At 38.0% G+C, this 72,089-nt stretch overlaps 3 protein-coding genes across 5 annotated transcripts in view; 2 read left to right on the top strand and 1 right to left on the bottom strand.

Moving 5' to 3' along the window:
- The window catches only part of LOC122056571 (E3 ubiquitin protein ligase RIE1-like), a 4,646-nt gene extending 4,324 nt beyond the window's left edge, over positions 1-322 (top strand). Inside the window, exon 5 of the mRNA XM_042618581.1 lies at positions 1-322. This exon is cut by the window's left edge and continues 79 nt beyond it. Within this exon, the coding sequence (XP_042474515.1) occupies positions 1-83 (83 nt within the window). The 3' untranslated portion in view covers positions 84-322.
- A 13,700-nt stretch (positions 323-14,022) lies between these two features.
- Positions 14,023-23,421, top strand: LOC121968367 (plasmodesmata-located protein 7-like). Its single transcript, XM_042518779.1, has 3 exons — positions 14,023-14,848; positions 22,202-22,303; positions 23,079-23,421. The coding sequence occupies exons 1-3, from the start codon at positions 14,095-14,097 to the stop codon at positions 23,087-23,089; spliced, it is 867 nt and encodes a 288-aa protein (XP_042374713.1). The 5' UTR covers positions 14,023-14,094; the 3' UTR covers positions 23,090-23,421.
- A 1,362-nt stretch (positions 23,422-24,783) lies between these two features.
- LOC122056570 (DNA repair protein RAD4-like) lies at positions 24,784-52,590 on the bottom strand. Of its 3 annotated transcripts, none has more exons than XM_042618580.1 (14): positions 52,369-52,590; positions 52,231-52,287; positions 52,020-52,138; positions 51,208-51,498; positions 51,003-51,095; positions 50,450-50,542; positions 50,276-50,377; positions 40,794-40,843; positions 39,139-39,801; positions 37,987-38,278; positions 37,724-37,918; positions 37,488-37,640; positions 36,948-37,157; positions 24,784-24,998 (listed from the first exon to the last, which is right to left on the bottom strand). In XM_042618580.1, the coding sequence occupies exons 1-14, from the start codon at positions 52,409-52,411 to the stop codon at positions 24,924-24,926; spliced, it is 2,436 nt and encodes an 811-aa protein (XP_042474514.1). In that variant the 5' UTR covers positions 52,412-52,590; the 3' UTR covers positions 24,784-24,923. The 3 variants fall into 3 exon arrangements, with proteins under 3 accessions (XP_042474514.1, XP_042474512.1, XP_042474513.1); XM_042618578.1 differs by lacking the exon at positions 24,784-24,998 and adding an exon at positions 35,289-35,798; XM_042618579.1 differs by lacking the exon at positions 24,784-24,998 and adding an exon at positions 35,289-35,798 and having other exon boundaries at positions 52,231-52,281.
- Positions 52,591-72,089: the final 19,499 nt, after the last annotated feature.

Here is a 72,089-nt window from a genome sequence, read left to right as displayed (position 1 = left end):
CTTGCATCACGAAATGGCTTCGCATCCATGCCACCTGCCCACTCTGCAAGTACAACATTCTTAAGGGAAATGACATTGTTTGAACAACAGCAGTCATTGTGATCTCTCATTGTACATGTTGAAATGCACAGAGAAGGTTAAGTTGGTGCTCGGCCGGCCATCCCGATAAGTGCTTGGTTTGAAATCTATAGATTTTATACTCTCCAGGTATGCCCTCTTGTTGTGGCTTCCCTGCTTTGCTCTAACACCACACACACAAAATTTATAACCTTTGAATCCTTGTCGGGAAACATTGAACTTATAAAAGCTCATCTTAGCTCTATCTCATGGTTACTAATTACTTTGTTTTCGGGTGGTTTGAATCACATAACTGTCATTTTTTTGTTGCCATGTGAAGAACTTTTACGAATTGAATCAGTTTTGAGCTTTAGTAGATTCAAACTCTGAATGTTTCATGATTCAATTTGACCATCTTTTGGGCTTTTGTATTTTAGAGGCAAAGTAGGATGAGTCATCATTCCCATTGAACTAGTTAGATCAATTAGTGTGTTTCCATTTGAATCAGCCGGTCCAGTGTGACTTTTACAACTACAAGGCTGTTCCTACTAAACCCGAACCCGTATACAATAAATCAGTTTATAATGAGGTATGGGTTAGCGAAGGACTAGAGGAAGATTGTGATTTGTGAGGTTTACAGGGACTGGGGACAAAATGCAATAACAGAGAGGCAGATTGAGGGAGACACTTCTTTAGCACATCTCTTTCCTAGTTGCTGTATGTGTGTCTGCTTCTAAAGGCCTCAGAGGAAGAGGACATGGAGGATGTGTGGCCTGGGCCACTGCCATTGCTGGGGGGTCGAAGAAGATGGTCTCCTTAAGATGACAATGAACAGGGAGAAGAGTGAGTAAGATAGCAACTTTTCGGCATGTGCATAAAGATGTTTATCAAAATAATATATAGATTTCGATTAGTGGTGTTAAAACAGGTCTATCGGACCCAATTGGATCGCGCTAGATTGAGCCTAGCATGGGCAGTCATGGATCGATAAAATATTTAATAAATTTTATGCTACTCTACATCCTTTTATATATAAATTTAATTATACATCATTCCTTTTAAACTTTTTCCCCCACTTTACATCTCTCTTCTTTTATTTGATTTAAGGCATTTTATATAGCATAAATTTATGTAGAACAAAATGTTAGTGAGAGCCCTAGAGCCAATCATGTGATGGTTACTTTTTGGACTCTTTGTATCATATTCTTGTACATATATTTCTGATATATAAATAAAGGCATTGTGATTATTATACTTGTGTGTATTTGTGCTATATAAATAAGTATAATAATGTCCTAGGGTAGTAGGTTCATATCTATATCAATCGATTAGTTGAATCGATAGTGAGATGATATAGAGAACACTACACTTAATTATTCCTAGTCAAGTATTAACATAGAAGGACAATGTTAATGCATTGAGACTAGCATGTAGGTCAACATGATGACTTGATTTCACAAGTCATGGATATGAGATATCAAGTTGACACATGGGTATACATTGGAGAATGTATACTGAATGATCCGCCATGAGAAAGTATCATGGATCGTTATATGAGTGTCATATACTTTCTCAAGTGACTATTAGTATGACTTTAGTCCTTAGACCTGAAGTCACCATGGTTCCCTACATAAGGAGTTATGTACTTTGGTTTCGTCAAACGTCACCCGTAACTGGGTGGACTATAAAGGCGATTACTGGGTATGTAACAAATTATGCGGAGGGATGTGAGTGATGTAGATGAGATCTATCCCTCCTATATTACAGGAGTGATATCATAGTCTTGATAGAGTGAGATCACTAAGTGCATGGCCATGCCCAAATAAGGCAATATGTGATATTGTGCTTATTTGATTATAGTGAGTCTACTTGGAGTTCAAGACACTTAGATTGATTGGAGGATGACACGGTCTATGCCTCATATAAGATCAATCTAGATATCAAGGATAGAAGGACAATGTCACATATTGTGAGAGTCACAATTATTAGTCATATTGGTGATGTTGGATCTCAACATTCTTGTAACTTGGGTAGCAATGATGTGTTGCTAGATACCTCTCATTGCTTATGTCCCTAATTGGATTTAGGGACATTGCCAACGTTGACAAGAACCTATAGGGTCACACACATAGAGCAATAGATGGAGACTAGTTCATATGATGAACCAAGAGGAAAGATGAAGTCAAGTTTGACTTGGCTAAATATGGAAAGTCTATAAAAGGCAAGTTTGACTTGACCTAAATCCACAAGTTTGACATGACTATGAGTTAGACTCAAGTATGATCCAAATGTTGGATAAATCAATTAAGGGAGTTAATTTGGTCATGTTTGACTTTGGCCAAATTAGGAAGGTTGAAAGTCAATATTGACTTGACTTGGATGCCACCACATTTGATGAGGTGGCATGGAAGAACCAATGGGGATGCTACACATCACCATGCCACCTCATGCTTGCCACCTCATGGGAGGTTACCCATGAGTGGCAGAACAAATTACGGGGGAACTTCAGAGCATTACTTGCCAACTTAATGACATTTATGTGGCCGGCCACATGATATGGTGGATTGATTGAATTTTTGAATTAAAATTTTTTTGATTCTTCTTCTTCCTTGGTGCTCTCGGCAACTTCTCCCTCTCTTCCTCCTCTTCTTGGCCGAAAACCACATAGGTGCTAGCACACCTTGTTTCGGTCATCTTCTCCACCTAATTGCTTGTGTGGACACATATAGAGGGGCTCTACTTTGTGCCCTCTAGATCCAACTTCAACCTTAGTCGAGCGGGATAAGCGAAGGGCACGCATCAAAGGTAGTTTTTCTTTAAACTATAGATCTAGGAGTAGATCTAACATATTCGGGTATTAAGCATGATATAAATACGTGGAATTTTTCGAATCGGATTTTTCTTTGCACGAGATCCTTGGCTAGGGTGTTTCGGGGTTTCCGCGACGCGAAAAGCGGTTTTCGTGGCCCGAAAAATTCTAACAGTGGTATCAGAGCCATCGTGCGAAGCACGTATTTATTTTTTTTTTCTGTATTAGATACAAAATTTAGATGCTTTTAAGTTTCTGTGATTTTTCTAAATTTTAGGAATTTTTTGGGTATTTTTCTCGTAGAGGCGAAAGAACGAGTGCGAAGCACTTGTACACTTTTGTCACCGAGAAAAATTTCTCCGAAACGGCAAGTTTCACCCAAATAGATTTTGGGACAGCGGGTAAGGGCGCTGTATAATCGCAAGAGGACACTCGCGAAGGTTATTTCGCGAATAGGGGCGCTGCCCCTAACCCCGCAAGGGGCCTTGTCCCGCGATTACGCCCGAAACCCGCTTAGCGGGACCGCCGTGGAGAAGGGACTCAAAAATTCAGAAAAATCAGTAGAAAAATTTTAAATAAAAAAAAAATACACAATTCTGAATTATGTACAGTATGTGTTGGTCATGGCCCAAGTCCCAGAATTTTTATGAAAAATTATGCGTGTAATTCATAATACGGCCTGCGTGCCGTCATGTGTTGTGTGTGCTGTATTGTGGATGCGACCTGCGTGTTGCCTTTTTCCATTATTTTATTTCTGTAAAAATTAGTTTTAAGACTCGAATGTAACTCGAGTATAAATTTTGTAATGTACAAAATTTGAAGATGACGAAATTCCGGAGAAGACGGACTCGCGGGAGCATGCCGGCAACACATGGGGATCGGAAGGAGGAGCTTGGAGAAGCTGCCACCTAGACCCTAGGATGACCATTGGATCTTCTCTTTGGCTAGAGAGGATCCTAGTAGGGCCATGACCAATCACATAATTTAAATGTATATATTTTATTTTTGCTTATGTGTATGTGATGCATGTTTGTGTAGAATAGAATATGCATGAGTGTATGTGATGCACATGTGATGTGGGAACCACATCTTGATGTGCACAATACACATTTAGGATTTAAATTAGATTTAATTTACGCCTAAATATGATGCACATCGTCGATTAGATTAGATCTAAATCGAAATCAACTCGTAAACGCCTACCGGGCCATGATACCCATCACTACCTCGATCATATGCGATTGTCGTATCTGCCAAAGCAGAGCAACGCATTTAATCTTGGTAGGATGCGGAGGACAACCTTGGTCCCGCCTATCACGCTCGGGTTAGATTGAGCTCAATTAGATTGAGTAGCTAGCAAAGCTCAATTGGATCGAGTGAAGCTATAGGCGTATTCCAATAGTTGGAAAGGTAGGACAAGATCACGTTTATAAATAATCTTGGGCGATTTAGCCAAAGCTAACTCAAGATTATTTGTAAAAGTTAAATCTTGATCCTATAAACAAGAGTTGCATGGAGATGTAATTGGTAATTAGCTACCTACCGATCATACTAGGTCTTGGGCGATTCAGCCAAAGCTGACTCAAGATGTAGTATGATGTGGATCTTGTCCCACAAAATTCAGTGGGAGCATCATTTAATTAAAGGCCTAATTAGATGATAGAATATGATATTGATTCTCTGCATGTTTAATATGTTGTAGATTGCCATGTCACCAAACGCGAACACTCTCTCCCTACGATCTGTCCTTGAGAAGGACAAGCTCACAGGAGCTAACTTCCTGGACTGGTACAGGAACTTGAGGATAGTCCTCATGCAGGAACGTAAGCTGTACGTTCTGGAGCAAGCAGTTCCTGAAGCACCACCAGCCTCTGCCGCTCGTAGCATTAAGGATGCTCATCAGAAGCATCAAGACGATGCGTTAGACGTGTCGTGCCTAATGCTATGCTGCATGTCCTCTGAGCTTCAGAAGCAACACGAGAACATGAATGCCTTTGATATGATTGGCCATCTTAAGCAATTATATCAAGGGCAAGCAAGGCATGAGAGGTTTGAAGTGACTCAGGCCCTCTTTTCATGTAAGATGAAAGAGGGAACCCCTGTAGGAACTCACGTACTCAAGATGATTGGGTACGTCGAGAACCTAGAGAGGTTGGGGTTCCCATTGGGCCAAGAGCTGGCCACTGACTTGATCCTGCAATCGTTGCCGGCAAGTTACCGTCAATTCGTCATGAACTATAACATGAACGAATTAGACAAACCACTGCCCGAGATGCTCAACATGTTGAGAACTGCTGAGCCCAATCTCACCACTACCAAGACCAGTACCGTCCTGATGGTACAAAAGGGCAAGGGTAAGGGCAAGTGGAAGCCCAAGGGTAAGGGTAAGACCCAGACCAAGGGCAAAGCCAGCTCTTCAGCACTCAAACCCAAGGGCGGGGTGCAAAAGGATGCTACCTGCTTCCACTGTGGTCAGACAGGGCACTGGAAGAGGAACTGCAAGATCTACCTGGAGGATCTTAAGAAGAAAAGAAGCGAGGCTTCTACTTCAGGTATAAATGTTATAGAAGTCAACCTTTCTAGGGTATTAGATACTGGATGTGCATCTCACATTTGTACTAATGTGCAGGCGCTGAGAAGTAGCAGGGCATTGGCAAAGGGCGAGGTGGACCTACGAGTAGGCAATGGAGCAAGGGTTGCTGCTGTTGCTGTAGGAACATATTTTCTATCTCTGCCCGCTGGGCTTGTATTGGAACTAGATAATTGTTGTTATGTCCCTGCACTAACAAAGAATATTATTTCAGTTTCCTGTTTAGATAATAAAGGTTTTTCATTCATAATAAAGGACAAATGTTGTTCTGTTTATTTGAAAGATATGTTCTATTGTAGTGCACATCTGATGAATGGCCTCTATATTCTAGATTTAGAGAGCCCTATCTATAACGTGAGTACCAAGAGGTTGAGATCAAATGAGTTGAACCCAACCTATCTCTGGCATTGCCGCCTAGGCCACATAAACGAGAGTCGCTTGTCCCAGCTCCATAAGGATGGTTTGTTGGACTCATTTGATTTTGAATCATATGAGACATGTGAGTCATGCCTTCTAGGCAAGATGACTAAGACTCCCTTTAGTGGACATAGCGAGAGAGCGACAGACTTGCTAGGACTCATACATAGTGATGTATGTGACCCTTTCAATATCGCTGCTCGGGGTGGTTATAGGTACTTTATCACATTTACTGACGACTTCAGGAGATATGGTTATGTGTACTTGATGACATAAGTCCGAATCCTTTGAAAAGTTCAAGGAATTCGAAATGAAGTACAAAACCACCGGCAAAGTATTAAGATACTCGATCGATCGAGGTGGAGAATACTTAAGCCATGAGTTTAGTGACTATCTAGCGAGTGTGGGATTCTATCCCAACTCACTCCTCCCGGAACACCACGGTGGAATGGTGTATCCGAAAGGAGGAATCGTACCTTATTAGATATGGTACGATCTATGATGAGTCACGCAGATCTTCCTATATCCTTTTGGGGATATGCTCTGGACACGGCAGCGTTCACACTTAACCGTGTTCCATCAAAGGCGGTCATGAAGACACCATATACGATATGGACTGGGAGGAGTCCCAAGATGTCTTTCATGAGGGTTTGGGGTTGTGAGGCTTACGTTAGACGTCAAGTCTCAAACAAACTGGGACCCAAATCTGATAAGTGTTATTTTATAGGATATCCCAAGGAAACTAAGGGATATTACTTCTACATTCCTAGTCAGCACAAAGTGTTTGTTGCTAAGACTGGGGTCTTTCTAGAAAGGGACTTTGTTTCTAGAAAGGCTAGTGGAAGTTCGTTTGATCTTGAAAAAGTTCAAGACAACGACCAAAACACTGAGCCATTGATGGATACTGAACAGGAACCACAAAGAGTTGTGGATTATGAGATTGTTGCACAAGAAGTTGTGGAACAACAACCTGTTCATGTAGACCTACCTCTTCGCAGTTCCGATACGTCGTCAGCCTGAGAGATACTCATTTCTCTTGCTCGACCAGGATGACGTTATGCTCATTGAGAATGAGCCTACCACCTATCAGGATGAGCCCAGATTCGAGTCATGGCTAGAAGCCATGAGATTCGAAATGGATTCCATGTACACCAACCAAGTTTGGACCTTGGTTGATCCACCAAGGGTCAAACCCATTGGGTGTAAGTGGGTCTTTAAGAGAAAGACTAACATGGACGGACTTACTCATACCTATAAAGGTAGATGGTAGCTAAAGGTTTCAAGCAGATTCATGGTATTGACTATGATGAAACCTTCTCTCCATAGCGATGTTTAAGTCCATTCGGATTATGCTTGCTATTGCAGCCTACCATGATTATGAGATCTGGCAGATGGATGTCAAGACGGCGTTTCCGAATGGAAACCTCCTCGAGGATGTGTACATGACAACCTGAGGGTTTTGTAGATCCACAGCATACTAGCGAGTATGCAAGCTGCATAGGGCCATTTATAGTGCAAGCAAGCCTCTCGGAGCTGGAATCTTCGATTCGATGATGCAATCAAACAGTTTGGTTTCATCAAGAACGAAGATGAACCCTGTGTCTACAAGAGGGTTAGTGGGAGCACAGTTGTCTTCCTCGTATTGTATGTGGATGACATACTTCTCATTGGGAACGACATTTCCTCGCTACAGTCTGTGAAGACTTGGCTAGGGAATTGTTTCTCAATGAAGGACTTAGGTGAAGCAGTCTGCATTCTAGGCATTAAGATCTATAGAGATAGATCTAAGAGATTGCTTGGCCTAAGTCAGAATACATACATTGACACGGTATTACTTCGGTTTGCCATGCAGAATTCCAAGAAGGGAAATCTGCCGATGTCACATGGTGTGAGTCTTTCAAAGACTCAAAGTCCCTCTTCTAGAGAGGAGAGGGACCGCATGGATAAGATCCCTATGCCTCGGCCATAGGATCTATCATGTACGCCATGTTATGTACTCATCCTGATGTCTCGTATGCTTTGAGATACCAGTCAGATCCGGTGAGCATCACTGGATTGCGGTCAAGAATATCCTTAAGTACTTGAGAAGGACTAAGGATTATTTCTTGATATTTGGAGGTGATGAGCATCTAGTTGTAAAGGGTTACACCGATGCTAGCTTCCAAACCGATCGGGATGATTACGATCGCGATCGGGTTCGTGTTCGCTTGAATGGTGGAGCCGTGAGTCGGAAGAGTTCAAGGGACACATTGCATTCTACAACGGAGGTCGAGTATATTCGCATCGAGGCGTGAAAGGAGGCGCTTGGATCCGCAAGTTCATTTCGAGCTTGGGGTGGTTCCTAGCATATCGATCCTGAGAGCTCTCTGCGACAACAATGGAGCTATTGCAGGTTAAGGAACCTCGCTCACACCAGTGGACAAAGCATATACTATGGCGCTTCCATCTCATTCGAGATCATCGATCGAGGAGATGTGAAGATTGCAGAGTACCCACAGAGGCTAACGTCGCAGATCCTTGACCAAGGCTTTGGCACGACTAAGCATGATGGTCACACTAGGTCATTGGGTATTAGATACTACATGATTGGCACTAGTGCTAGTGGGAGATTGTTAGTGAGAGTCCTAGAGCCAATCATGTGATGGTTACTTTTTGGACTCTTTGTATCATATTCTTGTACATATATTTCTGATATATAAATAAAGGCATTGTGATTATTATACTTGTGTGTATTTGTGCTATATAAATAAGTATAATAATGTCCTAGGGTAGTAGGTTCATATCTATATCAATCGATTAGTTGAATCGATAGTGAGATGATATAGAGAACACTACACTTAATTATTCCTAGTCAAGTATTAACATAGAAGGACAATGTTAATGCATTGAGACTAGCATGTAGGTCAACATGATGACTTGATCTCACAAGTCATGGATATGAGATATCAAGTTGACACATGGGTATACATTGGAGAATGTATACTGAATGACCCGCCATGAGAAAGTATCATGGATCGTTATATGAGTGTCATATACTTTCTCAAGTGACTATTAGTATGACTTTAGTCCTTAGACCTGAAGTCACCATGGTTCCCTACATAAGGAGTTATGTACTTTGGTTTCGTCAAACGTCACCCGTAACTGGGTGGACTATAAAGGCGATTACTGGGTATGTAACAAATTATGCGGAGGGATGTGAGTGATGTAGATGGGATCTATCCCTCCTATATTACAGGAGTGATATCATAGTCTTGATAGAGTGAGATCACTAAGTGCATGGCCATGCCCAAATAAGGCAATATGTGATATTGTGCTTATTTGATTATAGTGAGTCTACTTGGAGTTCAAGACACTTAGATTGATTGGAGGATGACACGGTCTATGCCTCATATATGATCAATCTAGATATCAAGGATAGAAGGACAATGTCACATATTGTGAGAGTCACAATTATTAGTCATATTGGTGATGTTGGATCTCAACATTCTTGTAACTTGGGTAGCAATGATGTGTTGCTAGATACCTCTCATTGCTTATGTCCCTAATTGGATTTAGGGACATTGCCAACGTTGACAAGAACCTATAGGGTCACACACATAGAGCAATAGATGGAGACTAGTTCATATGATGAACCAAGAGGAAAGATGAAGTCAAGTTTGACTTGGCTAAATATGGAAAGTCTATAAAAGGCAAGTTTGACTTGACCTAAATCCACAAGTTTGACATGACTATGAGTTAGACTCAAGTATGATCCAAATGTTGGATAAATCAATTAAGGGAGTTAATTTGGTCATGTTTGACTTTGGCCAAATTAGGAAGGTTGAAAGTCAATATTGACTTGACTTGGATGCCACCACATTTGATGAGGTGGCATGGAAGAACCAATGGGGATGCTACACATCACCATGCCACCTCATGTTTGCCACCTCATGGGAGGTTACCCATGAGTGGCCGGCCACATTAAGGGGGCAATTAAGAGCATTAATTGCCCACTTAATGACATTTATGTGGCCGGCCACATGATATGGTGGATTGATTGAATTTTTGAATTCAAATTTTTTTTTGATTCTTCTTCTTCCTTGGTGCTCTCGGCAACTTCTCCCTCTCTTCCTCCTCTTCTTGGCCGAAAACCACATAGGTGCTAGCACACCTTGTTTCGGTCATCTTCTCCACCTAATTGCTTGTGTGGACACATATAGAGGGGCTCTACTTTGTGCCCTCTAGATCCAACTTCAACCTTAGTCGAGCGGGATAAGCGAAGGGCACGCATCAAAGGTAGTTTTTCTTTAAACTATAGATCTAGGAGTAGATCTAACATATTCGGGTATTAAGCATGATATAAATACGTGGAATTTTTCGAATCGGATTTTTTCTTTGCACGAGATCCTTGGCTAGGGTGTTTCGGGGTTTCCGCGACGCGAAAAGCGGTTTTCGTGGCCCGAAAAATTCTAACACAAAAATCGAAAGAATGCCTTAGATTTATCCATCCATTTTTTTTTTCAAAAACGTCAGGTATGTCTTATGTATGTTTTATCTCAAAAATATTCTTTATTTCAGCATCAACATCAACATCGTTGTAATAACTATTGAGTATCTATCACAGGCTATTGAATAATTGCTGTAATACGTAGAAGTTATTTTGTTATAATATGTAGAAGTTATTTTATAGCTGTTAGCTGGTATAGTGTGTTTAGAAGTTTAAATTTTAGAATTTAATTTGATTAAAGTGTAATAGATGATTCAATAGTGGTTATATAATTATAAAATTTTGATTCTTAAATTTTAAATTTTTAATATTATTATATTAAAATATACTTGGTCAAAATGATTTAAATTTTATCAAAAATATTTTAAATTAATTAAAAAATTTTTAAAATAGTTATAGAAGCTACTAAATAGATGTTAGCTACAATGTTATAATAATATTATATTAGGTATTACATGTTATAACAATTACAGAATAATTTTTATATATGGTAATAACTAGTAGTTATTCGATAACTTCTATATGTTGTAGTAGTTATCAAGATATATATTATAATGACTATTGGTAGTTGTTATAGTAATGCTAAAATAAAAGATATTTTGAGAACAAAATATTTGAAAAAAAAAAAAAAAAAAAAAGATGTTTTGATTTTTTTTTTATTTGGATGTCTTTGATTTTTACCCTATTTTTTTAAAAATTTAAAAAAATATATAAATTATTAATTATTTTAGATTTAGAGTCAAGTTTAGATAGAGTTTTCATAATAATTTACATAATCAATAGTATTTCACTATAAATTTACTATATACAAATCAATAGGTAGAAGATCAACCTAGTAATAAAAGTTTTGAATTATATTTTATAATTTATAAACATAAAACTCAACAATCTAAAAGATTAAAAAAGAAGATGTTCATTAAAAAATTATATGAATACATATTTTGAGAGCATTGCTAGACTAAATGAATGAAGTTTTTTATTATTTTATTTTATTTTGGCATCTTGAAGTAGAGTAGCCGCTAACGCATCTCCCTACAAGAAGATTGAGACCTCTAGAATCTTGCCCCAAAATTTTTTACTAATTCATTAAACTCCACTCGTGATTGCTTCTCATGGAGGATAAATTTCTCTAACATCCCAAATTTTAACTCTATTTTAAATTATAATAATATTTTATACGTTAATCACTAAATCCATCTGAGGGGACTAACTCTATTCTAAAATGCTCCGTAGAAAATTATTAGTTCTGATTTGACATATTAAGCTTGTCCTCATTTTGGTACAGTATGTTGATAATTCACAATCTTTTAACATTATTTTGTAAAGATCGTACGATGTGGGATGCAAATGGAAAATTTAACTTTTATATATAGAATTTTAATATGTCACAAATTCTGGTTGGCAAACCGTAAGTTAAAAAAATAAATAAAAAAAGTAAAAAAAAAAACAAAAATCAAAACTTGAGTTGCGCTAGCAGCATATCCCATCCAAACTTGTATTTTTTTCGATTTGAATTTTTTTTAACTTAATATTATAATTTAACTTTAAATTCTAAAAATAAAATTTTATTGATATAATTGAAAATAAAAAAAATAAAATAAAAATAGAAATTTCACGTTAGGAGCATATTAATCCCAGCATACTAACTATATATATATATATATAATTATTATGCTACGGATATTCTATCCTGCGGATTGTTACGGATCAACTGCCATGTCATATTATTTTATTTTTTTTAATACAATATTTTCTCTTTCTTAATTTTTTTTCTTCTTCTTCGTTCACGCTGTAACGAAGCCACGCTCACCGCGCCTCGTCGCCGCTGCCGCCTGCCCACCGCCGAGCTGAGAGGAAGTCTCGACGGCGAGGGGATCTAGTCGCACAGGAATCCGTCCGCGATCTCGTCGAAATCTGGCGCGATCGTGTTCGGTCGTGACGCGTCCGGAATCCGACCGTGATCACACCGCGATAGGAATCCGGCGCGATCGCGACCATGATCGAGCCGGATTCCGGCGCGATTCTGGTCTCGATCGTGTCCGGAATCTAGCACGATCGCGGTCGGATTCCGGACGCGTCACGACCGAACGCGATCGGGCCAGATTCCGGCGAGATCGCGGGCAGATTCAGGCATGATCATGGTTGAAATCTGGCGCGACTAGATCCCCTCGCCGCCGAGACTTCCTCTCAGCTCGGCGGTGGGCAGGCGGCGGTCGGAATCCATGTCGCGATCCCCGAAGGGTTCACCCCCTGGGCTATAGTGTGGGTGGGTCCAGGCGGCCGGAGGCCCTGGCGATGGGCAGATGGCTGGCGGCGGGGCGAGTGGCGGGGCGAACGAGGAGGCACGGTGAGCGAATGGGCGGCGGGCGAGGAGGCGTGGTGAGCAGTGGCGAGAACGAAGAAACACAAGAAAAACTTATATTTAAAAAATAAAAAAATATGAAAAAAAAAATCAAATTTTGTAGATCGCGTAAGAGTCTGCATGGCTAGGTCCGTATTTTAACAAAACTCTCTCTCTCTCTCTCTCTCTCTATATATATATATAGAGGACGACCACCATGGGCGCTTCTCACATGGGAGGCGCCTCCGCATGTGAGAGGCGCCTATGGTGGGCCCTAAGTTATCAAAGTCTCACACACACACACACACATATATATATATATATATATATTTGTTCTGCTGCAGACCATTTGCTGCACGCCCGTACGCGACAGTGGTCCAGACGCTTGGATTCATTAATTTTTTTATTTTATTTTAGGATATATTATATGTATTTAGGAGTTGTGTTATAATGAATTTAAGTCAATAAAATTTTTCTTCTATGGTTCATACTTTTTCTTTCGTTATAGTGTTCAAAATTAAAAATTTTAGATACTTACGAGTATATTATATGTATTTAGGGGTTAAGATTTTAGTATTTAAGGGTTGTGTTATAATAGATTTAAGTTAATAAGATTTTTTCTTTAGGATTCAGACTTTCTTTTGGATTATAATATTTAAGATTAAAAATTTTAAATACTCATGGGGTATAATAAATCCAAGTGTCTGGATCCAGGCGCTTGGATACTGTAGCACACATGAGCATGCAGCGTACCGTCTGCATATATAATATCTTTATAATTTATCTATCTATATTTTATTAGAAGACTAATAATATTGAATAGCGTAGGATGAGTGATATTACTATTTGCTCCGATAATAATTTATTTATGTTCATTTAAAAATATACCTAAGATCAATAATTTATTAAATTAAATTGATAAATTTAAATACATATATGTTTGACTTATTAATAGATTGTCAAATGTTTGAGCCAAATTCAAGTGAAAAAAAATTAAGCCAAATTTAAATAACTATTTTAGTAGTTTGGTTACATCAAAACTTAACTTGGTTCGAGTTAGTTATATTATCAAATAATCTTTAATAATTCAAAGCTTATTCTTCTGTGACTCGTTTACAATTTCTTCTTCCTTCTACAAAAGCAGCATCTTGTGTTAATCTTGAAACGGGGTCATTTGAGAAATAAAGGAAGTAAAATACTAAAATGTTGCCTTGATAATTGAAACTATGAGGGTTCTTTGCAAAATAAGGTAAAAATATGAGGTAAAGTGAAATGTTCTCTTCTATAAATAGACTAACCACCAGTTTCTTCTTCCTCTGCAACCAAAGCTACCCCTCTCTCTCTCCCCCCACTTCCTCTCTGAGTCATTTACACGAACACATCACGAGCTTGAAATGAACAATCTCTCCTTCTTCCTCTTCCTCTTCTCCGCCTCCATCGCCTACCCGGCTGCCGCCGACGACTCCACCAGCGCCTTCATCTACGCCGGCTGCTCCCAGACCCGCTACGCCCCAGGATCCCCCTCCCAGCTCAACGTCGACTCTCTCCTCTCCTCCCTCGCCTCCGCCTCTTTCGCCTCCCCCTACTCCAACCTCACATCCGCCGTCGCCTCCGCCGCCTTCCCTGCCTTCGGTCTCTTCCAGTGCCGTGGCGACCTCCAGCCCTCCGATTGTGCTGAGTGCGTCCGATCCGCTCTCTCCCGCATCTCCTCCCTATGCCCCTTCGCGGCCGGCGCAGCCGTCCAGCTTGCCGGCTGCTTCCTCCTCTACGGCAACGACTCCTTCGTCGGGAAGCCCGATACCAGCGTCCTCTACAAGAAGTGCGGCGCCGCCGCGGGCGCAGGGTACGGGCCTGATCAGATCGGGATCCGCGATGCAGCCCTAGCCTCCCTGACCGGCAGAGGCAACGGTCCCACTGCTGGCGGATACAGGGTCGGTGCCGCGGGGTACGTGCAGGCGGCGGCGCAGTGCGTCGGGGACCAGAGCGCGAGCCAGTGTGATGACTGTGTGGCGGTGGCGGCGGCGCAGCTCAGGGCCGCGTGCGGGTACGCGGTTGCCGGCGACGCCTACCTCGGCAAGTGCTACGCCAGGTTCTGGTACAACCGCAACGGGGCCTACAACGACGAGGCGTACCACCACCACCATGACGGTAAGCTCTTCTCAGCTCACCGGCGGTGGTCGTATTATCTGCTTCCATCGTCTTAGAATTTCAAATTTTGTTACTCTGTTTTCCTTGGGAGAAAATTTCCATTTTACCCCAATAATTTACTTTTTTCACACAAAAATCTTATGAATACTTTTTATAATTTATAAATTTTAATTAATTGTTAGAAAGCATGATAAATAATAATTGTATGAACTACTTTCCATAGCTTATAAAATCTTACTTGTTTATTTTTTAGAAAAACATGATAAATAGATTTATAGGCTTAATATAATTCATCCTTGGAATTTTCATGACAAGATTAAAGTATTTGCGAATAAAGTGTCTAAAATGTGCAGGAAAATTCATAACACCACCTTTACTTGAGCAAAAGGCTAAATTATAGTAACAATTCACAAAATAAAATTTTAGGAAAAATTTCATTTTGCCCCTGAAATATAAAACTGACAAAATACCTCTTAAAATTTTAAACTTTTGGTCATTTGACCTTCTAATTATTAACACCATTAAATCCCTTACTAGAAAGTAACAATGTGAATGATTTAAAGGGAATTTTGAAAAAAAAAAAAAAAAAAAAAAAAAAAGGTAAAGTCTCAAATATGCAATGAATTTTTCCTTTTCTTCATATATGCTTGCTTACTACTCTGGTTCTTTAGGATGTTATGGTGTGATTGGGGGCTTTCTCCTGCACATGGTTTTCCTTTTCTACTTTACATTTTGAGTATATGATTGGATATGTTTAGTTAATGTTGGAGCAATCCCAATGGTCCGCGGGACCATGTGTTTTGGTGTTTGGGCAAAGGGTTTAAGTTAGGTTCACCCTTGTATTTGATATGTGTATTTGAGTTGTGCAGGTTTGCAGGATACACATATGACTCAGGTTGATGGCTTCGGGTCCGGTGAAGGATGGAGCATCCGAGGGACCGTGGACAAGACAAAGGACAAGGGAGGCGACTTCGAGGCATACGCGAAGGGGATGAGCAGCGGGCTTGAATGCATCCGAGCGAGCCAAAGGAAGTAGGCTTGAAGGCAAAAGGTCATGCGAAGGAAGAATCAAGTGAGTCATAAGGGTGAGGGTGCAGTGCAGAGATTGTACTCGGAGTAAAATCCTAGTTTTAGGGTTTCTTGTGGCGATCAGAGCGATCGTAGCACTCGTAGCGATCTTTGTGATCATTGCATGTTTTAGCGATCGTGCGATCGCGCCGATCGGTGGCATCGAACAGAATGTGTGGAATCGAGCCGTTGGGATGTAACGGTCGAATTTCCACAGAGGGCAGTCGACTGCATGTTTTAGCAGTCGACTGGTAGGCGGGGTTTTCCAACCCGTGGCCTATAAAACCAAAGCTTGGGAGCTTGGTTTGAGTTGACGAAATTAGTGGTGGGTAACCTCTAATTAGTAGTCAACTAGTGCCCTAGCAATCCAAGTGCTCTTGATCGAGTTGTGGTGAGGTTTCTCCACCGACAAGGAGGATTGTGCTAGCCGGAGTTTCCGGGGATTAATCCACCGACGGATTGAGGGATCGTCCACCTTACGGACAGCCGTGGAGTAGGAGCTTTATCTCCGAACCACGTAAATCGGCGTGTGTTGGTTTGTTTGCTCTTTCTTATTCTTGTCTTTAGTTTAGCTTGTTTGTTTTGTATTTCCGCTGCGCAAGCTAACATCGTAGGAGAAGCGAGTATTTGGGGGCGCCGTCTATCCAACCCCCCTTCAAGCCGGCCGTCCGATCCCCAACAAGTGGTATCAGAGCGAGGACGCTCTCCGTTGGACTAACCGCCAAGGAAGCACAAGATGGCCGGGTTTATTGTCCCTCCAAAATTTGAAGGAGGAAGCCTTGGGGACATCACGTATTGGATGATGAGGATGGAGGTTTTCTTCAACACGGATTGGGACACAATGATGGTGGTAAGGGAGCCATTTAAAGTTCCAAAGGACAAGAAAGGAAAAAGACTCCGAACACGACATTGGACGGAGGAGCAAACCTCACGATCGGAGGCAAATTCAAAGGTAATATCTATATTGATTGATATTTTGCCTAATCATGTGATAAATGGTGTAGGTGAGTATAAGAACGCCCATGAGTTGTGGAGCAAGGTGAAGATGGTTCTACAAGAAGAACCTAAACCTACACAAGAGGAAGAAGAACCCATTGAGATGGGTCTAGTTGCTCAAGTTGAAGAGGAGCAACCGGAAGTTGAGCCATGCTCAACATCCGAGGAGGAGAAGCAAGATGAGATATCATCAACATCCTCAAGAATTGAAGAAGAATCCAAGACAAGTGAAGAGGATGAAGAAGAGGTCTTGGAAGAGGTCAATTTAGCAAGCACCTCCACCGAAGCAAAGTCAAAGGACCACATCATTTGCTTCGGTTGCAATGAAAAAGGGCACTACAAGAGTAGATGTCCTATGGGTAAGAAAGAGGTAAATTCTAAACCCATTCAAGTTGATTTGAATACTAATGTGGGTTGTAGAAATGATGGTGCCAAGAAGAAGAAGGAGAAGAAGCACATTAGATGCTTCACTTGTGGTGACATAGGGCACTACCACACCAAATGCCCAAAGAAGAAAGAGCTCAAGAAGTTGGCGCATTTGAAGATGTGGGAAAAGAAGTGGAGGAAGAATGGAGGCTCGAGTCAAGGGGGAGCTTCAAGGGTAAGGGAGGTATACCCTAATTTGAAGTGTAATTCAAATTCAAATTCTTATGTTCCCATGCATGTTAGGAAAAATAATTTTAATCATTATATGCCCATGCAAAATTGTGGTTTCAAATATCATGATAGGAGTAGGGTAATTGTAGATCAAAACCCTAGGAGACCCATTCATGAAAAATCTAAAAATGGTAGACCTAAGGAGACCCAAGGCATTAATCCCAAGAAGGGGAGACACATGCCTAAAAAGGGTAGGTCTAGGAATGTCCAAGGTGGACATGTTGACTCTAGGGTTAGGAACTTAGAAAGGGAAAATCAAGCTTTGAAGTCAAAGCTTGATAATTTGGAGAAATTCCTTAAGAGATTCACTATTGGATCTAAGGGATTAAATATGGTGTTGGGTAGTCAAAGACCCAACAATGATAGATCGGGCTTGGGATACCGATCTAGTCCCTCCAAGGTTAAAAGAAGACCATGTGCTAGGGTGGCACATGATAAGTGCAAGGGAGAGTCATCCAAGGCCAATAAAAATAAATATGCTAGGGTTGCATATGATTATGGCAAGGATGATATGTCCAAGGTCAAGAAGATAAGGAGATCTTCTAAGGGACATCATTGTGGTTTGGTCACAATAGATGAGTCACCTAGGGAGGTGACTAAGGTAAAGAGCTCTAGGGGGAGCTCCAAGAGTCAATTTGGGACCCATGGCCAATGGATCTCAGGTGGGTTCTACTTGGGGGTCTAGAGGAGCCATGGAGTGTGCCAAGTGGTTTAGAGACGGACTTGAGTCTCAAACCTAGGGAATTGGAACACATGGTTTGTATTTCATGCAAGAAATATGACAATTGGGGTCATATAGCATGATAATTGGTTTTGATGTATAGATGCCATATAAATCAATGCTAGGGATGCATTATGGGTTAGTACGGGCAAATACATCAAGAGGAAGTCAAAACTAGGACTTTAGGTCAAGGTTCAATTGAACTTTTTAGCTAGTTTTGTGTTTTGTGTCAATCTTGGGATTGGTGATAGATATATTTTTATATATATTTTTCCCAAGTAGATATTGATATAATAGACCTCTCCACAAAATTTGGGGATTTTTGGAGGTCTGTGGAATTTCTGGCGCATTTCTGAAGTTGGCCAGAAAAGGCTGATTTTTTCATGAATAGTGTACCAGTCGACTGGTACAGTTACCAGTCGACTGGTACTTCTTGCAGTCGACTGGTACTTCTTGCAGTCGACTGATACCAGTCTGAAAGTGTTTTCAGCACTAGATTTTGACCGGGTCAGCTCATATAGATGTATGCGATCCATGGGTGATACATACATGAGTTTAGGGTCATTTGGATGACAAGTTTTCAATAATTGGGATATTGTTGGAGAACTTTTTGGATGTTAGGCAAAGGGGGAGAAGTAAGGTTTAGTTAGGAAAACCTGAAAGTACCTTTGTGTAGGGGGAGCCTTGGGATAGGTTCTTAAAAAGTCCGTTGTAAAAATCCTAGTTCAATGGAGAGCTTAGGTAAAGGGGGAGCCTTGGGATAGGTCCTTAAAAAGCCTTATGTGGAAAATCCTAGCTCAATGGGAGCTTAGGTGTAGGGGGAGCCTTGGGATAGGTTCTTAAAAAGCCCTGTGCATTGTTTCGGCGGTTGCCAAGTGTGTAACCTTGACAACGTAAGCCCAATTCGGCAGTGTAAGTCCAAGTGTGTAGCCTTGGCAACGTAAGTCCATTCGGCGTTGTAAGTCCAAGTGTGTAGCCTTGGCATCGTAAGTCCATTCGGCAGTGTAAGTCCAAGTGTGTAGCCTTGGCATCGTAAGTCCATTCGGCAGTGTAAGTCCAAGAGTGTAGCCTTGGCAACGTAAGTCCATTCGGCGGTATAAGTCCAAGTGTGTAACCTTGGCAACGTAAGTCCATTTGTTTTAGCATGTTTATTTGCTATATGTTTTCCCTAACTTAAACGTATTGCCAAACACCAAAAAGGGGGAGATTGTTGGAGCAATCCCAATGGTCCGCGGGACCATGTGTTTTGGTGTTTGGGCAAAGGGTTTAAGTTAGGTTCACCCTTGTATTTGATATGTGTATTTGAGTTGTGCAGGTTTGCAGGATACACATATGACTCAGGTTGATGGCTTCGGGTCCGGTGAAGGATGGAGCATCCGAGGGACCGTGGACAAGGCAGCGAGGACAAGGGCCGAGGGAAGCGACTTCGAGGCATACGCGAAGGATGGCATGAGCAGCGGGCTTGAATGCATCCAGGGACGAGAGCCAAAGGAAGTAGGCTTGAAGGCAAAAGGTCAAAGCTGCAAGGAAGAATCAAGTGAGTCATAAGGGTGAGGGTGCGAGACCAGAGATTGTACTCGGAGTAAAATCCTAGTTTTAGGGTTTTCTTGTAGCGATCTTGTAAGCGCCTCATGTAGCGATCTTGTAGCACTCATGTGATCTTGTGATCATTGCATGTTTTAGCGATCGCGTGCGATCGCGCCGATCGGCATCGAGCAGAATGTGTGGAATCGAGCCGTTGGGATGTAACGAATTTCCAGAGGGGCGATCGCATGTTTTAGCATGATCGTGGTAGGCGGGTTTTCAACCGTGGCCTATAAAACCAAAGCTTGGGAGCTTGGTTTGAGTTTACGAAATTAGTGGTGGGTAACCTCTAATTAGTAGTCAACTAGTGCCCTAGCAATCCAAGTGCTCTTGATCGAGTTGTGGTGAGGTTTCTCCACCGACAAGGAGGATTGTGCTAGCCGGAGTTTCCGGGGATTAATCCACCGACGGATTGAGGGATCGTCCACCTTACGGACAGCCGTGGAGTAGGAGCTTTATCTCCGAACCACGTAAATCGGCGTGTGTTGGTTTGTTTGCTCTTTCTTATTCTTGTCTTTAGTTTAGCTTGTTTGTTTTGTATTTCCGCTGCGCAAGCTAACATCGTAGGAGAAGCGAGTATTTGGGGGCGCCGTCTATCCAACCCCCCTTCAAGCCGGCCGTCCGATCCCCAACAGTTAAGTCATCCATAATTTCTTATATCAATATTAAAGTAATTCATAAGTTAATATATGAGACTAAGTTTCTGTGCTACAAAGAACTAACCAGAGCATTTGAGGTTGGTACTTGGATGCAAAGAACTAGTTGACACTTTGTAGTTCAACACTTAATTTATCATTTGGATTTACTAGTTTTTAGTTCTAAATGAGGAATTGAAGTGGCAATTTGGTCTTTGATGCAACATTAATCCATAGAATTGTCACATGAAATCCATGTATGTAGAATATATCAATCAAAGATAAAACTTAAGTTAATTAAAGACCTCCCTTGTTTTGGTCTCAAAGTCCACCTTTATGAAAGCAACAAAGATAATGGTTACTTGAGATTTAATGACAAACCCATATAATTGAAGAGCAATTAAGGAGTTATAGTTGTAGATGTGCTTTCTTGAATTCAAAGTTTCCAAATTTCATTTTTTCCCCAACATGATTAGACCCATCTTGATCTTTAATTTGTTAATGTTCTAATCAAGTACAGTTTTGTTTGGTTCGAAAGAAACTTCTTTACATTAAGAAAACATTTTTATTCCTGTTATCTTCTTAAGTATGAATTCATAAAGCACGTGGACCTTCTTACTAGTGCTAGACAAATCACATCTGAAAACAGGAGATATGAAGAAAACTAGAAAATTAAGACACAAATTTAATGGTGCAGCACCAAACCATAAACAGTTCTAGTTGGAAACTTAAGTAATGACTAATTGACCCCCTAGGTGCTAGTTATCTTAAGTCTTCTTTATTATTATAAAATAATATTACACAGTTTTTGGCTGGTAGAATAGTTTTAAATAGTGAAAGACCTCCCTTCTATGGTCATAAAGACCTACCTTTTAGAAAGCAACTTAGCTCTTAGGTTGCTTGAGCTTTTATGACAAGTCCAAAATAATTGAAGAGCATTTAAGGAGTTACAATTGCAGTTCTTGTTTCTTGATTTCAAAGTTCATAAATTGCAAAAATAAAATAAAAAATTCAACATGATTATTAGACTCATCTTAGTCTTGCATTTGTTAATGTTCTAGTCAAGAACAGCTAGTCTACAAATTAAATGCCAATTAGTTTTGCTTGGTTCATGAGAAGCTTCTGCACAAGAAGGAAACTTTTTTTTTTCCTTTCTGATCTCTTTCTCCCCATTTATCTTTATTATAGTGGGTTCAAATTATTGGATGATTGTGTCAAATGTCTTCAAATCATGCAATTTGTGTTAAGGCCATTGGATGATTTCAGTTTAGGTTTATTTTTTTCCTCAAAAGGAATCATGTTCTCATTCCTTTACGATAGGATACCTAATTCCATGCATAGAAAAGCACTGGAAAGGACAAAAGTGATGCCTCATATTGAATTTCTTTCCTCCAATGATTTGCTTTATCATAGATAAATGTTTTATCATTGTAGCAGTTGAAAGATGATCGAACTCCAACAATTAGGATATGACAACAGGTGTTCAATAAACGAGTAAGAATTAATTATCTAACTATCCTTGATATTAGAATTTGGGTTGGTTCAAATACTATTTATGATCTGAAATTTTGGATATAAATCAAAGTTTACAGTTTCTGTCAGCTGTTTAAAACTAAGCATATGATTTTGCAATTGCACATTCTTATTTTTTTTTTCAATCAATATATTTTTTTTTCCTGCTCCAATCAACAGATGATGAAACTGGGAAAACAGCAGCAATTGTCATTGGCCTCATAGCAGGAGTTGCTCTTCTCATAATGTTCCTCACCTTCCTTAGAAAGGCTGGAAGCTATGGTATGTTCTCCATCCCCTTTTTGACACTTCAACCTTTGCTTTTCTCATACCCTCAAAGTTTTCTTCATTTCAAAATGCATTTTAAACTCCGTCAGAAATTTTGGTCTTTAATTGGAATGATACTATTTTGGTATCATGTGTATGTTTTGATGCATGGCGCTAGTAATGAATTGAAGTTGAAGAAATAAGGAAATGAAACATAGGAAGGAGATATTGTGCTGAACATGATTTTAAATCTTGTATCATGGGAGATGAAATGACTGAAACATATCATTCCGATAAATCATTGGAACTTGATAACATTCAACACAAATAATGTCTTCTTCCTTTGCTTCATATCCTTCCTTCTTCAATCTCCAATTTGTCATCAGCAAGTATCATGCATCAGAGTCTTGGGATGACACTGGAACAATATCTTTTTAATCAAAGACGACACAATTTAAAATTTTAAATTTTAGTGTTGAATGGTATCATTTTCGTTGATTTATGTTTTGACTGTTTTATCTCACACATTATGCGATCTCAGATTATGAAACTCTTATCATTTCACTTTTTAATTCTTAACATGATTATTTTATTGAATGGGTAAAAAATTACTTCAATATCTATTAGAACATTATTCTACTAGGTAAATTAACAACTTTGTTATTGATTATTATGAGGTGAAATGATAAAAATCTAAAAATATTAAGAGCATTTTAAAATGTTTTGTTTTAAATTTTTATGCTGCAAAATCTCATCTACTCCAACATAATTCTCCTTGGAACATTTGCAGGAAAAGATTGATTAAAGATGGTGTGGCCCAAGCTTTACTTTATTTTGGCGCTTTATGAGATTGTTCTTTTTGGGACAATTAATTCCTAAAATTAGGATAAAGGATTGGGAAGAAGTGGATAAGAGCAATCATAAAGTTGACCTAAAGGGAGAAAGGAGAATATCAAAGTACAAATTTAATTGAATAGTTTATCCACATTGTAGCTTGATCATCATTATTTTTTAAAAAATAATTATTGTTTATTTGGTTGGTGGCATAGAGTAATTAATTGGTGGATAGGTGGAGTAGCATAGAGATTCAATCGAATTGAATCGAATCAAATAGTATGAAAAATTTGATATTCGAGTTTGAAAAATACATGTCATTTCGAGTTCGGTTCAAAATGAAATTCGAGCTCGATTTGAAATGCAATTTGAGTTCAGTGTGAGTTGTTCAAACTTTGATTCGAGCATAATTGAATTAAAATGATTTAAATTTGAGTTTGGTTTGAGTAATTCAAAATTTAAATTGAGTATATTTAAATTAAAAATATGTAAAAAAAAAATAAAGTTTTATTTAATTTCGGTTCATGAATAATTGAATAAAATATTATAAATTCGAATTTGATTCAAAAAAATTATTAAACATATTTGAGTTTGGCTTGAATCAATAATTACAAATAGGAAATAAATTTTTTTTTTAGTCAGTCGAAAAGATCACAAACAGACTTAATTTATTTGCACCCTTAGTGTAGTAGATGAGTTTGGGTTGCAAATGGACTGAATAATATGAAAAATATTGATATTTAAGTTTGAGTTTGAAAAATATATGTATTCGAATTTGATTTGAGCTTGAAAATATAAATATGTTGGCTTGAGCTTGGCTCAAAATGAGATCCGAGCTTGAGTTCGGCTTGAGTTTTGAACCTTAATTCGAGCATAATCGAAATATAGCTCGAAATGATTTAAATTTGAGTTTGGTTTAATTATTCGAACTTTAATTGAGTATATTTAAATTAAAATTGTATAGAAATAAATAATATTCGGTTCGAATTCAGTTTGCGAACAACTCATGAATAATCGAACAAAATATTAAGAGTTTGAATTTGATTTGAAAAAATTATAAATACAAATTAAATTCTTTTCAAGTCGGCTCAGAAACTCATGAACAAGGTCAATTCATTTGCACCCCCTTAATGTAATAGTTTGTAGAAATTAAGAAAAGAAAAAAAACTAAGCATATTATTGAATTCAAAAATTAATCATCAGAAATACATAATATAAATACTTATATAGTTAAGATAAGAAACCCTAACCCCTAAATAGAAAAAGGGAAAAAGACTAAATTGTCCTAAAATTTATAAACAAATAAATAAAATATATATAATCTAACATCCTCCCTCAAACTTACGATGCTACTACTAGAAGCATTGAGAGTTTGTCAAACAAGAAACGAAAGCGTGAAGTGGAATGTGTCTTGGTAAACATATCGACAATCTATAGATTTGAAGGAATAAAAGGTAATGTGATTGTGCCAATTTGAGGATGATGACGAGTAATGTAACAATCAATTTCAATATATTTTGTCCGCTCATGAAAAATTGAATTGCGCGTAATTTGAATAGCACTCTGATTATCATAATATAACGGAGTAGGTTAATAAAGAGAGATACCCACATCCGCAAGCAACCAACACAACTAAACTATCTCACAAGTAGTTGAGGTCATGACACGATACTCAGCTTCTATGGAAGATCTAGAAATAACAATTTGTTTCTTACTCTTCTAAGAAATGAGGGAATCATCAAGAAAAACGCAGAAATCAGTGATAGATTTGCGATCTGTAGGATCACCAATTCAATCATCATCAGAGTATGCACGCAGCTCCAGAGATGAAGTAGAAGGAAATAAAAGACATTGAAATTGAGTGCCCCGAAGATATCTGAGAATACGAAGAACAATAGCCCAATGAACTGTAGTTAGTGCAGCGACAAATTGACTAATCACATGAATAACATACACAATATCTTGACGAGTCCCAGTAAGATAAACTAAGCTTTCAACAATAGTTCTGTATAAACTAGGATTTGATAAAGGTGAGCTATTATATGGAGAATATCGAGCATTAGTCTCAATAGGAGTATCAACGACTCTATTATCAGTAAGACGAGCACGCTTAAACAGATCAAATATATACTTTGACCGAGATAAAAGATAACCTTTTGGAGTATAAGTGACCTCAATACCTAGAAAGTAGCATAGTATACCCAAAACTTTTATAGCAAAATTACGAGCCAACTCAGATTTCAAGGAAACAATTCCATTAGAATCATCACCAGTAATAATCATGTCATCAACATATAATGATAAAAGAATACAACCTGCACTCGTATATCTAACAAACAATGGTGAATCATGATTACTAGGATGAAAATCAAATGAAGTAATCACTATAAAAAACTTCTCAAACTAAGCATGAGGTGCTTGTTTGAGACCATAACTTTATGAAGCCTGTAAACTTCACCAAGTTAGTGTGAAATACTAGGAGGAGGTGTCATATAAACTTCTTCATGAAGATCACTATTTAGAAATGCATTCTTGATATCCATCTGAGATATTTCTCCATCGACAAACAGAAGTTACAACAATCAGAATATGAACAATCATCATTTTTACAACAAGAGCAAATGTTTCCTCTGTCATACTCCTGAGAATAACCTTTAACAACAATATGAGCTTTGTATCGTTCAATAGATCCATCAGATTTAGTTTTGATCTTATATACCCAACGAGAACTAATAACGTGTTTTCCTAGTGGCAACGGTACCAAATTCCATGTATGAGTCTGATGCAAAAGAATTAGTTCCTCAGTCATACACTCTACCAAAGTGGATTACAAACAGCTTCTCTATATGATATAGGCTCAGAAAGATAATGAATAGATACAACAAATGAAGCAAAAGAATATAATGAGAATAACAAGAGTAAATAAAATCTGATAGTTTAGTAGACTTACGAACATGAGTGGATTAACGACGATGGAGAGAAGGATCATCTGCAAGCTTAGGAGATGATTGGACAGTGGTAGAAGAAGGAATATGTGGAGTGGATATCTCAGGAACTAAAGTACTAGATTCAGTTGAGCTATTAGTTAGAGTTGTGGGTGAAGCTTCCTCAGTGTTAGTATTGAAAGGATCAATCCAAAGAAGATCTGACCTTATTATATTATGCGAACTAGTTAAAATAGAAAAGAATGGAGAATGCTAAAAAAAACAACATGACGAGAGAAATATAATTTTTGACTAACGGGATCAAAACAACGATATCCTTTTTACTGATGTCATAACCCAAAAAGACATAAAGATTAAACCAGGAGGCTAACTTATTACGCTTGACATGTGGACGAAAGACGAAGTAAGTACAACTAAAAACATGCAAAGAGAAATAGACAGGAGCATGCCCATATAATTTTTCAAAATGTGACAAGCATGAATTGTATGAGGTTGGAATTCTATTAATTACGTGAGCAACAATAAGGATTGCTTTTCCCCAAAAGGTACTAGGAACACTGACAGACAATAAAAATGAACGGCTATTTCAACAAGTTACCTATGTTTTCGTTCAACCACACAATTCTGTTCAAGAGTATCTGTACACAAGGTTTGATGAATAGTACCATCAGAAGCAAGTAAATGTGAAAATGATTCAAAGTGTATTCACCCCCAAATCATAACGAAAACACTTTATGATACTAGAATGTTGAGTTTTTACAAGAGCTCTAAAGTTGTTGAAAATGGTAAGATAATCAAACATGTATTTCATATATAAGATAGACCCAAGAGTAACGAGTGCAATCATGAATAAACGAAATATAATACCTTGCCCCCCCTTTTGTAAGAATAGGAGAAGATCCCTATACATCAGAATGGATAAGATCAAATAGAGCAGAAGAAAAAGAAAGGCTTTTAGAAAATGGTAAGGTAAAAAATTTGGACAGTTTACAACCACTACAATTAGGAATATTAGAACTTGTTAAAGGTCATAATACTTTTGTAGAAGCTAGAAACTGCAAACAAGATGTTGAAACGTGATCTAAATAAGAGTGTCATAAATAAAAATCAGAAGATGAACGACTCAGATGAAAAAATGATAAATTCACACTCGAAGCTATAGCTTCTGGTACTTTGAGTGGATCTAAAAAGTCCTCCTTGCCTACGGCGTGTCCCAATTAGTCTCTAAGATTGCGAGTCCTGAACATAATAATTTGATGAAGAAAAAGAGACTAGGTATCTAGATTTACATAATTGACTAATAGAAATAAGGTTAACATCAGTAAGAGATAAACAAGATGTAATAATTGAACCAACACCTACTAATAACATAAGAGTATCATCAGCAATCACAATAGATATAGATGAACTGAGATAAAAAGAAACAAAAGATGATAAATTAGATGACTTATGATGGGAGACACTAGAGTTCAAAATCTACAAGAATGAAGATATACCCGAAACACAAGACAATAACAAACCTATATGAGAGGAAGCTGACATGGTAGAGGTTGTGAAGTAAGGGCTTGTTGAAACTACTCCAACATATACGGATCATATTTTCATGAAGCATTTATACGATCAGGCATTATGACAAAACGAATAATGCTCAAAATAATCAAATTGTAAGGATACACATATGTACGATCTACAAAAATTAGTGTTAGGATGACCCGTAGTCACACGAAGAATCTGAGGCAGAAAAAGATGTCAGCATAGAAATCGATAGCATAGGATGTCGATGCTGAAATCAACGGAAAAGGATATCGGCGTAGAAATCGGTAGCATAAGGTGTCAGTGCCGAAATCAATAGAAAATGATGTCATCATAGAAATCGGCAACGCAAGGGTGTTAGTGCCGAAATTAGCAGAAAAGGATGTCGGTTTCGAAATCGACAATACAGGGCGTCGGCGCCAAAATCAACAGAAAAGAGTGTCGACGTCAAAATCAGCAGTACAAGATGTCAATGTCTAAATCGGCAGCACAGGACATCGAAAGTCTTGGTGAGTGAAGCTAGACAGATAGAAAGCCCTGGTGAGTGAAGCTAGGCAGATGGAAAATCCTAGTGAGTGAAGTTAGGTGAAAGCTCTAGTGAGTGGAGCTAGGCAGAAGGAAAATCCTAGTGTGTGAAGTTAGGTGAAAGCCCTAGTGAGTGAAGCTAAGCAAAAGGAAAGTCAGGTGAAAGCACTAGTAAGTGAAGCTAGGCAGAAGGAAAGTCCTGGTGAGTGAAGCCAAGTGAAAGCCCTAGTGAGTGAAGTTAGGCAGAAAAAAAGTTCTAGTGAGTGAAGCTAGGCATGTGGAGGTCCGGTGGGTCAAGGTTGACTAGACATCTGGCGTTGGTAAGCCAAGTGGGTCAAGGTTGACCGGACACTTGACACAAGGAGAAAATTCCAAGTGGGTCAAAGGATTGACCGGATACTTGGCAAAAGGAGAAAAGTCCAAGTGGGTCAAAGGATTGACCGGATACTTGGCACAAGGAGAAAAGTCTAAGTGGTCAAAGGATTGACCGGACACTTGGTAAAGAAGTCTCAACAGGTCAAGGTTAACCAGATGCTAAGCAATGAGGAGCCCCAACAAGTTAAGATTGACTGAATATTTGGTAAGGGAACCCTAGACTTAGGTTTGGTAGTTAGGGTTCGGTAATCGATTAGGCTAATCGCTTAAGCTTGGAATCGCGAGAAAGCATACGTAATTGATTGATGTAATCGATTAGGACACCGTAAGCAATTAGGGTAATCATTTATGATGCCTTTTGGTTCGAACAAAATGTTTATGTTCAAAGCTTAAACGATCAGGTTGATCGCTTAAATTATTTCTCGTGATTGAATAGAATATTGCTGAATCAATCTGACTAATCGATTCAGCAATGCCTAGTCGATTAGGGTAGTCGATTAAGGTTGAAAATATAGTCGTTTATGCATATTACTGACATGGTAATCGTTTAAGAGGATGCTTAATCGATTAAGGTGCCAACAGTAACCCTAGAAAAGGGTTTTCAAGCGTTGTTTTAGTAGATCTCTCCACTCCATCTTTTCGCCAGTTCTTGGAAGTTTAGGGCTGAGGTGTTGTTGCATTTCCAAGCTTCAAGAGTCATTCAAAGCAAGAAAATCTTGAGGGATTCAAGGTTCAAAGTGTTAGTCATGTTTCGATTTGTATTTATATTTGATTCCTTGTTTCGAGTTGTATTTTCTTGTTCTTGAGTTGTAAGAGGTTTCTTCACCTCCGAATTGTTTTCGAGAATGAGTTGTTTTCATAGTGCAGAGTGTGTCGTGTGTGGATCCTTGGATTAGTCATCTCTTCTTGAAGTGGATACAAAGTAAATCCTTGGTGTTAGTTAGCATTGGGAGCTTATTTCAAGTCTATTCCGCTGCAAATCATCATCATCGAAGCACGACAAGTTATTCACCCCCTCCCTCTAGCTCCGAAGTGACCCAATAAGTGGTATCAGAGTGAACCGCTCTTTACTGGACTCATCGTCGGAAGGGCAACGAGCTAGAGGAAGAAGAAGTTGAAGCCCAAATTTCATTAAGTAAAAGACTTCATCAAAGGCTCAACTTCAAGATGGAATTCCGAGACGGACTCGGATTTGACACAAGGGTGCCTCTACCATTTATAATGACAAGTTTTGATTTTTGGAAATCAAGAATCGAAAACTTTGTTTATGTCTTTATGATGGAGATAAAGCAATGGTTTGCTCTAATAGAAGGTTTTGAAATTCCAAAGGATAGCAAAGGCAAAATTATCAAGAAGAACAATGGAGCAAGGAGCAAGTTCAAAGATGTGAGGTCAATGACAAAGTGATCAAGCTATTGGTCAATTTGTTGCCTAACAACATCTTGAGCAAGATATGGGAATTCAAAGACGCCAAGGAGTTTTGGAGCAAGTTGGCGAAGATCCATGAAGAACCCTCCACTACACCAAGTCAAGAAAAATCCAAAGAGGGAAAAACTCATTGGATCAACAAGAAGAGGACTCCGGAAGAAGAAGAAGTCCAAGAAGTTTCATCCTCAAAGGAGTGCAATGAAAAAGGCAAAGAGGGAGCATACTCTTTGTTTCATGTACAAGAGGATGAAGATGGAGAAGCCTCCACCTCAAGGATTGAGGAGGAGTGTGGAACATCAATACCGGATCAAGAAGAAGTCTCTTCATCCGGATCAAATGGAGAAAGTGTCAACCCTACAAGTAAAGGTATATAGATTTCAATTGTAAATAATAAAGATCATATCATTTGTTTCAAGTGTAGGGAAAAAGGATATTACAAGAGTAAATATTCTAAATTGGCGAAGAAGAATAGCTAAGTGACATCAAAGGGCAAGGAGAAGCCCAAGGAGGTCGGCTCTATGCTACACAAGAGCAAGGAGCACATTGTGTGCTTCTTGTATAAACAAAATGGACATTACCGGAGTCAATGCCCAAAGGGGAAGATTTCGGCCAAAGTCAAAGGATGAAACACAAATCAAGGGGGAGCTCTTAAGCATAAACCCAAGATATCGTTTATTGAACCAACTCCTTTAAGTAATGATAAAAAACATGCTAAAAGTAATTTATATCATTTCAATGTTATTTATCATAAAAATAGAAGGTATGATAGGATTAAAGAAAAATATGTAGCTTTTCATGTCAGTACCACCTCACTTAAGGTCAGGAAGGTAAATAACAATGTAGGCTAAAATTCTATGGATTTTAGATATAAGCTTAGAAATAGAAATGCTCAAGGACCAAATGAAAAATCAAAATTTAAGGATTTAAGGATGGAAAACCAAGCCTTGAGAACAAGGCTTGGTAAATTAGAAAAGACCCTAAAAAGAATGAAAAATATCTTTAAGGGGTAAAAAGAGCACAACCTAAGTTTAGAAATGCAAGAGTCATCCTATGACCATAGAGGTTTGGAGTATAAACTTAAAGCTAAGAAGGATGTGCCTTCTTATTATAGAGTTCTATATAGTTATGGAACTAACCCTAGGTCTAGGGGTCAAGTCAAAGATACAAAAGAAGTTATCCCTAGAAGTATTTTTGAGAAGACCAATATAACTAAGGCTTCAAAGAAGTCTAACAAAGTCACTAAGAAGGTCACAAGGGAAGCTATCCCTAGAGTTGACCTAGAGGAGAGGAGCGACCAAGGCCTCTAAGAAGCCTAGGAAGATCATTAAGAAGGTAACTAGGGAAGTTATCCCTAGTGAATACCTAGAGCACTCAAGGAGTACCAATAGGTTTTGGGTTATTAGGAGTATATTCTCTATACCTTAGATGAGTATAGAAAGTGTCAATTTTAATTGGAAGGGTAGTTAACTTAACCTTGAAAAAATTGATATTTGGAAGTAATTTTCAAAGTTTTGTTACTCTTTGAAAATGAAAAGGATTAATTGATCACTCTCTGGAAGAGTGAAATGTGCCCAACCTTGAGGAATTGGACTTAATTTAAATTGACACAAATAAGGAAAAGTAAAAGAAATGCTAAGTTGGGATTTTGACATTTTCTTAGGAAAATGAGGGTAATCTAGGATTAATTCTAAGTTAGCAAAGATCTAGAGATACTTAGATAGATAATCTAGGTATATTTATTTATGTGAAATTATCATGATTATTTGCTCATCATATGTCATGACAGTATATTTCGCATTCATTTTATTATGAAAAATACAACAAAAATACCATGTCATGTCATACATACATCATGTAGCTACATGATTTTTCTTTAGAAAAATATTCATTTTGATGTATGTCATAAGTTGTCATACATCATTTTAAATTCCTTATAATTAAGGACAATGTCATTTACCAATAAGTGTGGTAAAAGAATTTATCAACAAGTGACATCCTAGGTGGATGATCAAGTTTACAATGCTTAGATAAATATGCATGAACCCTTAGATTAGGATAAAACCAAAGTCTACATCTCACAAAGACTATAAGTTGACTTGTATGTGTTTTAGTGTACATTAGATACAAGTGAGATATTAGGATAATGAACAAGACTCAAGATGTTGATCTAATGCATCTATTTTAGTCTTAGTTTCATCAAAATACATAGTTATGTGTTATCCAATCATTAGAAAAGCTAATGTACAAGTCATGTGCATCTAGTCTAAGGAACATGGTTGAAATTGATTTTGAAAATCATTTCAAAATACCTTTGGAAAACCTTGGTGAAGTCTATTTTTTTGATAGTGATCACTATTGAAGAGTTAAATACAAACTTGAGAGAAACTTTGAAGTTTTCAAGAATTTCTAACTTTGTGTCAATCTTTGAAAATAAGATGTATTTTCTTAGAAAACTATTTTTCCATGAAAGTGTATGCCTTAAATAATGCCTATAAGAATTTCCATGACTTTTAGAATTTTGTAGATTTATTGAGGTATTTTTGAAATTCAGACAGAATTCCATTTCAGAAATCAGAAATTTTAATCAACTAGGGCAGTTGATTACCCCACCGTAATCAATTACGACAATTGATTAAGGTGAGTTCCGTGAGCACAAAGGCTTACAGAATCAATTAGAGTAATCGATTAAAGGTCTTAATTGATTATAGCAATTGATTAACACTTGGGAATCGATTGAAACTTAACCTCAGTCAATTATAGCTGGTCTTAAACAATTAAGAGCCTTCTTTAAGCATTTAAGAGCCTGATTTTAGCTTAAACAAGTTTATTTCAATTGAATAAGTCATGTTTAGTCGTGTTAGCTATCCTAAACCCTAAGAAATTCATTTATGATCATTTAAGGGTAGTTTTCTTGATGAAAACAAGGTTGACTTGGTTAAAGAAGACTAAGTTGAAGGTTTAAGTTGAGATTTACATTTTATATTGATTCTTGCACCTTAAAATTTTATATTTTGAATTTTCTAAAGGTTTAGAAACTCCAAGTTATTGTTGGTGCAAGACAGAAGTTTAGGCATATTTTGAAGGGGGAGCTACTCCTTAAAGACATGAAAGCATTTTTGAAACCATGGAAGGTTGTAAAACCTTCGTTATAGTAAATACTCAAGGAAGAACATTGGAAAACAATGGAAGATTGAATATCTTCATTATTTGAGTATGAATGCTCTAAGATGAGAATTGTGAAGTAGGTTAATACTCAAGGATGAGCATTGAAGACAATGAAGGGTATAAGACCTTCATTGTGATATTGTGAACAACAAGTGAGGTTGTAAACAACATATGGATAACTCTTCAGGGGGAGAGTTTTTGATGTGTGCCAAAGGAGGAGAATGTAAGGTTTAAGTTAGGTCTTCATTACCTAAAGGGAGAGTTTATCCTTTAAGAAAGGGAGAGAATGAAGGAAACCCTCATTCATGCTTTGACATGAAGAAGAAGTTAAGGCTATGAGATTAGCCTAACTTAAATGTTTTGTCAAATATCAAAAAGGGGAAGATTGTTGGTGCAATATCTCCTGAGTCAAGGTTGACCAGGTTGACTAAGCTTGAGTTGACTCAAGTTTGAGTCTTGATATTTGGGTTTCGATGTTTGATAATATATGGAGATTGCGGTTGCAATTGTTCATGTGTGGAGATTGGTCAAGTAGGTCAAGGTTGACCGGATACTTGATTGAAAAGTCCTAACTGGAGGTTATGCAAGGGCAAGTTCAACGGGAAGGTTGGCAGAAGACGAAAATCCAAGTGGGTCAATATTGACTAGACACTTAGTATTGAAAGTCCTGGTGAGTGAAGCCAGACAGATAGAAAGTCCTAGTGAGTGAAGCTAGACAGATGAAAAATCTTGGTGAGTGAAGCCAGGTGAAAGCCATTGTGAGTGAACCTAGGCAGAAGGAAAATCTTGATGAGTGGAGTCAGGTGAAAGCCCTAGTGAGGAAGCTAGGCAGAAGAAAAATCCTGGTGAGTGAAGTCAGATGAAAGCTCTAGTGAGTGAAGCTAGACAGAAGGAAATCCTGCTGAGTGAAGTCAGGTGAAAGTCCTAGTGAGCGAATCTAGGCAGAAGGAAAATCCTTGTGAGTAAAGTCAGGTGAAAGTCCCAGTGAGTGAAGCTAGGCAGAAGGAAAGTCCTGGTGAGTGAAGCCAGGCAAAAGCTCTAGTGAGTGAAGCTAGGCAGAAAGAAAGTCCTGGTGAGTGAAGCCAGGTATGTCGAGGTCCAGATGGGTCAAGGTTGGCCGGACATATGACGTTGGTAAGTCCAAGTGGGTCAAAGTTGACCGGACACTTGGCGCAAGGAGAAAAATTCAAGTGGGTCAAAGGATTGACTAGACACTTGGTGAAAAAGTCTCAGCAAGTCAAGGTAGACCAGATGCTAAGCAATAAGGAGTCCCGTCCCGACAAGTTAAGGTTGACCGAATATTAGGTAAGGGAACCCTAGACCTAGGTTTGGTAGTTAGAGTTCGGTAATTGATTAGGCTAATCAATTACCATAGCTTAAGCGATTAGGCTAATTGCTTAAGCTCAGAATCACGAGAAAGCATGCGTAATCGATTAGAACACCGTAAGCGATTAGGGTAATCACTTACGGTGCCTTTTAGTTTGAACATAATGTTTCTATTCGAAGCTTAAGCGATCAGGTTGATCGCTTAAACTATTTCTCAAGATTCAAGGTTCAAAGTGTTAGCCGTGTTTCGATTTGTATTTACATTTGATTCCTTGTTTTGAGTTGTATTTTCTTGTTCTTGAGTTGTAAAAGGTTTCAACACCTCCGGATTATTTTCGAGGAGTTGTTTTCATAGTGGAGAGTGTGTCGTGTATGGATCCTTGGATTAGTCACCTCCTCTTGAGGTGGATACCAAGTAAATCCTTGGCATTAGCATTGGGAGCTTGTTTCGAGTCTATTCCTCTACGAATCATCATCATCGAAACGCGACAAGCTATTCATCCCCAGCTTCGAGGTGACCCAACATTACCGTGGCACCGTAGCTCGGGGACTATTAGTAATCATAGATGGATAGATATGAGTGATTTTTTCCGAAGAATCGATGAGATACAGATGAATTGATGCGATATGATATAATAACATCATGAATAAAGAGAAAGTTATAGTAAAAATTAGAGGAGGGGGAGGAGAGAATGATGAAGAATCGATGAAGATTGAGACGACGAGAAAAAACGATACAAATAATAAAAATTAGATTACACATCTATAATTTCAGTATGAAAAAAATATTAACCTAATTTAATTTTAGATTTTACTAAATCAATTCAATTTAGGATTAATTATAATTAAATATCAATATTAACAAATAATTAGAAATAAATAAGATTTTTGCAAAAATAAATTAAAAAAGGAGACGAACTTCACTGGCAAAATAAAAATTTCTGTAAAATGGATCAAAGTGCAAACTTGATCAAAAGCTTAGGTTTAATGAAATCCCAACTTGAACAAGAAACGATAACTTATAACTCCTCAACTTCAATAGAGAATCCACATGGACACCTCTTGGTCCGTACCATCGTTTCCTCATCGAAGCTCTGGTTCTCTGCCGGATACACATGGACATGGTCATGGCCGGCTGGCACAAGGGGCCTCAAAACCTCGACAGATCCATGTTCCGGAAACTTTGAGGTCGAGGTTGATGCCGTGTTTACATTTTCTTGAACTACATGTGGAGGGGCCGAGGAGTTCACAACGTAGGAGTTCTTCAACTTTTGCCTTGTGATGATGGAGGAGAGGAGCTGAAACCACCTCGAGAGAGCTTGGCTTTCGATCCTTTTTCTCTCTTCGGATTCTCTTCTCTCTTCTTCTTCCGCATATGCCTGATGATACAAGCAAGAGGAGAACACAAAATGTAGACAAAATTGCTACATCTTCAAAAACAGGAGAAGTTTGGTTCACTAAATGGAATAGATAAAGAACGAAATAGTGATGCAATAATTAACATAAAGATATAGATGTAAAGACATCGATGAATAGGGAGCGGTTAATTAGCTCGAAGCAAAGCATCAATAAAACAAGGTTCAAACTAGCCCGGTAAGGACCTTGGAAAATTTGTTGCTATGTTCTACGGTTCAAAGTCCATTTTCATCCAAATGTGAGTAGTCGAGGGATCCCATGGCTCTCTAAGGAGGTGGCAACAAACATCTTGTTCATGGAAAGCTAGCGAAATGTGTGCGGTTTTAGGGTCCATTTGGTTGATAGAATGGAATAGATAATAACACGATGAAATAGATTAAAAAAAAACATATTGTATAATTATAATATATAGCTATCCATTACCATAAATGCTTGTATTAATAATAATTAACTATATAATTATATACATACAATCTAATAAATACCCTAATATTCCACTATCACTTAACCTATTTAACGGAATGAGTCATAACGCACGACTATCTGACCAAATGAACTTGTCAAGCCCAACTAGTCTATTCATCCCATTTAATTTGGCTATAAGACTATCCAACTCAACAAACCCGCTCGATTAGTCCGCCTTGACAACAATGGCCATCCAACTTTCCTTTGCATAAAATATAGGTTTAGGAGGGTTGAATAAGAAAGAGATCATTAGTATTTGGATAGTGGGATAAATGACGACTGATATCCCTTCCATAGAGTATACGATAACAATTCTTATGAAGATCGAATCACAATTCCATGGGGATAATTCAATTTTTTTGATTTTTTTGCAGCAATATATATATGCACTAAACATACTATATAAATAATTAAAGGGCAACTCGGTGCATGAAACTCCCATCAATGTAGGTCTCAAGAAAGGGTCGAGCCATATTGAGTCTATTGTATGTAATCTTATTCTGCATTGCAAGAGATTGCTTCTGTGACTCAAACTCATGACCTCCCGAACACTCGGCAACAACTTTACCGTTGCGCCAAGTCTCCTCTTCACACTATATAAATAATTACTCAAATAAAATTCTTTTGATGTGCAAAATTAACTTTACCTCCAAGATACCATTCTTGAACTCGCTGCAAACCACAATCCCATCAAACATAGGAACACAACGACCATTGCGGAAGTCAAATCCAACCATCGCAGGTGCAAAATCAATCTCCAATCTCTTCGCAACCGGTGCCGATCTGGGAAGCCTCAGGTGCACAGTGCCAGGAGGTAGGCATTTCTCAGACCACACTTCTACTTGACCCCTCTCATTCTGTGTAAAAACATCCATGTCAGCATGAGTTAGTATCAACTTGAACATCTAGAATCGAGATCGATTTAGGAGAGAAGTGTGACTTAAATCATACTATTACATGTACCGTTCCAACCAAGTCATGAAACATATGAGAATCACTTAAAATCTTTTTCATTGTTCCGGTCCAATATGTCGCTAAATCTGGTAACCAACTATGATTTACAACTAGGAGAGAAGTAATAAAACAACACAAAATATGGTCGAAACAAATGATGTTTACTGAATAAGTCTACTCATGTAAAGAATAAAAAACAATTATGAATGTTAGTTCAGTAATGGTAATATCACCTTTGGCACAATACCATTTGCTGCATGAGGCAGTTGTAGGGGTTCCAATTGCCACATACCGAAAAGCTCAGTGGATGGCTGACCAGAAATTTCGATAGAATCATCCATTTCAGATGTTTGATCACTGACAGAATATTTTGAACGTCGAAGAACCTGGAGGAAAGAGTGAAAAGGAAGCTCACAAGGTAGCCGGATCCTGGCGTGGTGATGTTTGAGTAAAAGTTTTAAGTTCAGACCTTTGCAGGAGTTTCACCAGCTCTGACTTGCAGGCCCTCTCGTAGCCACTTCTGCTTTGTTTGGAGGGTCTTAACACATGATCGAGGGTAAACTGGATGGCCTGAACAATAACCCAAAATCGGACCCTTTGGATGAAGGACTTGAGTCTTAGTCAGCCACTTTTCGATAGCATAAAGGTGGTGATTCTTGTATGCCTAAATTGAAAAAGATTAGTTTGACAAGCCAGCTATTAGCGAAAGAAAGGTTTCAGCTGCAGTTTTACCAGTTGATTGGTAGGAAGAGGCTCGGTTAAAGCTCTGGTTGCAAGCTCCATATCTTCAAGAGAAGCCCTTGAAGCACTCCCATGGAAGTCAACTGAAGCTTCAATCTTTGAGACTTTGTTTGTCGATCTGTCTGGATCATTTTCACTTTCAATGGAGGTCGCTTGTAATTGCTCCAACTGAACCACACTTCCGGTTACAGCCGATTCCAATGTCTTCAGTGGAGCTACCACTGAATCCCACCAATCTGAACTTATTCTTTTGGGAGCAATCTTGTACCAGTGCATGCAATACCTGAAAGTAATGAAACAAGGTTATTATCGACAAAAAGTATAGTGGGATATAAACTGGTATTTGCTAAAAAAAGATGTATAAATATAATCTTGTTAAACTATAAATATGTACACTTCCATAAAACCAAAATTTTCGGCTAACCATGACTTTCTAACTATGTTGCAAGTCAGCCTCTCATGAAAACAAGAATGATGACTGTAGATGAAGGCAAACTAGATCACTGGTCAAATTGATTACGAATCAACTGATTCTAATAGTAAATCAAACACATTAAAGGGTTGAATTCTTATACTGTAAACATTTTGATCAGCTATTCATGTTCATAATTTTCACTACAATATCACAGGAACAAACACAAAAGTGAAAGTACAAACCACAAAGAACAAAACCACTGCAATGCAGAGTTCCATAGATGAAAAAGAAAATATAAGTAAAAAAAAGACTCTCTCTTGACCTATGCATGAGAATTCAATATCGTACGAAGTTAACAAAATATATTATAAATCATGATAATTAGACTGACTGGAAAGGTGACTTTTGAAAGAGCAAATTATACGGTTAACTATAGGTTTTGGACTCTATCTTATAATATGGTTCCAACAACTTGTTGGTCTAGGACATTATCAACAAACACGATTGAAAAAGTAATAGAAAGATTTGTATCTAGTGGCATATCCAGAGATATGGCCTAGAAACACGGTGCCGGTCTGACTAACATTTTAAACCATGGTTAAATTTCTCCATTTGAATGTTCCCTTTCTCAACCTAAATAATGACATGAAGGGCATAGCAAGTAGAAAATATAGCTTTTGGAGGGGAAAAAAAGAAATTTGCCTTAGGGAAGAAAATAATGGTCACACCTGCGTGTCACATCTTTAGCACCTTTTCCAGCAAAAGCGACAACATATCTTAATGGCTTTCGGGAAGCAGCAGCTGCAGATTCTACCTTTTCAGAACCATCAATTACAGCATTTGCAGCATCAACATGCACCCACCTTCCAGTTGAAGACTCTCCATTACAGTAGACTTCTGCCCAATACAAAGGAGGTCCAGTCCTTCTAGACCACAATGCGCCAGAACTACTATGCCTTGAAACCGAGGAATCTACAGCATTATTTTGCCTCAGCATTTTCACAGAAGTAGTTGGTGCCACTGAACAATCAGGCAACTCATCGGACTTAGAATCTACCTTGTCATCTGGAACAGCTGCCGCAGTAGCTGAAATGGCCCTTTCAAGCTCCAACACGAACTCCATATCACCTTTTCTTTTTGATACTTGAGCCAAATTTGTGGCACAAGAATTCAATTGGTCATTGCATGCTCTACTGGTTGATGCAAGATCAATGTGATCATTTGTCTTATCCAGCGATTTAACATCAGATGGAACATCAATTTGATGAGGCACTAAGACTGAGGTTGAAGGAGAGGATATTTTAATATCCAAGGACCCTGTATCTTGTTTTGTAATTCCAATCATATCGGTATCTGGCTTAAGAGAGGCTACATCAAGTACGGATACAAACCTGAATGAAAAACATATCTCTTTAATACCTACAGCAAGTTGCCTAACAGAGAAAGATGCTTAAGCATACCCATTCGTTATAACTAATCTGCTATCAAGTTCAGACAAAAAGAATCGCAGTACCGGGGTTCCTAACTTTTCTCTGTTAACAAAATAATGTCTAAACTCTATCCTGATCATGCCCGACAAAAAAAGAACTAAACAAGTTACAACCTTAAATCTTCATAGATACCCTTAGAGAAAGGCTTGAGATAGTTTCATCAGATTGGTTTCAAACATTTTAAGTACAGGTACATGATATGAAAAAGTTAACCTGTAAATTTCAATTACGAAACTACAAACATATTCTAGAATCTCACTCCTCAGACATGTTTCTATAACTCGATATAATAATCCAACGAAAATGCATTGCATTTCACATGTTCGAAATGAACACCTAGCAGCAGCTTCTCCAGATTAGTTCAGTAAAAGTACCAAAGGCTTAAATTTCAACATTGATGTATATACTATTTGATGAAATACAGATATTGTGTGCTTATTCAATAGAATATTTCATAAGTTTACACTTATTGGCCATATATTTCTTATTAAAGTTGTTTATGATTTTATAAATCAACACATATTGACAGCATCACTGTAAATCTATCCTTGTATATATTTGCAAATAACTGCACATACTCTCTATCTTATGAATCACCTTAGAATTGAAAGAAATGAACTTCACCTTAGAATTCTTCATGCCATTATCACATTATTTTATCTTATCATTTACTGTCAAACTAGAGATTAGAGAAGGATGGATAGCTTAAAGAAGGTGATTTCATCTTTTTCTTCACCAAGGTCAAATCCAAAACCTCTGTCAAATTTAAACTTTGATAAGATCTAACACTCTTTAAGATACATACTAAAACTCTCCAAACTAATTAAGAATGAGATGGTAACATGGAAAAATTGAAAAATTTACTTGGCTAGATTAATACAAAGTCCGCATACCGAGTTGTTAGGTCAAGAGCTCTGAACAAGGCAACTGAAAGTGCAGCAACCTGCATCACCAATTAATCAAACTATTCAAATAATAATCCAAACTTTCTTTTATTAGTAGATAGCAACCATGAAAAGATCAAAGAAAATGAGGGAACATACAACATGTAGCTTAAGCTAGCATAAAATTTATTTCTGGTAAGGATTAAGAAATTGAAGGGGATCCTTGGCGCAACAGTAAAGTTGTTGCTTTGTGACCAAAAGGTCACGGGTTCGAATATGGAAACAGCCTCTTGCAGAAAGCAGGGTAAGGCTGTGTACAATGGATCTTTCCTCGGGACCCCGCATAGCGGGAGCTTCGTGCACCGGACTGCCTTTTTTTAAGGATTAAGAAATCAATCACAACATGTAAAATCATAATGTGTAAGTACCTTGTGGTAGTTTCGATGTGATCAACCAAATCAAGTTAAGTCCTGTTATATTTTGATGCCCTGTGTCTGAGTGTGTAGGAACTTAGGAGCATATGAGATCGAGCGAAACACACAGTTAGCGAGAAGGACAACTGGGAGAGAGTCGACGGGCTCGGTACGTCCGAGGGATGAGGCGCTGCGAAAGAATACGCTGGCAGACGAGAAGGTAGCACGTGGCGGTTCCGAAGGATGAGAAGTCGGAGCAGAAGGTTGCTTGAGAAGGCCGAAAAATGAATTCGGGTGAGCCCTATTCCGGATGGTTGAAATCACCCAAACGAGCGGAACCGGAATAGAAGACCCGAACCAAAAGTCAACACGAAGTTGTCTCTAATCCGGCCGCCCAGACTTCGAGCGCCCGGACTTGATCTAGGATCTTGGACCACCGGGGCCAGCCAGGGTGCCTCGGACTGCTCCTTGGTCAAAAGTTGGCTCAGCCCGGTCCGAGCGCTCAGACCTAGTCTAGGTGCCTGGACCAGAAAACTTATCGAAATGCCACCAGTTGTGATCCGTTGCGTCATGGATAAAATTCTATCCACACCTAGGCACCCAGAACCCTTCCAGGAGCCCGGATCAGTGCTATAAATACAACCCTGATCTCGGTAGTTAAACACTGTTTGTAAATGATTCTCTTTTTGTTTAGTTGTGTAATCGAGTGCTTTTTAAGAAGTTTCTTCGCTTGAAGAGATTTGATAGTGAGTTTTCAACATCTTGGACCAAAAAAAAGATCTACCTCTTCTTTCTCTTTTTAATTAGGTTCTTAATTCTTTTGTACAAGTGGTTTATTATTTTCAAAGTCGAGAAAGGTGTTTGTTTTTATTGTGCAGGGCAATTCACCCCCCTCTTGCAAGTCGCAAGAGACCAACAAGTGGTATCAGAGCCCAACCACTTCTAAAGGATTAACCGTCGATCGAAGCACATAAGATGATGGCCAAACCGAGCATCTACCCGCCTAAGTTCAAGGGGGAGATCACAATTTGGAAGAAAAAGATAGAGGTATTTTTAAAAACTGACTTTGAATTATTAATAATAATGACGTATGACTTTGTAGCACCAAAGGACAAAGAAAAACATCAATGCACGAAAAAAGAGCAAGCCGACTTCGCGTCAAACGACAAGATAGAATTTCATCTGCTAAGTGTCTTACCGTCTCAAGAAGTCAACCGGATCAGAGCCTACGAGTCAGCTAAGGAGTTTTGGGAGAAATTCCTAGAACTATACGAAGGGACCTCGGAGGCAAAAACTCGCAAGACGGAACCTGCTCCAGAACTAGATCAGCAACCTTTGATTAGAAGAAGGTGAAACCGTCGCACACGTTCACTCAAGAATTAAAGAACTTATCACCGGACTCACGAATCTTGGAAAAAAAGTAACTAATCGAGATTCACTAAGGTACGCGCTTAATGCATTCCTAGAACTCTTGAATCATCAACCCTAGTAGATGCATATTTCATCTCTAGGGACTTAGAGGTAAGTAATTTAGAGGAATTGTTTTCAACATTTGAAATTCACGAATCTAGATATGCAAATCTAAAGACGAAGACGATACAGAACATTGCCTTGAAGGCAAAAATGGATGAACCAGAGTCTGAAACATCCCTTGACGATGACGAAACGACGTTCATGGTAAGGAAATTCAAAAAAAATTTAAGGCTAATAGGTTTAATCAAATGCAAGGTAAAAGAAGGAAAAGAAAGGTAAGATGCTACCACTGCAGAAGGGCACGTCAAAGACAGCTACCCAAAATTAAAGAACAAGGAGAAGGACAAGCTGACCCAAACAAAGCACAAAAACTTAAAGGCGACGTGGGATGAAACGTTGTCAGAGTCGGAGATCGAAACCCACGCCGAACTTGCGCTGATGGCAAGTCACCAAGAAGAAGAAGACGAAGTGAGCTCATTTGAAATGAGTATCGAAAGCATTGAAGAAGGGGGAGCAACGTCAGAAGAAAGCAACTCTACAGGGGGAGCATTAGAGATCGACAAGGCAAGTCAGGTACGGTCTCTACCTCCTGACCATTTATTTAAATTTATTAAAATTTTATCAAAAAATTCCTGTAAATTAGAAATACAACAACAACAACAACAACAACCAAGCCTTTTCCCACTAAGTGGGGTCGGCTGTATGAATCCTTTTACGCCATTGAGCTCTATCTCCTATTATATCATCATCTATATTTAAATAAATTTTATCTTGTTTTATTGTTGCTAACCAAGTCTTTTTTGGTCTTCCTCTTCCTCGTTTTATATGCATGTTTATCATAGTTTCACATCGCCTAACTGGAGCATTTATTGGTCGTCTAAGTACATGTCCGTACCATCTTAAACGTGTCTCTCTGAGTTTTTCCTCAATAGATGCAACTCCTACTTTCTCTCTAATGCTCTCATTTTTTATTTTGTCCATCCTCGTATGTCCACACATCCACCTTAACATCCTCATCTCTGCAACTCTCATCTTCTGCTCATGTGCTCGAGTCATAGCCCAACATTCAGCTCCATATAACATAGCAGGTCTAACTGCTGTTTTATAGAACTTACCTTTAAGTTTAAGAGGTACTTTACGGTCACATAAAACACTCGACGCTCCCCTCCATTTCACCCATCCTGCTTGTATTCTATGTAAGACATCTCTCTCAATCCCTCCATCATTTTGTAAAAATGATCCTAAATATTTAAATCTCTCGGTTCCGGGCAACTCGTCCTCTCCTATCTTAACAATTGTTTCATTACTTCTAATATTGCTAAACTTAAATTCCATATATTCTGTCTTTAATCTACTAAGCTTAAAACCTTTCCCTTCTAGTGTTTCCCTCCAAGATTCTAGCTTAGCATTTACTCCTTCACGTGTCTCATCTACCAAAATAATATCATCTGCAAACAACATGCACCACGGTACTGTGTCTTGAATGTGCGCAGTGAGTTCGTCCATAATTAGTGTAAAAAGATAGGGACTTAGGACTGATCCTTGATGTAACCCTATCTTTATTGGAAATGCTTCAGTTACTCCGTCTGAAGTCTTTACTCTGGTCGTTACATCCTCATACATATCCTTAATTAGTTCAATATATGTTATGCTAACACCTCTCTTTTCTAAAATTCTCCATATAATTTCTCTTGGGACTCTATCATAAGCTTTTTCTAAGTCAATGAATACCATGTGTAGATCTTGTTTTTGCTCCCGATATTTTTCAATTAATTGTCTAAGAAGATGTATAGCTTCTATTGTCGACCTTCCAAGCATGAACCCAAATTAATTTTCTGTCACTGTGGTCTCCTTCCTTAATCTTTTTCATTACTTTTTCCCAAAGTTTCATAGTATGACTCATTAGTTTAATACCCTATAGTTTGCACAATTTTGACGTCTCCCTTATTCTTATATAAGGGAACCAGAGTACTTATCCTCCATTGATCGGCATTTTTTCGCTTTCAATATCATGTTAAATAATTTTGTAAGCCATTCAATACCTTGTTTCCCTAGCACTTCCATACCTCTATCTAATATCATCTAGTCCAACGGCTTTTCGATTGTGTATCTCATGAAAGTTCATCATGACGAAGTTCAAATTAAAATTAAAATTTCTATGCTCATTTGACCTAATTAAATTAACTAAGTTAAGTTGGTCATCTAAACCTTCATTAAAAAGTTGATGAAAATACCTCTACCACCGCTCTTTTATTACTCCATCATTTACTAATACTATATTACATTCATCTTTAATACATTTTATTTGGCTCAGATCTCTTGTTTTCCTTTCTCTCACTTTAGCTATTCTATAAATATCTCTTTCCCCTTCTTTTGTATCCAATTTTTGATATAACCGTTCAAAAATTTCATTTTTTGCTTCACTCACTACTTTCTTAGCTTCTTTCTTCGCTATTGTATATTTTTTTAAGTTTTCCTCGTTTTTATAAATATATAATTCCTTATAAGCTATTCGTTTTTCCTTCACTTTCTCTTGTATTTTCTCATTCCACCACCAAGATTCTTTACTTAGCGGTGCATGCCCCTTTGACTCACCGAGAACACTCTTAGCTACTATTTTCAACTTTGATACCATCTTATCCCATGTGTATTAGAGTCATCGTATATTTCACCTAATGCTTGTACTTCTACCTTCTCTTTATATATATGTTGCTTCCCATCCTTTAACTTCCACCACGTAATTCTAGGAATTGTATATATTTTCTTTCTATTGATACTATGTTTGAGGCGTATATCCAACACTACTATCCTATGTTGGGTAGTTAAGCTTTCTCCAGGGATGACTTTGCAATCTTTACAAATCTTTCTATCCTTCTTCCTAACCATAAGAAAGTCAATTTGCGATTTATTATTCCCACTTTTGAATGTGACTAAGTGTTCTTCTCTTTTCTTAAAAAACGTATTAGCTAATATAAGGTCATATGCTATCGCAAAATCTAATATAGTTTTCCCTTCCTCATTTCTCGTTCCAAACCCATAACTCCCATGTACTCTCTCATATTCCTCATTTTTCACTCCGACATGCCCATTTAAATCACCTCCTATTAAAATCCTTTCATTTGGTGGAATATTTTGTAATATTTCATCTAAGTCCTCCCAAAACCTTAATTTGGTAGCTTCATCTAATCCTACTTGTGGTGCATATACGCTAATTATGTTCATAGTTTCTTTCGCCACTATTATCTTAAGAGTTATAATTCTATCCCCTTTTCTAACTACTCCTACAACTTCATCCTTTAACAAACTATCTACAATAATACCCACTCCATTTCTTGTTTTACTTTTTCCAGTGTACCATAACTTAAAACCCGAGTTCTCTATCATCTTTGCCTTCTCACCTGTCCATTTTGTCTCTTGTACACATAAAATATTAATTTTTCTCCTAATCATCATATCTACTACCTCCATTGATTTACCAGTGAGAGTTCCTATATTCCATGTTCCAAATCTTAGATTATTAGTTTTCCTATCATATTTGTTCTTATCTAACCTATGGTGTGAGAACTCTTGCCTATTTAACACTACACCCAAGTTCTCATGGAGATGTAGCGGTCCTTGCTGAGACGTTACAGTCGGACCCTGTAACGCGAACTCTTGCATATTTATCACTACACCCGAGTTCTGGAGATGTAGCGGTCCTTGCCGAGACTTAAAAGACAATCCTGAACATAAATTTAATGGATTCATTCATGAAATTTTGCCATAGTTTGACGCTGGCTGGCAACCTAACGCAACCCTCCTCCTTTATCCGGGCTTGGGACCGGCCATGACTGGTCATCATGGGCGGAGTTCTGTAAATTAGAAATAGATAATAAAAAATTATTAAAAGAAAATAATGAATTAAAAGGAACCTTAGCAACATCTTGTCGATTAGAAGATTTCGACAAACTAAAATTAGAAAATAAAAATTTAAAAGAACAAATACAAAAATTGAAAAATTCTGCATATTCGAATGTTATTCTTTCAAATTTTAAAAATTTTCAAGGACTCAATTGAAATTTTAGATATCACAAGGGCCAAATTAGAAAATTGTAACCAAAATATATCCCTAGGAAATTTTTTATTCACCAAGTTAGAAGGAACCTATATTGGATTCCAAAATCGTGCTTAAATTAAATTTTCATACATGTCATACTTTTAATTGATTTAATTTTTATTGTTTTCTTAGAATTCACTAAATAAATTGCTTTGCATGATTTCTATTAAAAATTAATTAGAATTTAATTTTTTCGAGAAAGAGAATTTCATCACTTATTTGTAGGAAAATTTTTAAATTATTCTAACTGTTAAATTATTTTTTATGAATTTTTTTAACAAAAATTATATTTTCAATTTTAAAAAAAAATCTCAAAGTAATTTTTGCAAACTTCATTTTTCTGTGAACTCTCATCATGTTATCAATCAAAGAAAAAATTTCGAATTTTTTGACCATTGTATTATTTTTCTATGATTTTTTCTAAAAAAATCATATTTTAAATATTAAAAATTCAATTTTCGTTCAATTTTCGAAAAATAATTTTTATGTAAAAATACTTGCTCTATTACATTTTCAAAAAATTTGTCACGATTATTTCGAGCCTGGAAACTATTTTTAAACATTTTTTTGAAAATTCAACCTTTTTTTCGAAGATAAATTATTATTGCTTAAATCAAATCCATAATTTCATGAAAATTTTATCACAACTTTGGATATATCTGTTTTTCTGTTGCATAAATTTTCAAAATTTTTTGAACAATTAAACATAATTCTAAAATTAGTTTTTCCAAAAATTGTTTATAAATAGTAAAAATCTAGATTTTCGATATTAAACTTGTTGATTTTTCTGGATACTAGTCACTGCATTTTTATCCACTAGACTTTGTTTTAAATTATTTCAAGTTACTTTCATGGAATACCCCTATTTTTAATGTGATCAAAGGGGGAGAAGTAGAGGTTAAATCTAGGGGGAGGATAACATCTTCATTTTTGCACATTTTTTTTGCAAAATTTATACTTGCTGTTTTCCTTGTATTTGTTTTTAGTCAACCCTAACTTAACTTGGGTTGCTCACATTAAAAAAGGGAGATATTGTAAGTATCCCGTGATAGTTTTGATGTGATCAACCAAGTTAAGTTAGGTCCTGTTATGTTTTGATGCCCTGTGTTTGAGTGTACAGGAATTAAGGAGCACAAGAAGTCGAGCGAAAAATACAGTTAACGAGAAGGACGGCGCGGGAGAGAGTCGACGGGCTTAGTGCGTCCGAGGAACGAGGCACTGCGGAAGAGTACGCTGGCGAACGAGAAGGAAGCGCGCGGCGGTTCCGAGGGACGAGAAGTCGGAGCGGAAGGTTGCTCAAGAAGGCCAGAAAATGGATTCCTATGAGCCCTATTCTGGATGGTCGAAATCACCCAAGCGAGCGGAGCCGGAGCGAAAGACCCGAACAAAAAGTCAACACAGAGTTGACTCTAGTCTGGTGCCCGGACCTAGTCCGCGCACCCGGACCACCAGGACCAACCAGGGCACCCGGACCGCGCCCTGGTTGAAAGCTGGCTCAGCCCGGTCCGGGCACCCGGACCTAGTCCAGGCGGACCAGAAAACTTATCGAAACGCCACTTGTTACGATCTGTTGCGTCGTGGATAAAATTCTATCAACACCCAAGCATCCGAATCAGTACTATAAATACAACCCTGATCTAAGTAGTTAAACACAACACTTGTAAATGATTCTATTTTTGTTTAGTTGTGTAATCGAGTGCTTTAACTGTTGTAAGAGGTTTCTTTGCCTGAAGGAGATTTGATAGTGAGTTTTCAATGTCTTGGACTAACAATCCCTGATTGCAAACCAAGTAAAAGATCTACCTCTTCTTTCTCTTTTTAATTAGTTTCTTAATTCTTTTGTACAAGTGGTTTATTATTTCCAAAGTCGAGAAAGGTGTTTGTTTTTATTGTGCAAGGCAATTTACCCCCCTCTTGCCGGCCGCAAGAGACCAACATAATTAGAGCTGTCAAACGGGCCAACCCATGGCGAGGCGGGTCTGCCCGTGACGGGCCATTTGGCAGGGCGAGTCAGCCCATGACGGGCCAACCATTTGGCGGGGTGGGGCGGGCCAACCCGTCAACTTGACGGGTTGGGAAATTTCTAACCCAACCCAATCTAAAGCGGGTTGCTGGTTTGACGGGCCAACCCGTGGGCCCATCAATTTTTTTAAAAAAAAATTAAAAAATATTTTATATTTTCAACTTTTTACTTTGGAAATGTTTCATCAACCAAATGTATCCATAAACATGTATTTTAAATATAAATGAACACAGATGAGTAGTTATGTGGGATGAAAAGTACTATTTTTATTTCAAAATTATAACAAAGAAAGATAATAAATTGGCAAAAAACTTAGCTTACATGTGTTTCTCAATCCGCGGACCAACCCAAGCCCATCGCGGGTCGACCCACGAGGGTCGCGAGCCTAGGCAAGTCGGCCTGTGGCGGACTTGGGTTGATAAAATGTCAACCCAACCCGCTTAAATTGTTTGGCGGGGCGGGTCCAACCCAAATTGACGGCTCTAAACATAATGAAGGATATGTTACATCTATTTAGCATCTTCAATTATTCATTACCTATCAAATCTTTAATGTGTCTGTTATACTCGCGTGATTAGATAGCTCTGCTACTGTCAATACAAAGATCAGAGAGAAAAGAATTATTCCCCATAATATGATGAACAATTTGTCCACTTTAGCCATGCGTGAACAACTTGTATAGCTCTACATTAAATTCGAAATGGATTTTTTTCCCCAGTATGATGACCTGTTTAACCAGTTTGGTCAATGTGAGCCCGCTAAAAAAAATTTCTATGTCACTTTGCAAGTGTCAATCCCTCATGCATGAACCTGGCCAATCTGATAATTTAACCCGACTATTCTATGGCACTTGAAGTCTTAAACTCTCTTGCCAACTGTTATTTTACCTCATTAAGGATGTTGGGATAACATCTTGAATTTATGAAGCTAAAGATTTAAATTATGCAAAGAGGTAGTAGTTCTGTTTGTCATTTTTATGAATCAGGTTCTTCCCATCAGCAGTCCACCTTTACCTCCATTCTTCAAATCGTCTAGCCTCTAACCTCTTCAAATTACCAATGAGCCACACAGCTTGATGATTTCTAAGCTAGTTCTACACTGCTGAACACTAGTTTTCAACTTCAAGTCAACATACCTGCATTATAGTTCTTATCTCTGGTTGAGATAACAATAGATATTTTCTAAGCAAGGTTGCTAAATTCTTGAATATGTGCAGAGGTGATTCATCAATGCTACCATAGCATTACGCAAACATACTGTGTGACAAACACCATAACAGAAAATGTCACACTTGTCATGAACTAATGCAAAAGATAAGAGAAACTACTTCAACAATCCAAAAGAGATGTATCTTAGCAATAGCAAGCATGACCGTATCAGACCACATAAAAATGCAACACTTTAAATTCACAAGAACAGATCCTTTAAAACACAACGTGCAGTTTAGCAAAGAATATAAAATAAGATTGATTCAAACAAATAATACCTCTTCAGCTGTCCCCTCATGAGTTTGAAGGGCAAAAGCAAGATTTTCTTTAAAAGAGCCCCTATCAGTATTGTGACTTCTTACTTGGAAATTGTCCCGGAACTGCAGAAAAGGGCATGATTCTAAGAATATTAAATGTACCATACAAGCTATTTACATTTGTGTCTTTGTTACCCAATTCACAAGGTAGTATAACCCGTTGGCTGTCAGCTTCTGAATCTCTCCTACTGCCAGCAAGCTGGGTGGTAAGAGTGAAAGTAAGGAAGCCTGCACAAACAATATAGGCTTAAGAGGGCATCTGTCTACTATAAACAAAGTTTGACTACAGTCAGCAATGAATTACATTTCATAAAATCATATTCCAAGATATCTAAAAATCTTGGAATTTCATATTCACCATCTTCATTATTCTCTCAATTCTTTTTTATTATTGAAACTAATATATTCAATTTTAGTTCTACTTCACTTCCTTTCATTTCCATACTTTTTCTCCACAATTTAAGCTTCAAATTTAATATCTTTCCACCCTCATCAATCAATACAATATCATCTGGATATAACATAAACCAAGCAAGTTTATTTTCAATGTAATTGGTGATTTTATCTAGTCCGAATGTCAAAAATAGGATCTTACAATTGGCCCTCAAAAATAGGATCTTAAAATTGGCCCTCGTAGAAAGGAAAAGAACAAAGTAGAAGTAAAACTGCACGGGCATGATCCGAGTACCTGAATCAAAGGATCATTACACACATCGTCAACAATCCTCCCTCTTGCAAGTAGACATAGCAAATGAACTTTGTGAACAAGCTCAGCTAGTTCCTGAAAAAATGTTTGTTGTATAAAGTAATGGTTTGATGAAGGAAAGGAGAAAAAAAAAACATTGAATAGCAGCATATCTTTGACTGTCAACCTAACTATGGCTGATATTCACCTTATCTTTAGCAGAAAATCTTCTAGGAAGCTTCTTTCCAGAAGATGATGGTGTATCTGTGAATTCAATAGTCAGCTCCCTACCAGCATCATATGAATAACCTCCTTTGTTCTCTGAAACAGGAACTCTGCCCTCTTCCCAGACTAATTCATTTGCATCATCTCCCACATTTTCACTTGCTATTGATGTGCTTGCTTTATCATTTCTGGTATCACAGCCCTTCAATTCAATTTCATTGGCATTTTCTTTTGCATCTTTTCCTTCACTATTCTTCCCAACCAATACCTTTACCTGAGAGAATTAACTAAAAAAATAAACAAATGACCATTGGAACTATTTTATTAGAAAAATAATCTCTGTGATCATTTGCAATTTGTTGAAAAAATCAACAAATTCACCTGGACTTGTCACATGATAACAGATAGAAAATCCATAAAAGAATAAACAATGAAGTAATTAATAACTAAAAATTTGGAGCAAACACACATGCATGTGTGAATGATAAAATCCATGTCCCCACAGGGGTGCCCAATTGGCTAGAGGTGGCAGTTTTACTACAATGGGGTCAATTCCCGGCTATAAGCTGACCTCGTGGTGAATGATAAAATCGGGGGAAAACAGAGAAGCTATTTTGGCATTTTTTTACATATAGAATATGGATATAACAACTAGTCTTGTTTGCATCAATCGAAACTCTTTAAAAAGATCTAGCTCTGGGAACAATAAATGCGATTAAAGTTCACCAAAGCTAACACATGTTCTATGTTTTTTGCCATTTCTAAGACAGGAAGTAAAAGAAGGAACGAACTTACCTTTTCTTCACGCTCCGCATCGGAGGTCCCAGTTTCGTGCGGTTGTTTCCCGCCCACAAGTGCATCAGAAGTCGCCTTTTTCGATCGCTTCGTGATTTTGGAATCCGCGGAACCAGAAACTAGAAATTGCAGAAAATAAAAAAAGACACCTTTTTTTTCAAAGAAATCAAAACCTTGCCGGAGAAGAGCAACAGCAGGAGAACAGTTGAACCTCTTCTGCGCTTTGGTTTACTGCCGGTGCTAGTTCCTGCTTCCGAATCGACTGGAGCTATGTAGAGGAATAAAAAATGAGGGGCTTCGCAGCGCGAGATCAGAGTCGAGAGAGCGGATAGGGTTAGGGGGAGCAAACCTGGCGGTGGTTCGGCGGATTTGGATTGGTTCCTCGTTCTCATCTCCGGAGTTGTCCACGCCTTCCTCCTCCTCCACCTCTTCCTCTCCGTCCCTTGCTCCGCGGCGTCGTTGTCGTCGTCGTGGTCGGAAGATGGAAGAGCGGGGACGGCGATCGGTTGGTCGTTTGGGGTTCCGCCGCGCGGGAGGTTTTGGACGGCGGATTTGGGAGAAAACTGACGTCATCTCCTTCTAAATATTAAATACTTTCGGTTAAAAAACCCTTTTTATTGGAATCGTTTTTTATTTATCATTAAAATAATATTATATTATAACAGTTATAATGTGACACCATAAAATACATCTGGTATTTTTTAAAATATATAATTATAATTAGGATTGATAATTTAATTAATATTCAATATATTTCCATGCATACCTACGGGATTTAAATCTGTATAAAAATAATATAATTGCAATAAAGGAAAAAATTAATGCGCATATGCAACTAAGCACATAAGCGTTTGATTTAACTCAAAATTTAATGCGTGTGGTTTAGATATCTAGATCTAGGGGTGTAAATGAGTCAAGTCGTTCATGAGTTTTTCGAAGCTCGATTCGATAAAATCTCATTTGAACTCGTTTAATGAAGCTCGTTAAGATAAACAAATCAAGCTCAAGTTTCACAATATTCGGCTCGTTAGCTCGTGAACATGTTCGTTAAGCTCATAAATCAACTTTTAAATAAAAAAATAATAGTTTTGATATTGAATTTATAAATTTTACACTCTACTTATGAAAAACATAGACAAATATATTAAATTTATTTATTAGAATAAAATTATAAATTTTAACAAGAATATTATAATTTTTTTAAAATATATAATTTAGTTTTTAATAAATATTTAAATTTATAATTTATATTTATTAAGCTCATTTAGGTTCGACAAAAACTCGAATAAACTCATGAGCCATGAATATATTCGTTAAATAAAACTCGAACTCGACTCAATTATAAACGAGTCAAACTCAAACATCTAAGAGTTCAGCTTGGCTCGGCTCAATTACACCCCTATCTACATCAAAAGAAATTTTAAAATCTCTTAATTAAGAGGATTACAATTAATTAATATGCTTAATTAATGATAAATGAGAAGTACAAAGTATCATTATTTTTTTAATATAAAAATTATATGCCGACTTAAGACATAGGTAAAAGGCCTCAATTTTATTGGACACTTGATTTTTAATATTTTTTTAATATTATTTATATTTATTTTTTTTTTAATATCTATTTTTAATGTTTATTTGTTATAGATTTTTTAAATTATATATCTTATTTTTTTAAACTAAACTCTTTCTTTCTTTTTTTTATTGATGTCTCAAAAATATACCTCGTATTCTTTGTACATCCGCTCCTTGTTTTTTTTGTGACTCTCCAAGGATGTCTTTAGATAGATCTTCATTTTTAGTTTTTCTTCAGGTTCCTCTTCCATCTGACCAAAGTAGTCTTTTCTTAAATAAACCAAAACAAGGACCACCTTTGAATTCTCTTGGTATTTTTTAGATGAAAATTTTAGACTTTTACACTTGGCATGTCAATTTTCATAAATTTTTATAAATCATGGTATTTAACTTGATTATATTTGTAATATCTGTTTGCTTTTTATTATATTTGTACACGTAATAGTGTGTCAACTTATCATCAAATTGAAAATACATGACATAAATTAAATTTTTATTATTCCATTAATTTTAAGATTTTTTATTTTGATAAAATATTAGACACCTATATTTTTTTTTATGATTTGAATATAAATATGTTGGTTAGAAATATGATTCTATAACAGGACTATCTCAATCATTTTCGAGGGCTAAAAAAGGCATTTGGACATTTAATATTTTTTTAAATTAATATTATTTTTTAAAAAAATAGATTTTTATACAAAATTTAATTTTCTAACTTTTTTTGATTCAACGTTGAAATTTTTATATTCAAGTTTTAATATTAAATCTTTTTTAATTGATAAAATTGTTAAATCATTTAATTTATATTATGAACATAAATAAAATTTTATTAATTTCAATTTGGAAACTTCTTTCTATTAAAGTTATATTCACATGTATTGTCAGTAGAATAAGCTAGGTTTAGTGTTGTTTTTAATTTGAATTTATTATTTCTTATAAAAATTTTAATTCCAGAAATAAGTCTATACCGCATGTTATATTTTAAAAAAGTTGGCAAGATTCAGACAATTGTTTTTTAGAAAATCATCATCAAATCATTTTAATTTTTTTACGTCATACAAAAAAAACTTAAAATTTTCTTCAAGTGAAAATTTCACCAAATTATTCAAACCACTTAAATTATTCAAATCACTTAGTGAATATCTTAAATTATTCAAATCACTTAGTGAATAAATGACATCATCAATAATATAATTGGAATAATTGAATTTAAAATATTATTTAACTGAAAATTTCACCAAATTAGTTTCATTGTCACCAAATTATTTGTTTCTTCTAGTTATAAATTCTTTCTTAAATTTTAATTTTATATTCATTTCATTTACAATCTCTTTGACAGAAATCATAATAGATGTGAATTTATTTTCTCTATAATCATTAAAAAAAATGAAATAAGAAATTAAAAAAAAATTCTTCTCCCTTCCACTTAGAGAGAAGGGATATGATTCCTAGAGGGACGATGGTTGGTAGTTAGTTAGGAGGATTTGGATTGTGCTATCAGTGATCATGAAATTTTTTTTCCTCCCATTGATGGTGAGAGACCTTGTTCACCCTAGAGTTGGTAGTCTTTTTTCTGGTGAAGGTGGTGACCAAAGTTGGAGGGGCAATAGTTGGGCCCCCCCTCCCCCCCGGTGCTCCTTTCTTCCCTCCCTCAGTTGGCTCCTTTCCATCTATTTTGTTTCCTAGTTTTTTTACTACTGTGTTTTTGGTTCACCAGTGAAAATAGGCTAATGTGGTTCTATTTTCAAGATTTTCTAGTGATCGTCGAAGCTTTTGTTGGCCTCTCGTCGAGGAAGACGAAGCAAAAGGGGAAGGTATACTAAACTTGGTAGGTGTTTATAACAGTCTTGCGCAAGGCAATAAGCAGTTGTTCTTTCTGATTTTGGTACATTGTTTCGATCATTTTTTCCATTATTTCATGCATCAAAATTGCAAAACGGAAGGCTTGGGCCCGCCATTATAATCAATTAACATCCCAATCTACTGCTGATCCAATCAGGAATTACTAACTTAGCTTGCTGCTGATCCTTCCCTACTAGTTAGCAAGTATGTTACTGGCTCTACTAATGTGGATGCCAACAAGGATGTTAAGATGCCATAGGTTGCTGAGGTAGTTGTGCCCAACTTAAGGGCTAATGAAATGGTTATTGATGTTGCTAGCACAGAGCTAGACCAGATGGTGTGGAACTTGTTAGATAGGCTGAGGATATGATACCGGTGTTGGGTGGGGCTACAAGGATGAATAATCACGGTAGTGGACACACAAGCGAATTGTGGCAAATCTTGGACTAATCTATACATCTTCGAATGATTGGGGCAATAGATTCAAATCGAGACTGATGATATTGATATCGTGGAGCATTCAATGGGTGATTGTTTGGAGGGATGTTTCAAGGGGAGACATCCAAAGATGTGGAGAAGTGGAACTCATTGCGAATCCTAGTAGGTTTTTTATGTATAAGAGTAGATGAGTTACTTACAAATTTGACAAAGTGGAAAATAGGGATTGTATTATGCTTATAGAGCAATACTTTATTTATGGTATTCCACTATTCTCGAAGCAAAAGTCGAGTTGTTTTCTCTTTGATGAAGATTATCGTTATATTCTGGTTTATATATAAATCCATGGTCTTCCACATTATCATTGGACTTTGAAATTAGTAAGCCCTTGTATACGGACAAGCTTACATGGGCTCGAGAGCATCTCACATATGTCCAAGAGGAGAGGGTGCATGAGGTGCCGAACATCACTTTACCTATCGAAGCACAAGTTAAATTGAAGGTCACCTATGAAGTTACACCAGATTTTTGTGAAACTTGCAACCGGATTGACCATAAGCAAGGGGAATCTAGGAAATAAACTGCCCCTGAGGCTACACATGCAAGAGAGATGCCCAGAAGTTCCCAATTGATTCATCAACAATTCCAATCAAGGCAACGACGAAAGACTAGAGTACCGAGTATACTAACTAATTGTTGGTTGCTACTCGGAAAACCTATAGGTTCCACTGTACAAAAATTTTGTACAAAAGTCTGAACCTTTTCCTAGCTACCATGTGTTCTTTTAAATTAAATTTTGGATCGCCTGCGGAACTTAACACGTTTGATCCAAAACTTAATCTATTTGTTCTTTTAGGTTTTGACTTGGATCACCTGCGGAACTTAACACGTTCGACCCAAGTCTCCTTAAGTTATTAATTCCATTAAATATTAATTTCCATAATTGGTTCCCAGTACTGACGTGGCGAGACACATGACCTTCTTGGATATGGGAGCAACCACCACCGACTAGACAAAACCTTTTATAGAAATCTAATATTTAATTTCCTAAAATAACTTTAGGTTAACCAAAGAGAACAATCAAATCACAAGGAAAAGAAAAAACAAAAGAACACAACATCGAAAAACATATTCGAAATTCTAGAACGTAAGCCTCTTGTATTTGGTATTATTTCCATAAATAACTAGTATGATGCGGAAAGAAAAATTACTAGTTATACCTGTTAGTTAGAGCCCTAGAGCCAATCATTTGATGATTGTATGGATTCATGTATATCATATTCTTGTATATTAATAAAGGCATTTGTTTGGTTATTATACTTATTTGTATTAGTGCCAAATAGACTAAGTATAATAGCGTCCTTGAGTAGAAGGTTCATACCTATATCAATCGATTAGTTGAATCGATAGTGAGATGATATAGGGAACACTACTCTAAATCATTCCTAGTCGAGTATTAACATTCAGGGACAATGTTAATACAATAAGACTAGCATGTAGGTCAGCTCGATGACTTGATCTCACAAGTCATGGATATAGAGATATCAAGCTGACACATGGGTATGCATTAGAGAATGTATACTGAATGACCCGCCATGAGAAAGTATCATGGATCGTTATATGAGTGTCATATACTTTCTCATGTGGCTATTAGTATGACTATTAGTCCTTAGACCTGAAGTCACCATGGATCCCTACATAAGGAGTTATGTACTTTGGTTTCGTCAAACGTCACCCGTAACTGGGTGGACTATAAAGGCGATTACTGGGTATGTAACGAATTATGCAGAGGGATGTGAGTGATGTAGATGAGATCTATCCCTCCCATATGACGGGAGCGACATCGATATTCTTGATAGAGTAAGACCACGAAGTGTATGACCATACCCAAATGAGTCAATATGAGATATTGAGCTCATTTGATTGAGTGAGTCTACTTGGAGTTCAAGATTTAGATTGGTCAGAGGATGACACGGTCTATGCCTCACATTGATCAATCTAGATGTCTAAGATAGAAGGGCACTTGTCATATATTGTGAGGAGTCACAATTAGTAGTCACAAGGTGATGTTGTATCTCAACATTTCTTGTAACTTGGGTAGCAATGATGTATTGCTAGATGCCGCTCATTGCTTATGTTTCTAAAGGAGTTTAGAAACATTGCCAACGTTACAAGAACCTATTGGGTCACACACAAAGAACAAGTGGATGGAGATTGGGTGGGTTCATATGATGAACCAATTGGATTAGGTTCATATGATGCACCAAAGATTGGATTCGAATTAGACTTATTGAGTTAGACTCAATTAGATTCAATTGTTGAATGAGTCTAATTTAAATTTGATTCATTGAGTCAATTTATATTAATGAATTGAGATTCATTAAATTGAAATTGACTTGAATCAAAGGTTGGATTTAACTTAACAAGGAAGAAATTGGTCAATTTTGACTTGACCAAATGGAAGTTGAAACATCAAGTTTGACTTGATGCATTGCCACATCATGTAGGTTGACTCATCTTACATGGCATGACACATCCTTGCCACATCATCACCACCTCATAATGGTGTGCCACCTCATGGAGGTTACACACTCATATCACTTAATGTGGCCGGCCACATTAAATGTGTGGGGGGGGGGTTACATTGTGTGGCCGGCCACACATTAGTGAAGGGGGTTTTTGATTTGGTGTGCATTCATTCCATCTTCCTATCCTTGCTTCTTCCTCCTCTCCCTCTTGAGGTTGCCGTGACATCCATGGTGAGGAGAAGATGTTTTGAGTGGGTTCCAACAAAAAGGAAGGGTGAAGGTCACAAAGGAGGTTACCACTAGTAAGTGTATGAGATTCTTTTGCATCTCCTCTTTTTCTTTCCTTTCTATTTCCCATCCGAGAGCCCTAGAGAGAGTGCTAGCACACTTGGGGTCTCTCTTCTCCATCCTTTGAGTGTAGGAGACACTCCTTGTTCGTGTGGATATCATTAGAGGAGTGTCTACGTTGACACTCTCGAGATCCGGCGTACCTTGGACAAGCGGGATTTGCGAGGGCACGCTTCGAAGGTAAAATGGTTTTTCCCTTTGTAGATCTACTGTAGATCGTTGTTTATAACTCGTACTTGTGTTTTCGAAAATTTTACCTTGCACGAGATCCGTGGCTTGGGCGATTCGGGGTTTCCGCGACGCGAAAAGCGGTTTTCGCAGCCCGAAAAACCCAACAGTGGTATCAGAGTCACGTGCAAGGCTTGTACGAGTTTGTTTTTATTTTTATGAAAAATAAAACCTTCTGTAATTTTCTGTAAAAATTAGTTTTTTATGATTTTATGGGTAATTTTTCCGTAGAAGCGAAGCACAAGTGTCTCGGCACTTGTAAGCTTCGGCTACCGGAAAGATCTTTCAAAACCGGCTTCGTTTCGCCCCAAATCCGTTTGGGACAGCGGGCTTGGGTGCCATTAGATCGCAAAGGAGCAACTCACGATGGTTAGATCGTGGGTAGGGGTACTGCCCCTAACCCCGCAAGGGGATTTGCTCCGCGATTGCACCCGAAATCGCTAAAAACGAACTTGCCGGGAAGATTTTTCTGAAACGGCAATGTCTCGGCCCAAATCGTTTTGGGACAGCGGGTTTAGGCGCTGTTGGATCGCAAAGGAACCCTCGCGATGGTTAGATCGCGGGTAGGGGCGCTACCCCTGGGCCCCGCAAGGGGATCCGTTCCGCGATTGCGCCCGAAACCGCTAAACGGGACCGCCGGGAATTTTACTCGTAAAAATTGTAAAAAATTATTTTTAAAATTATAGAAAATTATGAAAATATATAATTTTGAATTATATATTAATTTTGTGATAGTCATGGCCCAAAAACCCAATATGATTGGTTGTGTTGTAATTCATAATACGGCCTGCGTGCCGTTATGTGTTTGCGCGTGTTGTATGTTTTATTTTTCCGCGACCTGCGCGTCGTGCCTTTTTCTTATATTCTTGTTGTAAATTAGATTTAGACTCGAATGTAACTCGAGTTTCAAATTGTAATGTACAAATTGGAGCGGTGGAGGGTCCACACGAGACGGAGTTCCGAGGCGGGCACGAGCAACACAAGGTGGTCAAAGGGAGGAGCTTGGAGAAGCTGTTGACCCTAGGTTGACCAATCGATCTTCTCATTGGCTTGAGAAGATCGTAGTAGGGCCATGACTAAATCACAAATAAATTAATTAATTGCTTGTGTATGTGATGCATGTTTAATAAGTAATTAATTAATTAGTGCCTTACGATTAGATTAGATCTAAGTCGTGCACATGATGCACCCTTGCGACTAGATTAGATCTAAGTGTGCACAAGATGCATCCTTTTCGATTAGATTAGATCTCGATCGAACCAACTCTAAATGCCTAACCGTGCCGTGATACCTATCACTACCTCGATCACATGTATTGTTGAATCTGCCAAAGCAGAGCAATACATATTATCTTGGTAGGGTACGGAGGGACAATCTTGGTCCCGCCTATCAACGCATGGGTGAATACAAGCTCAATTAGATTGAGTATTCCTAGTTACTCGGTTGGATCGAGTCAACTATAGGCATTATTCCAACGGTTGGAAAAGATAGATCAAAATCACATCTATATTAACTCTCGGGCGTATTAGCCAAAGCTAACTCGAGTTTTAATATAAATGCGGATATTGATTTTATAAACAAGAGTTGCATAGAGATGTAATTGGTAATCGTTATCTACCGATCATACTAAGCCTTGGGCGTATTAGCCAAAGCTAACTCAAGGGTTAGTATGATGTGGATCTTGTCCCACAAGAATTATAGAATTCAGTGGGAGCATCATTTAATTAAAGGCCTAATTAAATGATTTTAAAAGAATATGATATTTATTTCTGCAAATTTTCTGTTGTAGATAACCATGACGTCAAATACGAACATTTTCTCTCTGCGATCTGTCCTTAAGAAGGACAAGCTCAACGGAGCAAATTTCCTGGACTGGTACAGGAACCTGAGAATAGTTCTCACCCAAGAACGTAAACTGTACGTTCTGGAGCAGCCCATTCCGGAGGCTCCTCCTGCCAATGCTTACAAGAAACATCAAGATGACGCATTAGATGTGTCTTGTCTTATGCTCGCAACCATGAACTCTGAGCTTCAGAAGCAACATGAGTTGATGAGCGCTTACGATATGGTTGAACATCTTTGTCACCTATATCAAGGACAAGCAAGGCACTGGAAGAGGAACTCCAAAGAATACCTGGAAGATCTTAAGAAGAAGAGAAATAAGATTTCTACTTCAGGTATAAATGTTATAGAAGTCAACCTCTCTATTTCTTCATCGTGGGTATTAGATACCGGATGTGCTTCGCACATTTGTACTAATGTACAAGCGCTGAGGAATAGCAGGGCATTGACGAAGGGTGAGATAGACCTACGAGTAGGCAATGGAGCACGAGTTGCTGCTATTGCTGTAGGAACTTATCATCTATCTCTTCCCTCTGGGCTTGTACTAGAATTAGATGATTGTTGTTATGTGCCTGCCTTGACTAAAAACATAATTTCCGTTTCTTGTTTGGACAAGAAAGGATTTTCGTTTATAATAAAGAACAAATGTTGTTCCGTCTATTTAAACAATATGTTCTATTGTAGTGCATCTCTGATAAACGGACTCTATATTCTAGATCTAGAGAGCCCTATCTATAACGTAAATACCAAGAGGTTCAAGTCAAATGACATGAACCAAACATACCTCTGGCACTGTCGCTTGAGTCATATAAATGACAAGCGCTTATCCCAGCTCCATAAGGATGGTTTGCTAGACTCATTTGATTTTGAATCATATGAGATATGCGAGTCATGCCTACGAGGCAAGATGACCAAGACTCCCTTTAGTGGGCACAGCGAGAGAGCAACTGATTTGTTAGGACTCATACATAGTGATGTATGTGACCCTTTCAATGTTGCTGCTAGAGGCGGTTATAGATACTTCATCACATTTACTGATGACTTCAGTAGATACGGTTATGTGTACTTGATGACACATAAGTCTGAATCCTTTGAAAAGTTCAAAGAATTCAAGAATGAAGTACAGAACCAGCTTGGCAAGAGTATTAAGATACTTCGATCAGATCGTGGTGGTGAATACTTAAGCCATGAGTTTCGTGACTATTTAGATGAGTGTGGGATTCTATCCCAACTCACTCCTCCTGGAACACCACAGTGGAATGGTGTATCCGAAAGGAGGAATCGTACCTTATTAGATATGGTACGGTCTATGATGAGTCACACAGATCTTCCGACATATCTATGGGGATATGCTCTAGACACGGCAGCTTTCATTCTCAACCGAGTTCCATCCAAAGCCGTGATAAAGACACCATATAGGATATGGACTGGGAGAGATGCCCACCTGTCTTTCATGGGGATTTGGGGTTGTGAGGCTTACGTACGACGTCAAGTCTCAGACAAATTAGGACCCAAATCCGACAAGTGCTATTTCATCGGATATCCCAAGGAAACTAAGGGATATTACTTCTACATTCCCAGTCAGCACAAGGTAGTTGTGGCAAAGACTGGGGTCTTTCTAGAAAGGGACTTTGTTTCTAAAAATACTAGTGGGAGCGCGTTCGATCTTGAAGAAGTTCAAGATGCGAACAATAGCACTGATGTCTCGATGGAAGTTGAACTGGAACCACAAAGTGTTGTGGATGATGTTGTTCCACAAGAAGTTGAGGAACAACAACCAGTTCAAATAGACATACCTCTTCGCAGGTCTGATAGGGTACGTCGTCAGCCTGAGAGATACTCATTTCTCTTGTCTGACCATGATGACGTTATGCTCATAGAGGATGAGCCTACCACCTATCAGGAAGCTGTGATGAGACCAGATTCCGAGAAATGGCTAGAAGCCATGAGATCCGAGATGGATTCCATGTACACCAACCAAGTATGGACTTTGGTTGATCCACCTGAAGGGGTAAAACCCATTGGGTGTAAGTGAGTCTTTAAGAGAAAGACTGACATGGATGGACTTATCTATAAGGGTGGCTTGGTAGCTAAAGGTTTCAAGCAAATTCATGGTATTGACTATGATGAAACTTTTTCTCCAGTAGCGATGTTTAAGTCTATTCGGATCATGCTTGCTATTGCACCACCATGACTATGAGATATGGCGGATGGATGTCAAAACCGCGCTTCGAATGGAAACCTACTCGAGGATGTGTACATGACACAACCGAGAGTTTTGTAGATCCACAAAGATACTAGCAGAGTATGCAAGTGCATAGGTCAATTTATGGACTAAAGCAAGCTTCGAGCTGGAATCTTCGATTTGATGATGCAATCAAACAGTTTGGTTTCATCAAGAACGAAGATGAGCCTTGTGTCTACAAGAAGGTTGTAGGGATATAGTTGTCTTCCTCATATTGTATGTGGATGACATACTACTCATTGGGAAGGACATCCCTATGCTTCACTCTGTCAAGGCTAGGAGTTGCTTCTCAATGAAGGACTTAGGTGAGGCATCCCGCATTCTAGGGATTCAGATCTATAGAGATAGATCTAAGAGATTGCTTGGCCTAAGTCAGTGCATACATTGACAAGGTAGTTTGCCATGCAGAACTCCAAGAAGGGATTTCTGCCGATGTCACATGGCGTGAGTCTTTCGAAGACTCAAGGTCCCTCTTCTAGAGAGGAGAGAGACCGCATGGATCAGATCCCTTATGCCTCTGCCATAGGATCGATCATGTACGCCATGCTATGTACTCGACCTGATGTCTCGTATGCTTTGAGCATGACGAGCAGATACCAGTCAGATCCAGGTGAAAGTCACTGGATAGCGGTCAAGAATATTCTTAAGTACTTCAGAAGGACAAAAGAATATTTCTTGATATATGGAGGCGATGATGAGCTAGCTGTAAAGAGTTACAGTGATACTAGCTTCCAGACCGACCAGGATCGCAGTCGAGGTTCGTGTTTTGCTTGAATGGTAGTGCTATGAGCTGGTAGAGTTCACAGCAGTTCTACAACGCTTCCATCTCATTCGCGAGATTATCGATAGAGGAGATGTGAAGATTTGCAGAGTACCTACAGATGCTAACATCGCAGATCCCTTGACCAAGGCTTTGGCACAGAGAAAGCATGATGGTCACACTAGGTCATTAGGCCTTAGAGCCTATACTAATTGGCACTAGTGCTAGTGGGAGATTGTTAGTTAGAGCCCTAGAGCTAATCATTTGATGATTGTATGGATTCATGTATATCATATTCTTGTATATTAATAAAGGCATTTGTTTGGTTATTATACTTATTTGTATTAGTGCCAAATAGACTAAGTATAATAGCGTCCTTGAGTAGAAGGTTCATACCTATATCAATCGATTAGTTGAATCGATAGTGAGATGATATAGGGAACACTACTCTAAATCATTCCTAATCGAGTATTAACATTCAGGGACAATGTTAATACAATAAGACTAGCATGTAGGTCAGCTCGATGACTTGATCTCACAAGTCATGGATATAGAGATATCAAGCTGACACATGGGTATGCATTAGAGAATGTATACTGAATGACCCGCCATGAGAAAGTATCATGGATTGTTATATGAGTGTCATATACTTTCTCATGTGGCTATTAGTATGACTATTAGTCCTTAGACCTGAAGTCACCATGGATCCCTACATAAGGAGTTATATATTTTGGTTTCGTCAAACGTCACCCGTAACTGGGTGGACTATAAAGGCGATTACTGGGTATGTAACAAATTAAGCAGAGGGATGTGAGTGATGTAGATGGGATCTATCCCTCCCATATGACGGGAGCGACATCGATATTCTTGATAGAGTAAGACCACGAAGTGTATGGCCATACCCAAATGAGTCAATATGAGACATTGAGCTCATTTGATTGAGTGAGTCTACTTGGAGTTCAAGATTTAGATTGGTCAGAGGATGACATGGTCTATGCCTCACATTGATCAATCTAGATGTCTAGGATAGAAGGGCACTTGTCATATATTGTGAGGAGTCACAATTAGTAGTCACAAGGTGATGTTGGATCTCAACATTTCTTGTAACTTGGGTAGCAATGATGTATTGCTAGATGCCGCTCATTGCTTATGTTTCTAAAGGAGTTTTGAAACATTGCCAATGTTACAAGAACCTATTGGGTCACACACAAAGAACAAGTGGATGGAGATTGAGTTTATATGATGAACCAATTGGATTAGGTTCATATGATGCACCAAAGATTGGATTCGAATTAGACTTATTGAGTTAGACTCAATTAGATTCAATTGTTGAATGAGTCTAATTTAAATTTGATTCATTGAGTCAATTTATATTAATGAATTGAGATTCATTAAATTGAAATTGACTTGAATCAAAGGTTGGATTTAACTTAACAAGGAAGAAATTGGTCAATTTTGACTTGACCAAATGGAAGTTGAAACATCAAGTTTGACTTGATGCATTGCCACATCATGTAGGTTGACTCATCTTACATGGCATGACACATCCTTACCACATCATCACCACCTCATAATGGTGTGCCACCTCATGGAGGTTACACACTCATATCACTTAATGTGGCCGGCCACATTAAATGTGGGGGTTACATTGTGTGGCCGGCCACACATTAGTGAAGGGGGTTTTTGATTTGGTGTGCATTCATTCCATCTTCCTATCCTTGCTTCTTCCTCCTCTCCCTCTTGAGGTTGCCGTGACATCCATGGTGAGGAGAAGATGTTTTGAGTGGGTTCCAACAAAAAGGAAGGGTGAAGGTCACAAAGGAGGTTACCACTAGTAAGTGTATGAGATTCTTTTGCATCTCCTCTTTTTCTTTCCTTTCTATTTCCCATCCGAGAGCCCTAGAGAGAGTGCTAGCACACTTGGGGTCTCTCTTCTCCATCCTTTGAGTGTAGGAGACACTCCTTGTTCGTGTGGATATCATTAGAGGAGTGTCTACGTTGACACTCTCGAGATCCGGCGTACCTTGGACAAGCGGGATTTGCGAGGGCACGCTTCGAAGGTAAAATGGTTTTTCCCTTTGTAGATCTACTGTAGATCGTTGTTTATAACTCGTACTTGTGTTTTCGAAAATTTTACCTTGCACGAGATCCGTGGCTTGGGCGATTCGGGGTTTCCGCGACGCGAAAAGCGGTTTTCGCGGCCCGAAAAACCCAACAATACCTTGTAGAAAAACCTCTTGATCTTCTACCGTATTCCTCTTCTAACCTCGGACGTTGTGTGGGCAACGATCTTCCGAGATGAGAAACCACCAACCACCTTCTTCTCCTCCTAGCAAGGTTCGGCCACAAAGAAAGAAGCTTCACCAAGGAAGAAAATCAAAACACCAACCAAGCTCCAAGAGATGCTAGCTTCCTCTCCTTCTTCTTCTTCTTCTCCAAGTAGTATCCGGCCACCACAAGAGCTCCAAGGGAATAGAGGGGTTCGGCCACCACAAGAGGAAGAGAGGGAAATGATGGCCGGCCACACCAAGGAACAAAAGAGGGATAGAAAATAATAGAGATTGTGTCTTGTGAAGGCACCCTCACCTCTTCTTTTATATTCCTTGGCCTAGGCAAATTAGGAAATTTAATTACAATAAAATTTCCTTAATTTCCTTGACATGATTTAATTGAGAAAAATAAAATAAAATTTCCCCAATTAAATTCAAGTGGCCGGCCACATCATGAAGAACAAATTGGACAAGTTTCAATCAACAATTAAAACTTCCTAATTTATTTCCGGAAATTTTATAAAATAAAATTTCTCTTCAAAAATCTCTTCATGGTTGATAAAAGGAAATTTCTATAATTTTAATTTTATCAACATGTGAATAATTTTAAAGAGAAAATAAAATATCTCACCAATCTACAAATAAGGAAAGAGATCTAATCTCTTTTTTAATCTTTTGTAGATCTTTTATAAGAGAGATATTTTAATTTAAATTCTCTTTAATAAATTATTTCTTCCACATAATAAAAATTAAAATTAAAATTCCTTTTTAATTTAATTTGGCCGGCCCCCACTAGCTTGGGTTCAAGCTAGGGCCGGCCACCCAATTTTATACCTAGGCCGGCCCTAGCTTGGTTCCCAAGCTAGCTTGGCCGGCTCCCTATTGGTGGGTATAGAAGGTGGGTATAGGTGAGTATAGTACTCTATAAATAAGAGACTACGATAGGAACCGAGAGGAGAATTGGTTTTGGTCTCCCGATAAAATTAAGCATCCCGTGTTCGCCCCGAACACACAACTTAATTTTATCAATAATAATTCATTCCACTAGAGAACTATTATTGAACTACCGCACCAATCCCAAATTACATTTTTGGGCTCCTTCTTATTATGAGCGTGTTAGTCTCCCTATGTTTAAGATATCGAATGTCCACTAATTAAGTGAGTTACTGACAACTCATTTAATTAATATCTAAGTCCAAGAGTAGTACCACTCAACCTTATCGTCATGTCGGACTAAGTCCACCTGCAGGGTTTAACATGACAATCCTTATGAGCTCCTCTTGGGGACATTATCAACCTAGTATCTCTAGGACACAGTTTCCTTCTATAATCAACAACACACACTATAAGTGATATCATTTCCCAACTTATCGAGCTTATTGATTCATCGAACTAAATCTCACCCATTGATAAATTAAAGAAATAAATATTAAATATATATGCTTGTTGTTATATTAGGATTAAGAGCACACACTTCCATAATAACTGAGGTTTTTGTTCCTTTATAAAGTCAGTATAAAAGAAACGACCTCAAATGGTTCTACTCAATATACTCTGAGTGTACTAGTGTAATTATATAGTCAAGATAAACTAATACCTAATTACACTACGGCCTTCTAATGGTTTGTTCCTTTCCATTTTGGTCGTGAGCTACTGTTTATAATTTATAAGGTACTGATAACATTATCTTCTGCATGTGACACCACATACTATGTTATCTACAATATAAATTAATTGAATAACTACAACTAAATGTAGACAATTTGACCAAATGTGATTCTTTATTCATAATGAATGTTTACAAAGCTTAGGCTTTTAGTATACACTCCAACAATCTTCCACTTATACTAATGACTAAGCTGTCATATCTTCTACCATACATCTGATTCCCATTCCCTCCACATGCCGATCAAAAGCTTTCGCCGGAAGGGCCTTAGTGAAAGGATCTGCCAGGTTATCCGCTGATGCAATCTTGGCGATGACAACTTCTCCTCGCTTCACGATATCTCGTATCAGGTGGTACTTGCGCTCTATATGTTTACTTGCCTTATGAGCTCGTGGTTCCTTCGAGTTTGCAACTGCACCGCTATTATCACAATAAATTGTGATGATTTTGGGCAAACCAGGAATCACATCTAAGTCCATTAGAAAGTTCCTGAGCCATACTGCTTCTTTAGCTGCCTCAGAGGCTGCTACATACTCAGCTTCCATGGTTGAGTCCGAAACGCATTTCTGCTTAACACTCCTCCATGAAATGGCTCCACCTCCCAAAGTAAAGACTTACTGTTATCCCTATCTGATTGGAAATCTGAATCCGTGTAACCCACAGGGAGCAAATCGTCTGCTTGGTAAACTAGCATATAATCTCTAGTCCTTCTCAGGTACTTTAATATATGCTTTACCGCAGTCCAATGTCCTTGTCCAGGGTTACTCTGATATCTGCTGACCATGCCCACGGTAAAACAGATATCAGGTCTCGTACATAGCATTGCATACATTAGGCTTCCTACAGCCGAAGCATAAGGAACTGCTTTCATGTCCTTTATCTCTTTCGATGTCTTTGGAGACATCTCTTTAGATAGAGCTACTCCATGTCTAAAAGATAAGAAACCTTTCTTGGAATCCTGCATGCTAAAACGAGCAAGGATTGTATCTATATATGAAGTTTGGGACAGACACAACATTCTTTTCTTACGATCCCTTATAACTTTGATCCCAAGAATGTGTGCACAATCTCCTAAGTCCTTCATATCAAATTATTTGGACAACCATACCCTTACGTCTGATAATACCTTGACATTGTTGCCAATTAACAAAATATTATCTACGTATAATATAAGAAATACCACCACGTTTCCGTTACACTTCTTATATACACAAGACTCATCCGGACTTTGAATAAATCCATATGACTGGATTACTTCATTAAACCGGATGTTCCAAGATCTTGAAGCTTGCTTTAGTCCATAAATGGACCGATTGAGCTTGCACACTAGATGCTCTTTGCCTTTTTCAATGAACCCTTCTGGTTGCTTCATATGGATGTTCTCTTCAAGACTTCCATTAAGGAAAGCTGTCTTGACATCCATTTGCCAAATCTCATAATCCATATGAGCAGCAATGGATAAGAGTATCCGGATAGACTTAAGCATAGCTACCGGTGAAAAGGTCTCCTCATAATCGATTCCCTCTTTCTGAGTGTACCCTTTCGCAACAAGCCTAGCTTTGAAGGTTTTTACCTTCCCGTCTGTCCCTCTTTTCCTTTTGTAGATCCACTTGCATCCAACGGCTTTTACACCATCAGGTGGTTCTACAAGCTCCCAGACCTTATTAGAGTACATAGACTCTATTTCAGAATTCATTGCCTTTTGCCAAGATGCTGCATCTATATCTTGGAGTGCTTCGTCATATGTTCGTGGATCAGGTTCATGTTTACCCGGGATCAAGTCCGAAGACTCTCCCAAAAACATGAATCTCTCAGGTTGCCTTACAACCCTCCCACTACGACGAGGCATTGTCTGTGGTTGTGTATCATGTGTGACACGTGTTGCAGTCTCTTGTGGTACTTCATCTTGTACTATTGGTACTGAAGTAGACGTGTCCTCTCTAAGTTCTTCTAAAACAACTTTGCTACTGGGCTTGTGATCCATTATATAGTCTTCTTCTAAAAACTGGGCATTGGTGCTAACAATGACCTTCTGATCTTTAGGACTATAAAATAAACCACCTTTTGTTCCTTTGGGATATCCTACAAACACGCGAACTTCTGTACGAGATTCTAACTTATCAGCATCTGGTTTCAGCACATGTGCTGGACTACCCCAAATCCGAATATGTCTTAGACTGGGTTTTCGCCCATTCCACAATTCTATGGGAGTAGAAGAAACTGATTTAGAAGGTACTAAGTTCAGAACATATCACTGTTTCCGAGCATATCCCCAAAATGAATTTGGTAATTCAATAACTCATCATCGATCTAACCATCTCCATAAGAGTCCTATTCTTCGTTCTGCTACACCATTCTGCTGGGTTCGGTGTATACAATTGGGATTGAATCACACCTCCGATAAGTAATTCCTAAACTCTCCTAAGAGGTATTCGCCACCACGATCGGATCGTAGTGTCTTGATACTTTACCTAATCGTTTCTCCACATCAACCTTGTATTCTTTGAACTTATCAAAGCACTGACGACGGTGCATTAGGTAAATGTATCCGTATGTTTAATAATCGTCTATGAAAGAGACAAAATATTCAAAACCTCCTCTTGCTTGGACAGACATAGGACCACACAAATCAGAGTGAACCAATTCTAACACTTCTTTGGCTCTATACCCCTTGGCCTTGAACGGCCTCTTGGTCATTTTTCCTTCTAAGCAGGATTCACAAGTTGGAAAATTTTCCAACTCTAATGAACTCAAAAGTCCATCGGCTATAAGCCTCTGAATCCTATTTAAGTTAATATGACCAAGCCTTAGATGTCAAAGATATGCTTGGTTTATTTCTGAAGGTTCTTTTCTCTTATTAGAATTAGAAGATGAGTTATAAATTTCCATGTTATGCTTTGTGGAAGAAATTAGATTTAAAGTATACAAATTGCCAACTAATGCACTAGAACAGATAATTGCTTTATTTCTTTTAATAACTACATCGTTACTAAAGGAAACTGAATATCCATCTAAAAACAGTTTAGAAACTGAAATTAAATTCTTTCTAAAACTGGGTACATAAAGACAATTTCTTAAAATCAAATTTCTATTTCTACTAAAAGATAAGTAGACGTCTCCCACTGCAACAGCTGCCACTTTAGTAGCATTGCCCATGTAGACGGTAATCTCTCCTTCAGATAGTCGTTGTGGAACCCCTGCAGGAATTGCAGACATGATTAGTGACTCCGTATCTACACACCAGGTGCTGGTAGATGACCCCGCTAACCATGTTTCAACCACTAGAGCATGAGATATACCTTTGTTTGGGTTCCTACGAGGACAGACCGCCTTCCAATGTCCTGCCTGCGTGCAGATGAAGCACTTGCCCTTCTGCTTCAGCTTTAAATCCGTACTCTGAGATTTATTCACTTTCTTTGCTGAGCCGACTTGTTTTTCTTCTTCTTTCCTTTCGGTTTAGAAGTAGAACCATTTTCAAAGCATAGTGAATTTGAGAATTGTGATGAAATAATCCTTCTGCTGTTGTCAATAGTTCCCCTAATGAATAAATCCTTTATTCATATTATAGTTCAAACGGAACTGCTCAAAACCTAGGTAGCGTTTGGAGGATCATATCGATCCGGGTTTCTCCATCAATTTCTCCTCCAAGGATATGTATCTCGTTCGGATAAGCCATCATCTTTAGGATATGATCCATTACAGGAGTACCCTCTTGCATGGTGGCTGCCATTATCTTTCTCATAGCTTCTTATCTAGAAGCCCTATCCCGATGACCAAAGAGTGCCTTGAGATTGTTCATAATATCATAAGTCGTTGGTAAATCTTGATGTCGATGTTGCAATACATTTGACATTGAAGCCAAAATGTAACACCGCCGCCATCTCATCCGCCTTTACCCATCTCTTATGATATTCAATCTCCTCTGGTTAGATTCACCAAGGTGCATCGGTGACAAGGTTCATCAAGATCAAATTTATAGCTTTCAGCAATAACAATGTCCAGTTCCTTTTCCAATCTATGTAATTAGGTCCAATAAGTCTATTTTGTTGAAGTATGATGGACATGGGTTGAATGTCATCCTAAAAATCACAAATAACTTTTGGTCGAACTCTAAATTTAGAATAATATTGATTCCTCAAACAATACTATTTTAAATTAACCAACACCTCATAACACCGTGAATTTTGTATGCCACGTTAGTGTGGACGTATACAAATTCAACATTTGTAAAAGGAGGGTTTAAACTCATTAATTTTATTATCTTGTCAACCTAACTTTGACAAATAAAATTAATAGTTGGTATTATTTGGTCACACAAATAATAGTAG

Source organism: Zingiber officinale, chromosome 3B (genome assembly GCF_018446385.1).
Source record: "Zingiber officinale cultivar Zhangliang chromosome 3B, Zo_v1.1, whole genome shotgun sequence".
NCBI lineage: Eukaryota > Viridiplantae > Streptophyta > Magnoliopsida > Zingiberales > Zingiberaceae > Zingiber > Zingiber officinale.
This window is presented reverse-complemented; position numbering and strand designations above follow the sequence as displayed.

Bases quoted from the DNA above. Each gene is read 5' to 3' on its own strand.
- LOC121968367 (XM_042518779.1), top strand. From the start codon at position 14,095: ATGAACAATCTCTCCTTCTTCCTCTTCCTCTTCTCCGCCTCCATCGCC. The intron at 14,849-22,201 runs GTAAGCTCTTCT...TCCAATCAACAG, and splicing joins GTACCACCACCACCATGACG to ATGATGAAACTGGGAAAACA.
- LOC122056570 (XM_042618578.1), bottom strand. From the start codon at position 52,411: ATGAGAACGAGGAACCAATCCAAATCCGCCGAACCACCGCCAG. The intron at 52,139-52,230 runs GTTCAACTGTTC...TGCAATTTCTAG, and splicing joins TAAACCAAAGCGCAGAAGAG to TTTCTGGTTCCGCGGATTCC. The intron at 50,543-51,002 runs GTACTCGGATCA...TTGTTTGTGCAG, and splicing joins GTAATGATCCTTTGATTCAG to GCTTCCTTACTTTCACTCTT.